Genomic DNA, 72089 nt, shown 5'->3' on the forward strand with positions numbered 1-72089 from the left:
TACATCCTGTAACTCCCACATCTCCTAGAATACATGCTTGCAATCATATTTAAAGCATTTTTGATCTTTTTGCTTTTCATTTTCTTTGCATATTTTTATTTAAGCAAATCATGCATGGGCATATAAGAGAGAGAAAAGAAATACCCAATGATGGTAAGCATTTGAAGTTCCAATTTTGCTATGCTAAAGCACGCAAATGTCATTGACACTGCACTTTTGCTATGCCAAAGCATACAAGTGTCATATTATGATTGGCGGGCAACAGTGGTGAGATGGTTATTTATGCCTTTATCTTAGGAGTTTTTAGTCCTACCCGTCAAAACGAGTGATACAAGTGTTAAGTACAAGAGATAACTTAATCTAACTCATCACAAACAAGAGCCACAAAGCTCACTTGCTTAGTTGTGCATAGAGATGCTCATCTAAGCTACAAAAGATACAAAGTTTAGAAAATTTTGTTTCAATGGCTATCCAAGGTACACAAGTACCAATGTACACAAAACACACACTGTTTTTGTATTTTTCTGATTTTTCAATTTTTTTTATATGAAAAACAAAACAAAACTAAAAAATAACCAACAAAAACATGTTAAACAAAGCAAAATATAAAAACTAGATGCAAATGCATGAGGAAGGAAGAAAAAAAGAAGAAGATCATCCCATTGAGATAACACCAATGTTTTGACGAAGGAATTCGAAGCATTTACTGTCATGAGGTTTGGTAAACAGGTCAACCTTCTGATCATCGGTATGAATAAACTAAAGAGTGAGAGTACCATCTTCGACAAGCTCCCTAATGAAGTGATGTCGAATTTCTATGTGTTTGGTTCTAGAATGTTGAACTGGATTCTTAGAGATGTTAATGGCACTAGTATTGTCACAATAGATAGTGAGATGCTCTTGAAAAATACCATAATCATGGAGGAGTTTTTGCATCCATAGGAGTTAGGTGCAACAGCTACTGGCAGCAATGTACTCAGCTTTCGTAGTAGATAATGAGATGGAGTTCTGCTTTTTACTCATCCAAGAGACAAGATTATTACCCACATAGAAACAATCCCTTGAAGTACTCTTTCTATCATCAGCATTCCCAGCCCAATCAGCATCAAAGTACCCAGCTAAGACATCATTTATGTCCTTGCTGTACCACACACCAAACTCAGCAGTAGTTTTGACATACTTTATGATTCTTTTTAAAGCATTCATATGGGACTCTTTGGGATTAGCCTGATATCTAGCACACACTCCAACACTGTAACTAATGTCAGGTTTACTAGTAGTAAGGTAAAGAAGACTACCTATCATGCTTCTATATAGAGATGGATCAACACTTTTACCTAACAAGTCAACAGTGAGTTTTACATTTGGGCTCATAGGGGTTCTAACAAAACTAGCAGACTCTAAATCAAACTTTTTCACAAGATTCTTAGCATATTTAGATTGAGACAAGAATATACCTGAATCTTGTTGACGAATCTACAACCCAAGGAAGTGAGTCAGCTCTCCAATCATGCTCATCTCTAACTCGACCTGTATGAGTTTTGAGAAACCATGAGCAAGTTCATCCTTAGTTGATCCAAAGATGATGTCGTCAACATAGACTTGAGCAACTATCAGCTCGCCATCTTCTCTTTTGATGAAGAGAGTCTGATCAGGCTTTCCTCTTGTGAACCCATGTGACACCAAGTATTGTGTAAGCCGATCATACCAAGCTATGGGGGCTTGCTTTAACCTATAAAGTGCCTTTTTGAGGTACAGTACATGATCCAGAAAGTGTGGATCAATGAATCCTTTTGGTTGAACCACATAGACATCTTCTTTGAGCAGCCCATTTAAGAAAGCAGTCTTTACATCCATCTGATAGAGCTTGAACTTCAATTTGCAAGCCAAAGCAAGGAGAATTCTAATGGACTCCATACAAGCAACTAGAGCAAATGTTTCATTATAGTCTACTCCTTCCATTTGTGAGTATCATTGAGCTACAAGCCGAGCCTTGTTGCAAATCACATTGCCCTCCTCATCAGTCTTATTGCAGAATATCCACTTTGTACCGATGATGTGTTCACCCTTCGGTCTAGGTACAAAGGTCCAGACGTCATTCCTCTAAAACTGAAGCAGTTCATCATGCATTGCTTCAACCTAACTTTCATCTTGAAGAGCTTCTTCAACTTTAGTGGGTTCAACTTGTGACAGATAATAAGAATAAGACACAAAGTTAGCAACACATTTATCAACTATACGTTTCCTTAATGTGAGTTCATTCAAGTTTCCCACAATATCTTCTAGAGGATGATTTAGCTTAATCCTGGAGGAAGGTCTTTTTTCCTCATGGGATTTAGAATCTGGTGAAGTGGTTATATTTGTAGAATCTTCCACAATACTAGGAGTACCGAGAGTACTAGGAGATGCAGGTTCTTGTTCAACAATTTCTTGAACTTCCCTAGGCTCAAGAGGAAGAATTTCTTTAGTGAGTTCCTTAATGCCTTTTTCAGAACCGGAATCTGAAGACTCATCAATAACAACATTCACTGTCTCCATTACCTTCATGGTTCTTTTGTTGTATACCCGATAAGCCTTCCTTGTAGAGGAATAACCAGAAATATTCCTTCATCACTTCAGGAATCAAACTTTCCCACATTCTCCCTATCCTTTAGGATGAAACAAGTACTTCCAAAGATCCTAAAATACTTCACATTAGGCTTCCTTCCTTTCCATAACTCATATGGAGTCTTCTTGGTACCGGGTCTAAAATACACGCTATTAACCGTATGACACGCAGTGTTAACGGCTTCTCCCCACAAGTTTCTAGCCACATCCTTATTGTGTAGCATGGCTCTAGCCATCTCCTAAATAATCCTGTTCTTTCTTTCTACTACACTATTCTGCTGATGAGTAATAGGAGCAGAGAATTCTTGTTCTCGAATTCTTTACCATGGTCACTTTGAATTTGATCAATTTTTAAGCTCTTTTCATTATGCAATATTGTGCACAAAGCTTCAATGTGCTCAAGAGCATCAGACTTGGATCGTACGAGAATGGCCCAAGTGTACCTAGTGAAGTCATCTATCATAACCATGATGTATCTTTTACCACCAAGAGACTCAGTTCTAGTTGGACTCATAAGATCCAGATGTAGAAGCTCCAATGGTCTAGATGTAGCTGAAGAGCCAAGATGCTTAGCTTTTGTCTGTTTTCCAAGCTGGCACGGTCCACATACCACATTGCTCATTCTGCTAAGCTTTGGTATCCCTAAAACTGACTCATGCTTAGATACAATAGAAATATGTTTGTAGCTAGCATGTCCCATTCGTTGATGCTATAGATCTTTATTTGGCAAACGAATGCTATTACACACAATATCAACATCAGGAACCAATCCATAACAGTTGTCAAGAGTGCAAACACCACTTATGAGTTTCTTTCTAGACTCATTCATGATAAGACACTTTCTCTTGGAGAATAGCACTATGAAGTCTTGATCACATATCTGACTTATACTCAGCAGGTTCACCTTTAGACCTTCTACATATAGAACGTTTGCAATGTTTGGCAGTCCATGTAGAGAGATGATTCCCTTTCCTTTAATTTATGATTTGCTCCCATCACCAAAAGTGACATCGCCACCTTTCTTAGACTCGAAAACCTTGAAGAGAGATCGGTCTCTAGTCATGTGTCTTGAGCAACTGCTGTCAAGGTACCACAAACACGTGTCCATCACCTTAAATGTGGACTTCATCATAAAACACACTTCATGCTTAGATGACAAATCAGTAGGAATGGTACTTTCTTTCAACTGCCTTATATGAGCTAAGCCTTTAACTTTCACTCCTCTCAGACGAACTCCTTTGCACATTTTCATTCTGAGACAGTTTAGTTTCTTCTTAGCCAAAATGAGATCTTTTCCAATAGTCATCATAAGAGAATTCAAATAACTTTTAAACTTGTATTTTCTAAGACACTCAAACAAATAGAGATTAGAAAAACAAGATGTATTTGATAGCAATGATCTCTTTAAGCTGGTTACAGCCATGACAACAGGGGTTAATGGATCAAACACAGCTAAGATTAAACCTAATTAGAGTGTGCCCGCTCTGATACCACTTGATAGGCCAAAAACGAATTGACCCCCTGTGATAAATTATCCAATTAATTTAGCCAAGTGAATTAATTAAGTTAATTAACATGTAAACGTGTGGTAGCATAAACAAATCACCAATAAACTAATTATGCAGTGGAAAAAAAATAACATAGTGATTTATTCACGAATGGAGAAAACCTAACAACAAAAACTCCATCGGATGATTTTCAAGTCACCACTCCCGAAACTCCACTATTATTACAACAAGTGGTTACAAGTAAAGGAATCCCAAGTACCTTACCAACCTACAGTTGAACCCTTATCCCAATACCAAATTGGACTTGTTCTGTAGAGACAGTTCCCTCTTTTGATGCACGGCTCCTAAGTACGTGACTAACCAATTGCGTAGATCCCAGTACGCAACTTTAATCACCAACTAAGAAGGTTGTTGGCTTCAAAGTTCTTCAGTTCATCCACACGATGAAGATGCAGAAGATGCTTGGTCACAAAACCTTATGTTACACATACACAACTACTTCTTCAAGAGAAAGAGATGAACTAGGGTAAGAACTTCGTCTCCGATCACAATTTGCTTGAACAGAGTTTGCTCAATGTTTATGCAACTTGTGTACTGTTTGACAGCCCTAAAAACAATCCTTTTATATGTCTAGGGTTAAGAGAAAAGAAGGCCCAAAGACACATTCATAGATTCCAAGAAAATCAAATCAGAATTCTGAAATTCTTAAACCTCGACAGATAGGAGGTGTCGAGAAGCTATGGAGCAAGTGTTAAGCACACAGGCTGAATAGCTTCCTTAAACCTTGACACATGCTAGCTGTCGAGCTTTAGTAACTCTGCACTTTCAGCTTGTTTTCTTGGATAGACTTGAAGGCTTCAACATTTGATCTTGAAATATGGTTTCTTGAAATATGGTTTCTTGAAATATGGTTTCTTGAAATATGGTTTCTTGAAGTATTTAAACACATCCTAAATCTAGCCAATTACAAGTAAAGTGCGTTTTGTCAAAGGATTAGCCAATTACATAAAATATTGACATATGTTCCTAACAAGTGAAACACATATTTCCTAGCAGCTTTGTTTTAAAATGAAAATTTGCTTTGGATGTTGGCCACTTGTGGCAAAAATATCATGCTTTTAGGAAATATTTTCATATGTTCATGCATTTTTTAACATATATGCGTATTGTGTGCACTCTAAGTGTTCGATTAAATGTCCAAATGGAATTTTGTTGTTGTTTTGGTCTCCGATGAGTACCAAACTTTGGGGATCACCATAATTATTCATTTTTATCATATTTTGATCATTGATGGTGTGTTTTATGCACTTTTCCCCATGAGTGCTTATTCATGCATTGGTCATGCATCTCACATGCACAGTAGATACACCTTGCTGCACACGCTCTAACACTCATGCTAGTTAAGTCTTTTTAGACCTTTTAGTACACATAACATGTTCTTGTGTCTATGTTATGCCAAGGTTTATATCATGTTCCATCATCCTTAGCATGTCATGTTCTTTATGCTTTGTAGCATTTTTTTTAAGATGTTCTTTTGTCTTTCGGTTGAGTTTCATTTTCTCATTCTTCTTGCACCCCTCATGCATCTTGACCTTGTTCATATCTTCTTTTCTTTCCCTCCTTCCTCTTGATTCATTTGTCTATTCATGACAAAAAGGGGGAGAGTATATCAGAGAGTATATCGGTGTGTTTCTTCATTTTATGACTTATGTGCATATTCTTAGGGGGAGAAATTCTACCTCGTGCACATTCGTAGGGGGAGAAATCCATAGGGGAGATGCATATATCAAAGGGGGAGAAGACATTCTGTTATGAGAAAACCTTGTTTTACCTTATGTTTGTTTTCTCAGTGTTTTATGGTGCTTTGTGTTCTATGCTTTATTGCTCTCATTGCATCGTGTTTATGTGTTGAACATGCATACATCCTCATGCTTGTTCAGATGATCATTTGCTTTACTATGTGGTCATTGTAGTCATTTCTTTATGACTGTTTTGGTGTATGATCAAGTTGCTTATATGTTTCACATCATGTTTATTTGATCGCAATTTACTTGTTACATTATACTTGTCTTTTTATTACTTGCTTTACCTTGAGGGTCTAATGTGTTTTGTGCAAGTGTTTCAAGTTACAAGTATATATGTTCCAAGTTCATCACAGTTCCTAAGATTCATGATAGGGGGAGTGATATGATAGGGGGAGAAAGAGAGAAAGAGCTTTGTGCTACATTAACTATGTTTGCTTTGCTCATAGTTCGTGATTATGCTTAGCTATTTAAAATATTATGTTATGTTTACCTTATTGCTTTGTAGCATCTTTTTGTACTCTTAAGATATTGCCAATGTCTTAAGTACCTCACTCTTGTGCCCTAGTAGGATCTTGTTCCTAGATGCATATACTTCATGTATTTTGCATTGGTCGAGTGTTGGACATGCAATTGATCCGTGGGATTACTCTTTATTGCATTGCGTATCCGGATGAGCATTTACTTGCTAAATGTTCATTGTAGTCATTCTTCAATGACTGATCCTGTTTGATTAAATTATGCTTACATGTTCTATTATGTTCACTAACTTGATCAAATTTTACTTGCTCATATACATACCATGTATTCAACTTGTCATAAGCTTAATGAAAGTTTTGTTTGTGTGCAAGCGTTTCAAGTTACAGGTATATACGTGCAAGTGCTTCCTAGTTTCTAGATTAGGTGTGAGTGAGTTTTGCCACTGTTCCCAAACTCAAGTTTAAGTCTAGAGTCTGTTTTAGGGGTTTTGTCATGGAATAGCCAAAGTCGAAGGTTGTAAAGTTGTGATTTACAACTATGTGTTTTGTAGGCTTTAATTCCATGCCAAATTTGATTGTAATTTTAATCAATCTTTTGTACCCTATATTTATTGTGAGATTTGATTGTAAAGGTTGTGTGATAGAGAGAAAGTGTGTGAAGACTCAAGCTATTGAAGATTGAAGAGGTTTTCACGGGTATCTCGCGACTTAGCATCCCGTGAAGTAATTCATGTGCCCTGCACATGAATGGAATGCGAAAATTCAGTATAGATGGAGACAGCTGTGTCTTGCGAGTATCTTGCAGGTAAGGCATTCCCGCGAGACACCTACGAGACATTCTGTTTTACCAGACTGTGCTATCTGATACACACTTTTTATACCTACACTATATATACCCACATTACCCATAAATGTAAAGGAGTGTTTCTGAGAGAAAACCCTAGCCAAACACCTTGAGAGTTAGAGATTGTTATACCTACAATTCTCTACACAATAGCTTGTGGATTTTCCTTAACTCCTACCTCTCCATTTCCATACCATTGAGGGGTTGATAGCCCAAACACTTATCACACCATTTCAAAATGTCAAATGATCATTTGGTGCTGCTGGGAAGCATTGGAAGAAGCCAAGGATGGAAAATGCAACATGGAGCTTGTTGCGGGATCGGAGAGCTAGAGAAGACACGGTTTCGAGAAGCCTTGTTGGAGTAGGAGCTTGGAGGGCTTAGGTATAGCGGGTAGATTAGGCTTTGAAGGTCTCTTGTTAACCCATGTATCATAAATGATTGTCTAGTAGATTGATTACCGCTTGGAGGGCGGTGGAGAGATTTTTCGCCGAGTTCTTTAGTTTCCTCTTCAATAACACATCGGCGTGTTATCTTGTGTTTGCATTCTCTCTTCCCTTACTCTTGTGCTTTACTTTTAATGTTTGTTGCTCATGTTTATGTACTAGAGTAGTATCGGTTTATTGCACTTCATTTACTCTTGTTTCCACACTTAGATAAGTTAAAGTAAAAGCAATCTAGCCGTAATTTTAATTGGGGGCTAAACAGCTCTTGTGTTTTTAACACATTTTCGAGCTTTCATAAGGTTTACCATTGTTCCCAAATTCACGTTTAAGTCTAGAGTTTGTTTTAGGGGTTTTGTCATGGAATAGCCAAAGGGGGAGATTGTAAAGTTGTTATCTACAACTATTTTGTGTTGACTTTAATTTCGTGCCAAATTTGATTTTAATTCTATTCAATCATGTTTGCCCTGTATTTTATGTGAGATTTAATTGTAAGGGTTGTGTGTAAGAGAGAGTGTGAAGACTCAAGTTCTTATTGAAGACCAAGTGGATTTTGCGAGAAGATTCATAAGAAGCTATCTCGTGAAGTGAGCCACGTGCAGAGCACATGATTGGAATGTGAAAAGTCATGATAGTTGGTTTTCGTGAGTAATTCGTGGGTAAGGCCTTCCCTAGAAATACCCGCAAAATGTTATGTTTTGCTATTTTGGCATATCTGCTTCACCATTTTTCACCCACACTATATATACCCTTATTACCGACATAATCTAAGGAATGATTTTCAGAGAGAAAACCCTAGAAATTATCCTTGAGAGTTAGAGATTGTTACACCCACAATCATCTACACAATCCTTTGTGGTTTTCCTCTACTTCTACCTCCCCATATCCATATCCTTGAAAGGTTGATAGCCCAAACACTTACCACACTCAATCTGAGTGAAAAGTGAGGTTTTGGTGCTGCTAGGAATCATTGGAAAAAGCCAACCGTTGGCAGATGCAATCGGGTTGAATTGCAGGATCTAGGAAAGCTAGACAAGACACGGTTCCGAGAAACCTTGTTGGAGTAGAAGCTTGGAGAGCTTAGCTGCATCGGGTAGATTAGGCTTGGAGGGTCTCTTGCTATTCATGTATCCCAACTAATTATCTAGTGGATCGATTTACCGCTTGAAGGGCGGCAGAGAGGTTTTTCGTTGAGTTCTTCTGTTTCCTTTTGAATAACACGTCTCGGTGTTATCTTGTGTTTGCATCCTTCTTCCCTACTCTTTAAGCATTCATTTTATTGTTGGTATTTGATGAATATGGCTTAGAGTAGTTTTATCGGTTGTTTACGCACATTTACTCTTATTCTGCACTTAGTTTAAGTTAGAGTAAAAGCAACCAACCCGTAATTTTTAATTGGGGGTCTAAATAAGCTGTTGTGTTTTTACACAAATTCGAGCTTTCAGTAAACTCCATTAAAATAGAAAAGCAAATTTGCAGTGAGAAGGAATATGGGAGACATTTGAATAGCAAGGCAAGTTAGTAGTGAGAAGGAATATGAGAGACATTTGGGCCTACTAGCTATGGTGGGGTGTAACCAGTAGGCAGCTTTATGAATTTTTTTTATGGTGTTCATTAAAAAATTTAATAAAGCAATAACTTGAATATGTACTATAATTGTGAGTCGAGTCACTAAGAAGAGTAAAATTGTTGTGACTTCAAAGCCAAAAGGAATATAACTAACATCACCAACAAAGAGAATTTACAACCACAATATTTTTCTTGTTATCATTTTCTAGGGCAAAATAAAATTAGAGATTATTTTTATTGCATAGGTTGAACGAACTACAAATTTGAATGTTTAGCAATTTTTATTTTTTTATTTTATAGTTGGCTTTTTGTTGAATAATTAGATCAGTTGTTGTTGTTTGATTTTATCTTGCTTTTGTTTGGTTTATGTTTGTTGTTATTTGGGCTAATATTTATTGTTGTTATTTAATCTTTTTAAAAAAAAAATTTATAGAAGAGATTAAGGATTATGTTTGGGGGCAGAATTAATTTCGGAGTAATGCTATGTCCACAATATTTTTACAATAAATCTTATGCAAAAAGCTGTTATTGATGGGTAAAAAAATAATATAAGTATTTAGCCCAAATTAGAATTAGTAACAGCTTACCATCTTAGATTTATTGTAAAATTATTGTGAAAATGTTGTGAGCAATATTCTTATTTTTGTTAAACCCAACTTTTTGTAATTCTTAAATCAGGGTGTTCAAGCAGGTAGGGAGTTTTTTTTATCAAAGCCATCACTCAATCTTTCCTGATTTATGGAATGAGATTTTTTTTTTCTTTTACTAGAAAGCTTTCTAGGCGCCACACAAGGATGATGAAGAGCTTTTGGTGAGGGCTAATGATTTGAGGAGAAGAAACTTCACTAGTTAAATTAGACCAAATTGTGCATGGATTACAGGGGGATATGAGATTTTGTGATTTCATTGTTTCAACCTAGCAATGCTAGCAAAGCAGGGATGACCGCTACTTAAAAAAAAAGTCAAATTCTCCTCTTTTAGATTCTCATATTCCTCGATATGGTAATTTTATTTGATGAGAGAGAAACTTCCCCGTTTTACCATTAGAGACCCTCTCCTTCTCTCTTTTCTTTTCTCCCCTGCTCCTCTCTTTACTTTTTCATTGTACCCTCAAAACCCATTGCTTAACTTTTTGACAAGCCGAAGCTCTAACCTTGTGTGGCCTGGATCAATGTGCATGATGCACCCAACAGTTTTTCCAAAAAGTGCGTCAATTTCCATTTAACACGCATGTATTCCATGTGGTGTGGTCTGAGAATCTCTGCTCTATTTCCATGTCAAATGAGAATGAAAGCCCTTTGAAATCTACAAATGCATAAATCATCCATAAAGATATCCCAGCAATAGGACTGCAAATACCCAAACCAATCATCCACAAAATCAAATCAACCTTTTCTTGCTTATTGGAGAGGAAAAAAAAATAAAATCAAATTGCTATACAGTTGGAGTTGGCAAGCCAATTGTCCAGAAAAGAAAGAAGCAAAAGAAAAAACTAAGAAAATTAAATAAATAAATAAAAACCGTTGAACCCAAAAAAAAAAAAAAAAATACTATTGAAGCTGTCATCCAAACTTAGGGAAAAAAAAAAAAAAACCACAATTGTTTGCTAAAAAAAACAGGAACCCACTCTCATTACACTTCTTGTTGGGATTTGTGGAGCCTAGTTGTGTTTGATCCGGATGATGACCCAACTCTAAATAATGTTGCGTGGATTTTAATGGGAGATTTTCTGAGGCTTAGTCCATGGAGTGGAGGCTTGGGCTAATAGGCCCAAGCCATAGCACTCATGAACAAGCCTCTTGGGGGTCCAAGGGCAACGCTCATGGACAAGCCTCTTGGGTGAAAACCTTTTGGCCCGTTTTGTAGCCCATTGTGAATCTTGTGTGCACGATATAGAAACCGTTGTTTTGGTGATTAGGTTTTCTTGATGTAATTTTTGAGAGAGAAAAATTGTACTGCCATACTTTGCATTTTTTCCTTGATAATAGTGAAATCCCTGCAACTCCGTGAACGTAGGCAAATTGCTGAACTATGTAAATATTGTCTTGTGCGTGTGATTGTTTTTTTTTATTTGCGTGTGTTTTCTCTATCTTTCATTTCTTAATTCCTTACCCTTCTATCAAAATAACAAAACCTTTGCCAAAAAAAAAAAAAAAAAAACCAGTTTTCTTCATCTCTCTCACGATCTCTCTTTTCCCTTTTTTTTTTTTTTTCTCTAATCGGTGATGTTGGATTTTCTTTCATTAATAAATCTAGGTTTAATGTTTGGGTTTATGATTTTCTTTGAGAGAGAAAGATGAGATGAGAAGTAATGGAGGTGAAGAGAGATGAAGAAATTTGAAAGTGAAGAAATAAGGGAGAAGAAGAAAAGGGTGGTTGGGTTTGAGTTATGGCGCTAATGCCTTGTGAGGGAGAGAGGACTGAGAAATAGATCAGGGGTGGTTGGGTTTGGAGTTATGGGTCTGCTGGGTTTCGATAGGTTGAAGAAAAGGGTTGAGAAAGAAAAAAGAGGCAAGTCTGATGAGAAAAGGAGAAGAGAGAGATGACTTTTTCTGATCAAAGTGAGTCCCACGTGTTTCGAAATATTTACAATAGTTCCATTCAGTAGCATTGTTTGAAACAGGAAAACTGGTCTCAGGTGATTTCAAAAATCAGTGTTTAAAAACCATATTTTCAACAATATAACTCAAACATACCAAGTAGGTTGAAAGTTTTTAAGAATTTAAAACACTACTTTATTTATTTTAATACTCTATTTTATAATACATCCAACATCAAAGGTTTTATTTATTTTGACCGGTACTGCAAGTTTTCTTTAGTCTTGATGTAGTTGTTGCTACTCAAACTACTGCCACTGGTCAATCCCTTCATCTCCTAATCCTACTTGGAACACCATGACGATGTGGCTGTGATTTGGTGTTGCACGCGGGCCACTGGTAAAGCTGAGATCCTTCATATTCATTTTCATTTTTTGATGGGGTTTTGAATTTGGATATCTTGTAGCTAATTTTGTTGCGAATGTAGCACTTTCAAAAAGCCAAAAGCAATCTTGGTCAAGAAAAATAGAAACCATCAAAGAGAGGATACGCATCACGTGTAAATATTAGTGTAAAATTTAAATATTATTTAAATTCATTGAAAAATACATACCTCTTGTCCTGAGCAATACCCCTCTTCACACTTCAAAGTTTTCCACAATCATCGAAATTGAAAATGAATTTAATATGGAAGTTGGGTAATAAGTGTTGTGTTTTCGGTTAACCGCTTTGTTGTGGTTGATTTATCAGATTGTACCTTAAGTGGATAAAACAATTTGAAAACCAATAGGAAAGTGGTCCTATTATGTAGGCAATGTTTTAGTGGAAGTCATAAATATATTTTTACTAAGTTGTCCTTCAGTTTTTTCTCTACTTAAATTTAGGAGTATTGGTATATTTTTGAACCCACAAAATGTCTGGTCCAAACAAGTGCAGCCCCTTAAATAGTAGTATACATAATAAAATAATATAACAAACAAAATAAATAATAATCACAACCATCAACACATTAAAATACTATTTTTTAATACCACACATTAAAAAATTAAAAAAAAATTCAAGTTCTAAGCTACAATGAGTTGCTATCCATAGCAACTCACTGTAGCTGATACTCAATTTTTTTTTTAGCTTACCTCCTTTGCTGTACAATAGAGCTACTATCTATTGATTGCTAAATTGACTTTTTAGTTAATTTAGGAACCTTATTGGGATGCTCTTAGAATGTTTATATCCGGTTTTTTTTTTTTTTTTTTAATATTATTATTATTATTAACTAGCAAAAACAACTTTACATTACCACTTTTTTAAAAAATAATTCGATAGTTATAGCACAAGTGTGGGGTTTTATGAAAAAGAAAACCAAAAACCGCTACGAGTAAACTGGTTCTTGTATCTGAAGAAAAATAAGAAAAAAAAAAAAAACAACTAAAATAAAATGGTACAAACTTCTTACACTTGCACTGAAATTAGATTGGGGAAAATCTCAGATCAATGGATGAAAATAAAATAAAAGATAAACTTCTATTGGATGATATAATTTTAAAACTTAAATAGCAACTTTTAGCATTTAGCATTTCAAAAAGTCATTTTATTAATTTTAACTACTCATTTTACAATATACCTAACACAAGGTGATCCTTGAAGGAGATTGTGAGATCCTTATCAAAGCACTTCAGAGTAACAGCCACTCATTGGCACAATTTGGATACCTAGCAGAGGATGTTAAATACCTTGCCTCAAAGTTTCAAAGCTATAATCTATCCCACGTACGTAGGCAATGTAATCCCGTTGCTCACACTTTAGCAAAAAGAGTGATTTTGAACTCTCATTTGTTAGTTTGGATGGAAGATGTTCCACCAGACGTTCTATCTGTATTACAGGCTGATTTAGAAGGCCTTTCTTAATAAAATGCAGAGCCTTTTTCTAAAAAAAAAAAGGTTCTATTTTTTTACCATTTCGTTTAAAATAATATAAACTACTCATTAAAATAATAAAAAAACAACTACAAAAACCACCTTTTCCACCATAAGCATTAAAATAATATATATATATATATATATATATATATATATATTTAAGATTAGAGCTACAGTAAGCTTTCAAAGATGAAAGTTCACTGTAGCTTAGTTGCTATTTTTTTTTTTTTTTTAATAAGTTTAGCACGTTTGTTGTAGCTTGCTTTTTGGTGCTTTTTACAAATTTGATATTAAAATTTAGCATTTATAGCATTTAGCATTCTTAATGAGAATGCTCTTATAGAATGTAAGTTCCTATTGATACAACATAACCGATTGCCTCTTTTGAATTTTAGAGTCCTTGATTGAAATACCAAAATGCAATTGCGCATACTAAGAGCATTTGCAATGGAAAATTGTATCCTATCCTATTTTACTATCTCAAAAAACTACTTTATCAATTATACCATATCATTCTACAACACACCCAACATCCTAATTTTTATTTTCCTATTCTACTCATTAAAATAATATGTATTACCCACTAAAATAATATAATATATTCCAATACAACTCTCCCTTTCTCTTTTCCCCCATTTCTCTTCCACTTTATCAATTAAAATATATTATAATTTTTACAATTGTACTACAGTGCCATCCTACATTTAGGATGGCACTATAGCGCAATTGCAAAAAAATTTGCAATTCTGGCATTTTACAAGTCCGATTGCCAACAGCTTTCTGTGCCTTGATTGTACTTTTCCCCTACATTTCACTGTAGCACAATTGCAAAAAAATTTGCAATTCTGGTATTTTACAAGTCCAGTTGCCAACAACTTTTTCTATCTTGATTGTACTTTCCCCCTACATTTCCCATTTGCAATTGCCAATGGGAATGCTCTAATGAAACCTTATCCCCAATCGTCTCTATTGACTGACTTTAAGGGGCTATTTGGATGCAAAAAATGGTCAATAATCACTAATCACTTATCACTGAAAATATCCTAACTTCCTAATGTGGCATGTTTGGCCCTTGTTTCCAACTTCTAATAACTCAAAAAATTTTACTTTTTGTGGGACCCACGGATTGACTTGGTGCAGCTTTTACTTCTTCTTCTTATTACTTTTTTTTTTTCCTTCTTCAACCCCCAATACCCAAACTCACCGAACCTAGGAGCTTCTTATTTATTTATTTTCCTTAAACCCCCAATACCCACAACAACCACTCACCAAACTCAGGAACTTCTTATTTCTTTATTTTTTTTTCCTTCAACCCCCAATCAAGGTTTTCAAACCAGACTGGACCGGGAGGTCGGACCATTAAAACCGAGAACCAGGATGAAAACTGGTTTTTTAAGCATAAAGAACCGAATTTTTTGTTAATTCCATGAACCCCTAAAACTGGGGTTGGACTACACGAACTAGTGGCAAGAACCGTGAACCCCCTAGGTATTTTGTTTTTTTTATAAAAACAACTTAACACAATTTTATTCTACTTAATTAAATTATCCATCTCTTACAAGGAATAAAAAAAAAAATTGTAATTAAAATCCTTCCAAGATATTCAACTTTACTTCAAAAATTAATCATAAATTTTAATGTTTTCATAGTTATTATTTTATTTTATTAACTTTCTTATTTAATTATTAAATATATGCTTGAAAATAATTAAATTTCCCTCACATATATAGATATATTGTCGATTTTGTTAGTTTTATAAATTTAATATCTATATTTAGGCTTTAATTAATTATGACATTATCACGATTCGACCCCGGTTCGACCTCGGTTTGACCTCAAAAACCTTGAACCTCTCCCTTTTACGGTTCAATGAATGGTCAAGGTCTGAAAACCTTGCCCCCAATACCCACAACAACCACTTCAATTCTAAGCTTGAAGTACAAACCCATAAAATTCATTAGCATCCTCGACAAGCCCATCTCCGATCTAAAACAAATACTATTTGGTGCTCACTTTAGACAACTACAATTTTTTCCATTGATGAGAAGAAAGCTTTGTGCTTGAGAATGGCTAAAACCAATGACTGAAACAAATACCAGAAACAACTTTGGTTGTGGTGACCAAGGACTTGGTGAATTTAATGGAAGATGTTTCAACTAAAGAAGCAATAGATGTGGGGGGGAAAAAATCCAGATCTGAACTTGCAATGGGTGTAAAGAAAGGAGGAGGAGCAAATGTGATAAATGAAAGAAAGAGAAGTGAAAAAACTTTTGGTGTTTGATGTGACAACACAAAACATTGGGTCCCATAGATTCCATTTAATTACTAAATTGGCATGTAACTCATAACTCAGGTATCTAAAAACACCTAAAACTTGTTTCTAGTTTCCATAACTCATTACTCACTTTGGTGAGAATTGAGCGATGAAAACAAAATTTGAAAACACATCCAAACAAGCTATTGCTCCGTGGGACCCACTATTTTTGAGTGATGAGTGATGAAAATAGAGTGATGGGTGATGGAAACACCAAAATCCAAACAGCCCCTAATTTTCTGATACTGTATCAGTTTGAAAAGTGGGCAAGTGGCTTGACTTTTCATTGAAGAATACCATCATCTCATTATTGACCAAAATTTTGTAAGAAAATAACAAAAAATAAATGATAAAAATATTTATCTTTTTCCATGATCCTAATTCCTGAATCCAGTAGGTGTGAGCAAGAAACTGATCATATGACAATGGGCATGCCTTCCTTTAGTGTCTCCAATTTGCAATCTCCTTGCTCCCACTGATCCTTTTCCTACTCATTTTCGTTAATAGTTTAGAAGTTAATTAAAGATGAAAGAAAACTTATTTTTCAAATAAAAAATGTTTCTAATTTAGGGGGAAAAGTAAAATGTTTCCTAACTGATGATGCTCGAATCATTAGTAGAGATGTTCATCCAGACTGGAGTCGTCCACGCAACTAATCTTAGTCCTGAGACAACTTGAAAAGAAAGTATGGTCATTGGTGTGGTGCCTGCCACAGAGCCTCCGATGCCAAAGTAAGAATAGATAGAGTTTGAAGAAAGTAATATTGATGTGCTAGGAAATTTTGTAGTGTAAATGTACCTTTTTGTCGGGTTTTATCAACGGACATATATAGGCGCCCTCTTTTTAGCCGTTGGTTTTGCTTTAATGGTGGAATTATTGCCGAAGTTGTAACACCTATGTGGGGTGTTAAATGGACAGAATGATCTTCCAACGGTACGAAAGATCATTATCTTTTGTAACGCCTCGTCCTAACTGAAGGACGATGGTTGAGTCTTTGTCAGGCAGTTCTTCTTGGGCTAGGCTAGTTTCAGCGTCGTCCTTGTCTATCGTCCTTCTTGGGTGGACGAGTATTTTTTTGGGAGCATCAGCTGCCCCCCTATTCCAAGATCTTCCATAATTTGGACGGTCTAAGGAATATGAGGGTTTTTTTTTTTTTTTTTGAAAAGTTTTCTAATGCTTGGGTTATGTTCTCCGCATTAATGGTTTTATGGCGGCATGGCACACATCATGGCCACGTGTCCTTTTCTGATCGGTGAGTAGTTCTTGTTTCCAGTGAATGCCTTTTCAGTTTTTCCCGCATTTTTCAAGGAAAACTTTTTAACTCTTTGCCTTTCCTTTTTCATCTTTTCACTTTCCTTTTGCGTTTGATTTTTCTGACTTCTAGCCTTTCTCTCCACTCTCTCTGCATATGATTTCTTTGAATTCACTGTTGCTGCTGCATATTTTGCTCCCAACCTTTTGGTTTTCCTCCTTATTTCCAGGTACGTTTGCCTATTTATACGCTCTTTCTCTTTTTGGCTGTACTATATTCTTCTCTTTCGCATTCTTATTTTCCTTTTTGGGATTGCGTATCTTTCCTTTAATGGTGGATTAAACTGAATTTAGGCATATTTCTCCCTTCATTTCCTTTCTTTTTGCTCGCTTAGGGGGTTGTTAGATTCTTCTGGAAACCAATACCCACAAATTGGGGGTTTCGTTGTAGGGGGTAGTAGCCTTGATTTAGCGTTAGGTGACCTGTATCCTTTGTTGCATCAATCTTTGTCTTGGTTTAAATAAGTTCGTGGGGTCCTTAGGAGGGAAAATATGGGATCTGAGTTGGGATCGAGTGGTCAAGAGAGGGGTTCGTCTTCTAGTGTTGTTGCAGACGAGGCTGTCAAGGACATAGCTACCTCCGTTCCTCCTCCTTTGTCTATTCTTCCTTCTACTTCTGCAACTCCTCGTCCCTTTCATGCCCTCAAGGAAAAGTGTACCTTGAAGGCGGATGTCTTTAATAAGTTTAGGGATAGGTTTCAGTTTCCTGATGAAACTAGGGCTAGTCTTCCCAGGAAGGGCAAAAAGGCTTATGCCTTTGACCATGGTGATTTGGACGATGTAAATTCATTTAAAGAATTTTATCGTCTTTTTGATTGGGACGATGTACATCCATTTAAGAAATCTTATCGTCTTCTTGATTGGGACGATGTACATCCATTTAAGGAATCTTATCATCTTTCTGATTTGGGTAACCATTTTGGTATTTTGAGGAAGAAATAATTAGGGTGCATGAATTGCTAGATAATACTTGGGAAATGCTGAATAACAACTTACGAAATTCTGAATAATCACTTATTACATAACTTGTATTAGAAAGCACGAAATCAAATTATGTTAACTGCTTACAATCAGGCTATGATTCCTTTTTGTAATACCTCTTTAGATGTTCGACATTCCATAGACGAGGTAGCCTTTTTCCTTCTAAGTCTTCTAGGTGGTAGCTTCCCTATCGTGAATAGTGGACGACTCTGTAGGGTCCTTCCCAGGTTGGATCTAGTTTGCCTTGTGTTGGATCTTTTGTTGTAGGAGTCACTTTCCGAAGGATGATATCCCCGATGCTGAATTTTTTCAATTTCACTCTCTGATTGTAGTATTTGGCTATCTTTTGCTGGTACTTGGCCATTCTTTGGAAGGCTTGGTCTTTGACTTCGTCCAAAAAATCCAGGTTTAGTTTCAATTGATTGTCATTGCTTTGTTCGTCAAAGAACTCCCTCCTGAGGCTAGTGAGCACTACTTCGACTAGGATGACTGCTTTTGTGCCATACATTAGGTTGAATGGTGTTTCTCCTATTGGTGTTCGTGCCGTCATCCTGTAAACCCATAAGACACTTGGTAATTCTTCGGGCCATGCTCCCTTTGCCCCCACTAACCGGGACTTGATAATCTTGAGCAAGGTTCAGTTGGTTACTTCTGTCTGTCCATTGGCTTGAGGATGTCCTGGTGATAAGTACTTGTTTTTGATACCTAGGCTCGAGCAAAATGACCTAAACCCATAACTATCGAACTAATGACCATTGTTTGAGATAATCGTCCTTGGTATCCCAAACCTGCAAACAATATTTTTCCATACAAAATTTTGTACCTTTGCCTCTGTGATCATTGCAAGAGCTTCCGCTTCGACCCACTTCGTGAAATAGTCAATTACGACAAGTAGGAACTTCATTTGTCTCTTTCCCTGTGGTAGAGGGCCCATAATGTCGATCCCCCACTATGCAAACGACCAAGGCGAGGAAATGGTCATCATTTTTTCCCTTGGGACTCGTTGAACATTCCCATACCTTTGGCAATTGTCACACCTTTTCACGAAATTTGCTGCATCTTGCTACATCGTGGGCTAGAAGTAACCTGCCCTCGTGATCTTCCTGACAAGGGACTTTGACCCCATGTGATCTCTGCAAACTCCCCCATGTACCTCCTTCAAGACATATCTGGCCTCTTCCTCTTCTATACATCTCAAGTAGGGCTGAGAGAAGCCTCTTTTGTAAAGCTCATCATTTAGTATTGTAAACCGAGCAGCTCGCTTTTTGATCTTCTTGGCTTCTTCAGGGTTTGGTGGTAATCATCCATCTCTAAGGAACGACAAAATTGGACTCGTCCATCCCGAGTGGGTGTACACAGATAAAGTTTGAAGCTCTTTGATGCTAGGGGAGTTTTGTTATTCCAGCCTCCAATCATTTATCTTGTCTCGGTCAACTGCTGATGCACTCTGTGCTACTTCGTTAGCTTCTGCATTCTGATCCCGTGGGATCTGAACAAACTTTGCATGATGAAAGTTGCTTACCAGCTGATTCGTCAATTTGAGGTATTTCTGCATTCTTGTCTCTTTTGCTTCAAAATCTCCTCTGACTTGCCCTATAATGAGCTGTGAGTCGCTCTTAAGCACGATATTTTCAGCTCCAAGTGCCCGAGCTATTCTTAGCCCTGTTAACAAGGCCTCATACTTCGCTTCGTTATTAGTTGTAGGGAATTTGAGCTGGACCCCATACTTGAGAACATCCTCTTTAGGGGAGGTGATAACAACACCCGCTCCGCCTCCTTTCTAAGTGGACGATCCATCAGTATTGATCATCCAAAGGTCTTCTTGGTCGCCTGCATTCTCGAGGATGGTGAATTCTACTATGAAATCAGTCAATGCCTGAGCTTTTACGGCCATCCGTGGACGGTATTCTATATCAAACTGGCTAAGTTCGATGGCCCATTGTATCATTCGTCTTGCGGCCACAGGTTTGTTCATCGCTTTTTTGATGGGTTGGTCCGTCATTACTATGATAGGATTAGCTTGGAAGTATGGATGAAGTTTCTTGAAGCCACTATTAGGGTGAAGGTGATCTTTCTTTGTGTGAATATCGCGCCTCAGCACCCTGGAAGGCCTGGCTAACATAGTACACAGGGATTTATACCTTATTTTCTTCTTTGATCAAAGTTGCACTGACTACTATGACAAATACTGCCAAGTATAAGAATAAGTCTTCGCCTTCTTTGGACGGACTCAAGAGTGGGGGATTGCTCAAGTAGCACTTCAATTCTTGAAATGCTGTTTAGCATTCCTCCGTCCAAACAAATGCTTTCTTCAAGGTCTTGAAGAAAGGGAGGCATTTGTTTGTTTCCTTGGAGACAAACCTGTTAAGGGTTGCCACTCTTCCTGTGAGTGATTGTACTTCTTTGATCGTCTTTGGTGAGGACATCTCGAGGATACCCCTCACTTTTTTGGGATTTGCTTCAATTCCTCTTCACGACACCATAAACCCAAGGAATTTCCTTAAGGAAACTCTGAAAGCACATTTGGACGGGTTTCACTTCATGTTGTACTGTCTAAGTGTGTTAAACATCTCTTTGAGGTCGTCTAGGTGATCCTCTTCCTCTTTACTCTTAACAAGCATATCATCAACGTATACCTCCACATTTCTCCCAATCTGTTTTTTGAACATCTGGTTTACCAATCTTTGATATGTGGCCCCCACATTCTTCAATCCAAAGGGCATGACCCTGTAGCAATAGAGTTCTTGAGTAGTGACGAAAACAGTTTTTTCTTGATCTTCCTCGGCCATCTGTATCTGGTTATACCCAGAAAATGCGTCTATGAAAGTGAGAAGTTTATGTCCGGCGATAGAATTTACCAATTGATCAATTCTGGGTAAGGGGAAACTGTCCTTCGGGCAGACTTTGTTTAGATCTGTGAAATCGACAAATATTCTCCACTTCCCGTTTGCCTTTTTGACCATGACAACGTTGGTCAACCACTCAGGATAGTAGACTTCTCGAATAAAATTTACAGCAAGCAGCTTATTTACTTCGTCCATTATTGCTTTGTTTCATTCAGGGGCAAAGACTCTTCTTCTCTACTGGACGGGCTTCTTCTCTGGGTCTACATTTAGACGGTGCTAGATGATGTTTACTAGGATCCCTGGCATATCCTCGTGGCTCCAAGCAAATAAGTCGAGGTTATCTTTCAGGAAGTTGATGATCCTTTCCTTTGTCTTTAGACATAGATTCGTCCACACTTGGTCGTCTTCGTCGGACTTCCCTTAACCAACTCTATCGTTTCTAGCTTCTCGATGATCTCTAGTGTTTTTTCTTTGATTATCCACGTGTGGTTCTCTTTTGAGGCCAGGACGGCCTGGTAACACTCCCTTGCCAACACTTGGTCTCCTTTTATCTCTCTAACCCCCTGTTTTATTGGAAATTTTACCTTCAAACAGTATTTGGAAGTAGCAGCTTTCCAGTGGTTGAGGGTAGGTCGTCCTATGATCACTTTGTAAAACAAGGGTGAATCTACCACCAGAAAATTGTGTTTGTTGGTTACCTGGAGGGGGTATGAATCGGCCGTGACTGTGAACGTCACTATTCCATGGGGGTACACCTTATCTCCACTAAAACTGATGAGGGATGACTCGAAAGGATGAAGCATTTTAGGGTCTACTTTTAATTGCTGGAAGGCGGAAAGGTAGATAATGTTAGTCGAGCTCCCATTGTCTACCAGAACTCTCCTTGTATTGAACCCCTCGATCATGACCATAATGACCAGTGGGTCATAATGAGATTGCTTTACTCCCCTGGCATCTTCTTCTGAGAAGTACAAGTCTTGGTTTGTCCGTCTTTGTTTTAGGGGAGGTAGGTTGTGAACACTGTTTTCTTGCCTTTGGTGCAACTTTCTGAGGGACTTGAACGATCCCCTTTGGTTGGTCCCCTCGTGATAATTTTTATCTCCCCTAATGCACTTTGTGGATGAGGTGGTGGGTGATCTTCATCTCTTTGGGAACTTCTATGTTGATCCTTCTTACCGTATTTGTTGGAATCCCCCTTTTTCACATACTACTGTAGTTTCCCTTTCCGTATGAGTTCTTCTATCTGTTCCTTCAGATCCCTGCAATCCTCTGTGTAAGGCCCGTGGTCTTCGTGAAAATGGCAGTATTTCCTCTTGTCACGCACACTAGGTGATTAGTGGAGTGGCTTGGGCCATTTAAGAGATGGCTTGTCTTTTATTTCCGTCAAAATTTGGTCAACAGGCATCACCGTGAACTTCATTGGATGAGGGTTCTTGTCCTCTCTTCATCTATTTCCTTCGTCATTCCATCGGTCAACATGATCTCTTTTTTGTCCTCTTCGATTGTCCTCTTTTTCCTTCTTCTTTTCCTTGGTTTTTTCTACTCCATTTATGGTTGCTAGAGCGTCTTCAGCGTTCATAAACTTTTGTGCCTTCAATAGCGCCTCTGCCATCGTCTTGGGGGGATTTTTAGCCAAGGAAACCACAAAATCTTTGGACTTTAATCATGCCTTAAAGGTCGTAAGTTGCACCTTATTGTCTGACTTATCCACCTCCAACATTCCTCGTATGAAGCGCGTCACATAGGATTTTAAAGTTACCTTTTCACCTTGTTTGATTGTGAGCAAATGATCAGTTGTCCTTTTCGGGCGTTGTCTGCCAACAAAATGATGAACAAATGAGCTGCTTAGTTGTTCGAAGTTATCAATGGATGACGTTGGTAGCTTGGTGAACCATTCCCTGGCTGCTCCTTTGAGGGTAGTGGGAAAGGAACGGCACAGAATCTCACCAGGAGGTTGTTGAAGACCCAAGGTCATCTTGAATGTGTTTAGATGGTCCAACAGGGTACCGGGCACTCCTGGACTGCTACGGTAAAGGGTGAATCCGTCTTTCTAACAATTCTGTCCAAACTTTGATTCGTCTTTCCCTTGATAGTTTTCTTTAGCTCGTCCATCTCCTTCCTCATCTCCCTAAGGAAATCTGAATTTGCTTTTTCTGGAGTGTTGATTCACCCTTTGATCATCATCCTTGTTGATGTCCGTGTGGTTATCTTCTTGCTGCAGCCGCTGCCTCATCTCCTGGTTTTGCCTGGTAAGTTCCTCCTTAGTGGCTGCTAGTGATTGAATTTGTAGGGCCAATGCCGTAGGATCTGGGTTAGTGCTGGACTCTATTTGAACTTATAATTTGGAATGGAACTGTGTTCTTGAACTGGGTGCTCAAGAATTGTTCCCCACAGACGATGCCAAACTGATGATGCCTGGATTGTCAGTAGAGATGTTCGTCTAGACGAGAGTCGTCCACGTAGCTAATCTTAATTGTGAGACAACTTGAAAAGAAAGTATGGTCACCGGTGTGGTGCCTGCCACAGAGTCTCCGATGCCAAAATTAGAATAGCTAGAGTTTAAAGAAAGTAATATTGATGTGCTAGGAAATTTTGTAGTGTAAATGTACCTTTTTGTCAGGTTTTATCAATGGACATATATAGGCGCTCTCTTCTTAGCCGTTGGTTTTGCTTTAATGGTGGAATCATTGCCGAAGTTGTAACGCCCATGTGCGGTGTTAAATGGAAAAAATTATCTTCCAACGGTATGGAAGATCATTATCTTTTGTAATGCCTCGTCCTAACTGAAAGACGATGGTTGAGTCTTTGTCACGCAGTTCTTCCTAGGTTGGGCTGGTTTTGGCATCGTCCTTGTCTATCGTCTTTCTTGGGTGGACAAGTATATTTTCGGGACCATCACTAACAAATGAATATCTTACTAAAAAAAATTATTAAATAAAACAAATAGAAAAATAAAATCAAAATTTTTAGAGATGAGATAATATATAAACTTTATTCATTAAGTGGTCATCCACAACATTATTAATAATTGTTGAATACATGCATGTACATTTTCATTACTAATTAGATTACATATTTATAGGGGTTAAAATGTAATGCTTCCAAACGCTTTTAGAACATTTGTTAACAAGTTATTATAGGAAAATTTTGATACTACTTTGATAAGAAATAGAAAAGCGGTCAATTTATTTTTCTTTTTCTATAAAAAAGTTTTAAAATATATCACAAACCAATATCCTTAAGACATTTCTTAATGTAAATCCATGTATATAAGAATGTAACTTTCATCCATTTATGTATGTAAGACCGTCCATTTATTAATGTAGTTTCATGCATGTAGAACAAAAAAGCATTTTAATTTAATTAAAAATCTAAAAATTTTAAAAAGAAAAAAAAAAGTTAAAATATTATTTTTAGAACATTCAAATATTGCGAAAAAAAATTATTGATAAAATTTTATTCTATAATGTGCTCTTGTGATTAGGTGCAACCCATCATGTATGTAACTTATGATACCATCAAAAACTGTCTCATAAGATAAGTTTTACAAGCAATTAAATGCTGCTATTACTCACGTAACTTTTACTAAAAAAATATCCAATTTTTTATTTTTATTTTCCATATTATCAAATTGAAAATAAATAAATAAAAGACTCAGGTAACTTTCAGACCGGACTCTCTCCAATGTAATAGCAGAAGACTTTTCGGCTCACGGAAAGGGCGCTGGTCCTGGTCGAAACGTTCACTTCTGTCTCCATCCGTTGGAAGCTTGCGCTGTTGGTCGACTAAGATTTTCCCACCGTAGGATTTGGGATATTGAAATTTCAACCAACTCTTTTGTCCTTAAGAGAGTAGGCAAAGCAAGACCAAAGAAAATTTGGAGTTTTTCTGATAATACAAATAAATTCACAATTTTCCCTAAAACCCTCTTGCAAGGTAGTGACCGTAGTCACTTTCACGTAAACAGTAAGTTTTTCATTCATGAATCACAAAATGTGTGGAAAATGAAGTCTCCGTTGACTGACTGTTAGTTTTTCGACACTGTCATCATTTTGAAAAGTCCACAGGCAAATGGCTTGCCTTTGTTCATTGAAGTGGAAATAGTGACCCTTATCAGTTTATCTTTATTATATACCAATTATTCCAAGAAAAAACAAGAAAGGAGGAATATATTTTTTATTTTATTTTAAAAATAGGCCTTTTCCATGTCTTGCATCATGAAGAATAAGCACAAGACTGATCAAACGACAATGGGGATGCCTTCTTTCAATGGCTCCATGTTCCTACTAATCCTTTCCTTACTCAGCTTCCTAAGCCTAAACAGTGAAGCAGCCCCAGAATACCGCTACCATTACTGTTCAAACCAAACCACTTTCACCCCCAATAGCACCTACCAGTCCAACCTCAACCGCCTCCTCTCTTCCCTTTCCTCAAAACTCCACGCGTGAAAGTGGTTTCTACAACACCACCGTTGGCCAAACCCCAGAGACCACAGTCTACGGCCTCTTCTTCTGCCGTGGAGACCTCACACCTAATGATTGCCAAGACTGTGTGTCAACCGCAACCAAAGTCATTGTTCAGGAGCAGTACTGCCCCGTAGAAAAAGTGGCCGTGATATGGTACGGTGAATGCGTGTTACGCTACTCAAACCAGTCATTCTTCTCCATCATGGATGAAGCTCCCCTCATTTCTATGTATAACATTCAGAATATAACAAATTCAAGCCGCTTCACACAGCTACTTGGAACTTCAATGAATGACATAGTAACCAAAGCATCAAATGCTCCGTCTGGCACACAAAAATTTGCGACAACAGAAGCCAATTTTTCGGAATTACAAAAACTATATAGCCTTGTCCAATGCGATCCTCTGATATCTAGCTCTGATTGCAATAGGTGTCTTGGGACTGTCATAGGAAATCTGCCAGCTTGTTGTGCAGGAAAGCAAGGGGCTAATGTTTTGAATCCAAGTTGTTTTGTTAGGTACGAAATATATCCGTTTTACACGGTACACGCTGTTCCGTCACCGGCACCAACACCGGTGCTTCTTGCTCCTCCACCTCCGAAAGGTATGTACTTGTATATATATATTTGAAGTAAATGCATTTTATGATTCAAATTAAATATTATATTAATAGAAAAGTGATATTTAAAAATTTAAATGACATATAAAAATGAAGAAACCTGCTTTCAGAGATTATTCAGTTCAGTTTATGTTTTAAAATTTTTGGGTCCTCCTCCTCCATAGCTCAAGGACAGGATGGCTGATGAAGTGCAAACATTTTTTTTTTTTTTTAATTATTCAATTATTTTCAAGATCATACCTGATTTGAACTGACAAAGAATTTACAGCAAAGCTATTTTAGAACCCAACACGCTAAAAACACCAACAACATCAAAGGTGTTGTGCTTAAAAAATTTAGCTCAGCTCATGTAGCTGAAAGTTAAACACAAATACATTAATTTATTATCTCATTCTCCCTGCTCACTCTCTCCCTCTCTCTCTGCTCCCTCTATTCTTTTTTTTGCTGAATCTGCTCCCTCTCTTTCTCGTCCTTTTCTCCTCTATTTGATTGGGTTGTAGTGGTTAGGTTAGTGGGTCATACCGTGGGTGGTGGGACTTGGTTGTGGGTCACACTTGAGGTTGAAGATGAAAGGGTTGCTATGGGTTTTGGGCTTTGGCTTGAGGTTGAATATGAGTTCTTCCATGGTGTGCCAGAGGAGTTTTAGCTTTTGGCTTTAGGTTGAAGATGAAAGGTTTGCTGTGGGTTTTGGGTTTTGGCTTGAGGATGAAGATGAAAGGGTTTATAGGGATTGTATTTTGCTGAGAATTTTTCTGGTCTTCAGGGTAATTTTACGGGGAAATTTGTAGATGGTGGCTAGTTAAAATTGATGTTTGGCTGTGGGTATGGGTGTTCTATGATCCTGGGTAAGTGTTTGGTCGTGGGTATAGATGTTTGTGGGTGTTTATAGACAGAAATGGTTTATATTATTTTAATATATATATATATATATATATGTATATGTATATTATACGTTAAAGTAAAATTTTTGATATTTATTATTTAGTACATTATAAAGTTGAGTGGTAGGATAAGTAAAGTAATTTTTTAAGTTATTAAAAGTTAAAATTTTTAAAATCATTATTGTGAACGCTTTAGGTAATTAAAATAACTTTGTTTAAAAAAATGTTATTTTAATATATTAAAATGTTATTTTATCTGTTTTAGCATTTCATTTAATAATATAGTTTTGTCACATTTTTTACTTTTAACATATTACCATTAAAATAACTTAAAATAAAATTAATTTTTTATTAAAAAAGAAAAAAGAAAAAAAACCCCACCACACGAAGTAGAACACGTTAAAAATGAAAAAGAAAAAAATCAACTACAAAATGAGAGACATGACATAACATGTGAGAGGAGAGAGAAAAAGAAAAGACGGGTGTTTTTTTTTTTTTTTTTTTTTTTTTTTTTTTTTTTTTTTTAATGTTTGGTGTGCTAATTAAATGCTAAGAAATTAGCATTTAGCACACCAGATACTTTAACCCATCTATAAGTTTAAAAGGAATGTTGAATCATGAATGTTAAAAAGGATGAGACATGGCAAAAGCAAGAAAAAAGAGGAACTTACCTGGCCACGATGGTATTTGCAATATTTTATTATTAACTATTATATTTTACAATGAATCAATTGTATTTATACGAGCATTAATATCAGAAAATGCTACTTTATTCTATTTTACCATTCTAAATAACTACTTTATCAAATATACTATTCAATTTTACAATACTTCCAGTATCCCAAACTTTTATTTTCATATTCTACTCATTAAATAATATATCTACATAATAAAATAATATTTCCTCCAATCACCATCATTTATTCTTTCTTTCTCCCAATCACCATCACAATAAAATATTAGTTTTTTTTTTTTTAGAATTGTGCTACAGTGCAATTTTAAAGATGGAATTGTACTGTAGCACTATTGCAAAAAAATTTACAATATTTAGCAAGAGTATTTCCTGATGCAATACATTTTGAGGCTTGAAATGCCAAATATCCCTTACATTTGGCATTAGTATTCTCCAATACAAATGCTCTAAGAGGCTAAAGCCTAGTCTAATACGATTATAAGAAGCACAATACAAATAGGATTGAACTTTTTTTTTTTTTTTTTTTTTTTTTTTTTGAGAATCAATAGGATTGCACTTGGGGATGGGCTCTACTATGATTGTGCCTTCATATCTTTAACATCAACCATTGTAATGTTTAATAAAAATCTTCTTGATATATGCAGGAAAAAGCAAAAACTCATTGTTAATTACCGCCATCGTTGCTCCAACTGTTGTCTTTATATTGCTACTCTGTATTGGCTACTACTTTCTAAGTAGGAGAGGAAAAAAGAAGTACAATGCTGTACCTTATGAAAATGGTAATTTATAAAATTGATTCCATACAATGTTTAATTTTCTTTTCACCCTATCAATTTTTTTTCTTCTCAAAAAAAAAAAAAAGTGTTTAATTTTCTCATCTCTGCAAACTCCTATTCGAGGAAAATGGGGCCATAGGCCCCTGAATGATCATTAAAAAATTAATTGAAATGTATTATTAATAATTAATAAATTATTATGTTGTGTTTTTCCATTTATATTTTATTAATACTAAATAGATAGTAGTTTTATTTTTTATATTAATTTAGTATATTTCTTATTTTTGAGTGGTAAACTTTTTTTATTTTGTGTTTTGGTCCCTTGAAGATAAAAATCTTGGTTTCGTGCCTTATGTTAGATGGCAATTATCGAAATTCATATATTAATTATATAGTCTGTATAAGTGTCTAGAATATCGTAAAGCTGAAAGGAAATTAATAAAAAAAAATCACAAGAGTTATGGTTAGCTGATATCATTTTCATTTATATATGTCATTAATAATAGGCTTTAGTATTTAAGCATAATTATACATTTCCATGTATAGCTTTCCAAGCACCCACTAAAAAGTAAAGCATTTTCTATATGCTTCCAAACAGAGCATTTAATTTGCCAGCAACCTTTAACCCATTGTCGTGCTTATATATCAATAGCATCCGGTGAAATTACAACGGATTCCTTGCAATATGATTTGGCTACAATTGAAGCCGCGACAAACAACTTCGCAGATGATAACAAGCTGGGTAGTGGAGGCTTTGGTGAGGTTTTCAAGGTATGGAAACTTTTGGTGTAATTTTATTTTTAGCATTTCCCTTATTTTTATTGTTATTATTTTTTATTTTGAAGAAAGTACTTTGCCAAACTAATGAGTGAGAGAGTACTAATTTAGTATTATGAACTCAACGCCTGGGAAATCCAAACAATTCAAAAATTCAGAAGCTTCTTGGGAATCTATAGACCGTGTGAAATGAATTGCTCTAATTGGGGTCAGTATATATTCTTAGGGTACACTTCCCAACAAACAAGAAATAGCTGTGAAAAGACTCTCGCAAAGCTCTCAACAAGGTGCTGAAGAATTTAAAAACGAGGTCTTGTTGGTAGCCAAACTTCAACACAGAAATCTAGTTAGGCTTTTGGGATACTGTCTGGAAGGAGCAGAAAAGTTACTTCTCTACGAATTTGTGCCCAACAAAAGCCTTGACTACTTTTTATTTGGTTAGTCACTTCTAAGCTAATATATATATATATATATATATATATACACACTTCTTTGTTTGTCATGTAACATGGATCAATAAGTTTATATTTCAATTTTTATGTTGCTTAACGAATTGAGTGTTGTGGAGCTGGCGAAGATGCAAGAGATAGAGTAATATATATATATATATATATATATATATATATGTGTGTGTGTATGTATGTATGATTTTAATTTGATAATTGATATGTTTAATCTAACATGAATACTGAATTTTGATGAGTGTGTAGACCCCGAGAAGCGAGGCTTATTGGATTGGTCAAGCCGTTACAATATTATTGGAGGAGTTGCTCGAGGAATCCTTTATCTTCACGAGGATTCTAGGCTTAGAATTATACATCGTGATCTTAAGGCTAGCAATATATTGCTAGATGCAAATTTGAATCCAAAAATTTCAGATTTTGGTATGGCAAGAATTTTTGGAGTTGATGAAACCCAAGGGAACACCAGTAAAATTGTTGGAACATTGTAAGTACTAGATTATATAAAGAATTTATCAACTTGTTTTTCATCCTAACAAATTAATCACATGAAAATGAGAAACACAATTCTTTCTAACCTCGTAAATTTTGTATCAAGTCATTTATGGACAATCTAGAGATGCATTGTTACCACAACATTCCCTGCATCATAATTAGATATAATCCGTGCAATACTTACATGTGAAAGTTAGCTTTAAATGTAACCAACGATCGATATACAATTATACATTTAAGTACTAGATAAAGTCTTTAGGTTTTATAGTCTCTTTATAAAATTACTGAGTTGATGATGCTGGTTTGCAGTGGTTACATGTCTCCAGAATATGCAATGCACGGGCAGTTTTCTGTGAAGTCTGACGTATATAGTTTTGGTGTCCTTATACTGGAAATTTTAAGTGGCAAAAAAATTAGTGCATTTGGTCAATCAGATACAGCCGAGGACTTGTTGAGCTATGTGAGTGAAACACATATTCTAGAACTCATTTTATGTTATTATTTCCTATACATCAAGTCTAAGTCAAAGGGAAAGGAAACTGATATTTTAAAAATACTCACCAAATTGATGCAGGCTTGGAAACACTGGAGCAATGGATCATACTTGGACGTGCTGGATTCGGATATGAGAGATTCTTGCTCGAGAAATGAAGTTATCCAATGCATCCATATTGGCTTACTTTGTGTCCAGGAAAATCCTGCTGATAGACCCTCAATGGCAACAATAATTCTTATGCTTAACAGTGACTCTGTTACTTTGCCATCACCTCAAAAGCCACCTTTTTTCCTTCATAGTAGAACAGAGCAGAACATGCCAACAATAGCGATGGATTCAGATAAATCTTCTAGCACGAACATGCCAACAGTAGAGGTGAACTCAGATAAATCTTCAAGTACATCAGTGCAATGGTCTGTCAATGAAGCATCAATTACTGAACTGTACCCTCGATAGTGTTTGTAGTAAGGAATTCTCCAAAGCTACTCTCTCTTTTCTAAGTCATGGAACTTGAACACTATAATACACATGACCGTTCTCTAAGAAATTGAGCCTTCATGTATGGTAATAAACGTTTGCTATAATTTGTAAAATTAATTATTGAGAAAAGAATACAAAATAATGCTATCCTAGCTGTACTCAATTTTTATTGCTACAAGACTATCACAAACAGATTTGGGTTGTGGCTATTTGTCATGGTGGCCTCGTTATTTCCGCTCACTATTTGCGAGCAATAGTTTACTCTTTTGTAGTACATCTCTAGAAGAATGTTGACACATCTTAAACCCCTTATCTTTGTATGAGACTGCATCGGAGCTGAATATTAACAATAGAAGACCACCATGTTCTTTAGCAATTAATACACAAATTGAGAGATTGTTAAACTCCATTAAAACAGCAAAGCAAGTTAGTAGTGAGAAGGAATATGATAGACATTTGGGCCAAATAGCTATATGGTGGGACGTAGCAAATGCCCTGCTTTTGTAACAATTAAGGAACTGGAAAAAGTTGTAGTTGGAAAGGAGAAACCCCTTTCACAAGCAGATAGGGAGATTTTGATCAAAGCCGTAGCTCAATCTTTCTCAACTAATGGCATGAGATTTTTAAAATTTTTTATTTAACTAGAAAACTTTGTAGGCACCACACAAGGATGATGAGCAGCTTTTAGTGGGGGCTAATGATTTGAGGAGAAGAAACTTCACTAGTTAAATTAGACCAAATTGTGCATAGGTTATAGGGGGTATATGGGATTTTGTGATTTCATTGTTTCAACGTGGCAATGCTAGCAAAGCAGGGATGACCACTACAAAAAAAAAAACAGTCAAATTCTCCATTTTTAGATTCTCATATTCCTTGAAATGGTCATTTTTCTTAGAAATGTATCTTGGCGTAAAGGACCGTGTTAGAGAAGGTACTAATATGTTGAGATGGCAAAGGAGACAAAATTGGAATTTGGCAAGACTATTGGTTGCCTACGCACACTTACTTTTAGGTAATCTCCCCATGTACAATGCTTCCTAGAATAGCAAAGTTGGGGGCCCTAATTAATCTCGATTCTCACTACTGGAAAGTGTCTTTCATTGATCAATTTTTTTTCCTCATGAAGTAGCTGCCATCGAAGGGATTCCTTGGAGAAATTGGGCCTCTATTGACGTACTAATTTGGTTAGTTAATAATTCAGGGCAATATTCTATTAAAAGTGCTAATGCTATGCTTTGTTTTCAAATATTCTAGTAGCATTCTTTGTTAATCCTAAAACAATTCACTATCCCACCACTTATTTAGAATTTTGGAAATTTCAAGTACCCAACAGAATTAAGTTATTCCTATGGAAGGCATGCAATGACCCCCATGCTCTATGGTCTAGCTCGGTGACTGGTGAAACATGTTGTAGAAGTAGCTTCCCAACCTCTTCTTTGATGTCACTGTTTATGTGCCTGACCTCCAGAGTAAACTTGACTTGTTGATCTGTACTACCAGTTGGTTATGGAATTATAGAAATGAGACATGCTGGAGACTTTGTAACACGTGTTCGTCTCTGGACACTTGATTCTGAAAGTAGCAAACTTTGCGGTTCATCTCTGCTATGACTTTTCTATGCTTTTGTTTTACTTTTCCACAACTTTGATTGGGTCCCTTCACAACTCCTTTATTTTGTTTTTCCTTCCTATGATATGATCACATTTATAAGGCCAGCAGTTTCTTGAATAAAAGTCGCTTCACGCGTTTTCAAGTATTGAGTGTCATCAAAGACCAACCTTACCTACAGGTTCACACTCTCATTATTGACAACCACTTCTTTTAACAAAACTACAAAAGGTTCAAAGTAATTTGCCTTCTTTCCATGACCCCAAAGTAAGATCAAGAGGTTGATATCAAAAGGAATTTGCCTTCTTTCCATGTCTCGATGATTACCCTTGTGCTCCTTTCCTTGCTTAGCAGCATAATTAGCGAAGCTGCCCCAACTTACCAACACCACTACTGTTCAAACGAAACTTTCACCCCCAACAGCACCTACCAGTCCAACCTCAACCTCGTCCTCTCTTCCCTTTCCTCCAATTCCTCCATTGAAAGTGGTTTCTATAACATCACCGTCGGCCAAAACTCTTCCAACAACACAATTTACGGCCTCTTTCTCTGCCGTGGCGATGTCACCACCGAAGTCTGCCAAGACTGTGTGGCCACAGCTACCAAAAACATAGTCCAACAATACTGTCCTAGAGGAATATGGGTCGTGATATGGTATGACAAGTGTATGTTACGCTACTCAGAACCAAACTCCTTCTTTATTATGAATGATCCAAGTTTTTCTGAGTGTACGGACAACACCACTGCAGCTGAATTAGATGGCTTTAATAAGCTACTAGCAACCGTGTTTGATGACTTGGTGACACGAGCCCAAAGTGCTCAGCTAGGTGCTAAGATGTTTGCTACGAAAGAAGCCATGTTTTCTTCTTCTCTAACGCTGTATAGCCTGGTTCAGTGCACGCCTGACCTCTCCAGCTTCGATTGTAATAAGTGTCTTCGGGGAGCAATAGCAAACCTGCCGACTGATTGTAATGGAAAGCAAGGGGCTATGGGTTTATATACTAGTTGTAATGTTAGGTACGATGTGCATCCATTTTACCGGATCAAACCTTCACCACCCCTAGCACCGCCACCTCCAGCTCCACCAGGTTTGGTCACGAGAACCCATAATGGTAATAGCAAAACTCACTACAGTAAATGCTAAAACTACTGCAAATTGGTTTATTTGCTATTGGTGATACTTCCATTTGTAATTGGTCTTACCACATAAAATGAATGTAGCGTCACAATAAATAAATTTTATTAAACATTTTAACTTTTAAATGCAGAATAAAATTTATAGTACTTTTAATAATTTTAATTTGTGCATCAAGACCGTTTAGTATGTCAAGTAACATTCTTTGATTTTTTTAAAAAAAATATTTTTCGCTGAGTTCATATTTTAATTGACCTTTCTTATGATGAATCAATTTTGGATATAGCATACACAATGAACATTTTTATTTCCTTTTCCTTTTTTAAAAATTATTAATACTATTATTCTTATTTTAGGACAACTAGAGCGCATGAATCTAGATTGAATTGACACTATATTAGGAAGTCAGAAATGCCATTGGGTTACGCTCATTTACAATATTTTAGTGATTATGCAGGGAAAAGGCAAAGCTCATCTGTAAGGATCATTGCCATAGTTACATCCATTGCTGTCTCTGTGGTTCTATTAACTATGGTGTACTGCTTCTGCCGTAGGAAATTGAAAAAGAAGTACAAGGCTAAGGAGGAAGATGGTAATTACAAACATTTTTATTGATTTCAACAAATGCGTTATTCTCTCATGTCTGTACGTGTTGCTTTCGTAGAGTATTTCCTTACGTTTACCTTTTGGATGTGACGATGTGTAGCTGCTAAGGAAATTACAGCTGAAGAGTGTTTTATATTTGATTTGGCTACACTTAAAGCTGCCACGAACAATTTCTCAGATGAAAACAAGCTAGGTAAAGGAGGATTTGGTGTGGTTTACAAGGTATTAGACTAGTAATTTTTTCCCCTTGCAAATAGTAGTAAATTTAATGTATGCAAAATCTGAACAGTTCTAAATTCAAAAAACTTTGGCTTTGGGACTTTCATAACTTCCACAAGCTGTTCTAAGAACTGCTTAAAGCATTTTACAGGGCACATTTCTGGGTGGCCAAGAGATAGCGGTGAAAAGGCTCTCAAGTAGCTCTAAACAAGGTGTAGAAGAATTTAAGAATGAAGTTTCATTGTTAGCTAAGCTTCAACATAGAAATCTAGTGAGGCTATTGGGATTTTGCTTGGAAGGAAAAGAAAAAATACTGGTCTATGAATATGTGCCCAACAAAAGCCTCGACTATTTTCTATTCGGTCCGTTGATTCTTACCATTTGTCTAATTTCCTTGTGTTATATGATATGCATGATTTCTGTTAAGATTATAAGCATCAAGCTGTACCAAATTTATAAATTCCTTTTACTTAGGACAGGATGAAGTTGCAGGAGATTAAAATATTAAATTCTTAATCTGTATTTGTCTTTTTAAATTGAAACAAATTGTACATTTTAGCATGGAGATTGACTTTAATTCATATATTCTAACTTGAAATTGAATTTTTGTGATTTTTGTAGATCCTAATAAGCAAAGACTATTAGATTGGTCAAACCGATACAAGATTATTGGTGGGATTGCACGAGGGATTCTTTATCTTCATGAAGATTCTCGACTTAGAATTATACATCGTGATCTTAAAGCTAGTAACATATTGCTAGATGAAGAGATGAATCCAAAAGTTTCAGATTTTGGCATGGCAAGAATTTTCGGAATTGACCAAACTCAAGATAATACTCACAAGATTGTTGGGACATAGTAAGTACCTAATTATAGACATTTTTTAACATTCATTTTTTTTGTGGAAATAACTACCTTCAGAAAGGTAGATCTAAGGAACTTTTCAATGGGATATAATGCTTTTAAACCCAATTAAAATAAGCAATTCTGTCTTTGTTTAGCTTAATCCAGATTGATGTATTATTCCAACCAAATAAACACAGAAAAAGAGGGGGGGGAAAAATCATTCTAGCACCTCGCAAATTACATATCAAGCTAACAGCTTGAAATTTAGAGATGCACTTGGTCCAATTACTACTCTGTAGAATGCATTTGTGCTTATATTCTTATCAGATATACAGAGTACGTTATCTTGGATTCCTGTTAGTCTGAATGTAACTAATAATTTTAACTGAGTACGTTATAAGGTTTTAGATCATATTTTAACTTGTTATTGTTTTGGTGATGTTGATTTCTAGTGGTTATATGCCTCCAGAATATGCGATACGTGGATTATACTCAATGAAGTCTGATGTATATAGTTTTGGTGTCCTAATATTAGAGATTATAAGTGGGAAGAAGAATAGTTCATTCAGTTCACCAAGCAATTCTGAGAACCTCTTGAGCTATGTGAGTGTATATTGAATATTGCAAATTTTTTATTTTTATTTTTGTTAATAAGATCGAGAGAAGGCTTACGAGAATATTTGGGCAATTGATGCAGGCTTGGAAACATTGGAGGGATGGAACATTTTTGGAGCTGTTGGATCCGACTCTTAGAGACTCTTATTTAAGAGATGAAGTCAAGAGATGTCTCCATATTGGCTTAGAATGCATTCAGGAAAGTCCAGCAGAAAGACCAACTATGGCATCGATAGTTCTCATGCTAAATAGTTACTCTGTGAGTCTACCATTGCCTCAACGGCCGGCATTTTTCCTTCATAGCAGAACAGAAACTAGCATGCCGATAAAGGAGCCTGGGTCAGATCAATCTACAAGCAATGGAATTCCATCTTCTGTTAATGAAGCTTCAATAACCGAATTATACCCTCGATAACGTGATTATTCAATTTTTTACATAATGCAAGTATCTATTTGAGTGAAGAAACAAACCAAAATGGATCTGGAGTTTGATAAATCTTCAAGCCAATCAATAAGCATAAAGTAGTTCCCGGGTCGGATTAGGCAGGTTAAGGGAAACCTTTTCAACCAAACCACAATTAACAAGTTGGAAACATTCTAAACTACAGCCGACCTAGCAACTTCCAAAACTGGTGGGGTAGTTGAAAACTTGGGTTGTTCCACATGATGGATTGGGCATGTTAGTTTTAGTTTTGTGTTGTAAATTTATCTTTATGTGTTGTAAATTTATCCTTAGAAATTATTTTACAAATTCTGAATAAATTTCAAAAGTAAGAATAGATTATGAACAAATTATGAATAAATTATTTTGGAAGAATTTGATTGTTGTTCTTGTCAATTTTTTCTTGAAATAAAAAATAAAATAAAACTGCGAATGTATAAATCCAAAAAACAAAAAATAAAATGCCTCATCACACACGCGAAGCTCGTGTGATGAGGCTATAGACCTATCAAACCTATAGTCATGATGCATAGGCCTCAATTGGTAAAGTCTCTAATGGTTATATAAGATATCTGAGATTCAATCTCCTCCTACACCAAAATTAATTGGTATCTTGGTCTGATAATAAAAGACTATTATCAGGAATGGAGGCAATAGGTTGAAACTCTCTGTCACGCCCCAAACCCGATACCCGGATTTGTGACCATGACCGGCATGCTAATATCAAGTTTAAACTTGATATTAACAAGAACCAACTTAACTTTTAGTAAATTTTTCCAAAATGCTTCTCTTTTTCTTTTTATACTTGTTTCTTTACTTCTTGATATAATTTTTCACTTGATAGTCAGAGCATCTACACCATACTCAAAATATAACATAATCCACCAGTCATCTAATTTCCATACTTTTACATAATACATTTTTTAATACTTTCAGGTACACAACTTTCATTTGATCCTAGAATACACAATAACTATAACGCTAGACGTCAGAATGATAGTTTAGGATCTATACATATAAAACTAAAACCAGCTCCTTCCAAACTCGACTAAGGCTCCCTCTGCTCCAAAATAAAACCTGCTAACTGAAAGAGTGGAAGGGGTGAGCTACACAGCTCAGTAAAGGTAAGATATACAAGAATTCAATAAGGATGCATGTAAATCAGATCATTTCATTCTATGAATATTCAAATAGGAGAACATCTTTTCATGCATAGTATTTAATACTATTCATAATAATAACTTATATGCTCTTCATAGAAAACAATTGTTCTCCTTTTCTTATTAGGTTATATATATATATATATATATATATATATATATATATATTCTCATTACAAAATAATTATTTTAACTTAAATCAGATAATCGGCAACTTTGTATTAAACTAGAAACATCTTGACTGATAAGAAAACTTTTCTTTATAAACTTCTTCTCATAGAATACTATAACTTTCATGATCATAAAACTTAACGTTTCATAAAAACAGATATCTGATAACTTTTAAACATAAACTTGTACTTTCATCAGAAACTTTATCTTTATAGCACAACAGAACTTCATAAACTTTTATCTTTAATGAACAACTTTCTTTTCATCAGAAATTTCTTATTTTCATGAAAGCTTTAAACTTTTCATAATGCATTTAAACAAAATAATTCTCTCATGATTAATAACATAACATAGCTGTTCATATCTAATTGGTTAGTCCATATCTGATAAGCTGTACAGAGAAGGCCTCATCACATTTGGGTGTCACCGTGTGTATGATATTGTCCCCTTTGGGAGGCCTGATGGCACATTCCCTCCAGGTTTTGTTCCTCCCCGCCGTCCGTTCACATTGGGGAGAAGGCCTTATTCAGATTAGAGTTACGGGCAACCCCATTTCCTCTACTTTAAATGGCCTAGAGTTATGAGCAGCCCTATTTCCTCTACTTTGAATGGCCAAACATATAACATTTTTCCATAGAAAGCTAGTAATTAACCCCTACTAGCCGAGTTCAGATCGTCAGAGGACATAACCCGAAAACATTTCATACTTTTACATCATACTGAAACTTCTTATTTTGCATAACATTTCATAATAATAACATTTCCATTCTTTTCTTTAAACATCATGTTCGTGGAATCAGTAATAGCATCAATATACTGAATCATATACGTAAGTTCTTCAAAAGCTCACGAACATATCTTTGTTAGAATAATGATTACATGCCATATCTCTAATCAAAAACATTTTAATGCATAATATACTTTAAAATAACCTCATGACTTACCAAATGCCTATATAACTTATCTCTTACCTGAAAGCAGAGGAACTAAGAGCCTAAAGTCGAAGGAGTTTTGACTTGGATACTGGTAACACCTAAACCAAATATCAAAGCTTATTACTATCTATAATTCCTTATCATAAACTTCACATTCATCTCAAAGCCTATCTCTTAGAATAAAGGAAGTCCTAATCCCACCTCAAAGAGGTTCCCACAAATACAAATTACATTCATCAGACAACATGATGTAATAATCATAGAGAAACCAATTCATAAAATTTATATACGATTTTAGCATACCAAAGGATGAGCATATTAAATTATAGCTCAAAACATTCACCCTAACTTAAGAATTAAATCCACAAAGTTAGGCATGTCCCTTACTGTTCACTTTTCTATTCCAGCAGCATATGCCCCATTTGTAAAATACAAACGGGCTGTCCAAACACATCCAATTGTCATGAAATTTTACATAACTACTACCCTATATGTTCATTATAAACCATAAAACTTTCGGAGTCAAATAATAAACCCATTATTTACTAAAAATCACACAAGACAGCATACTCAAATCTGTCCTGACAGAATTTCTTGCAACTTAAAAATTAAACCATTATTTTTATATTAATCCAAATTCTGTGAAACCAATTCAATAACAACCATAAGTGTCTTAGGTTTCATAGGAATTATCCCTAGCATTCAAATTCACTATATACAATTTAATACATAATTTTCTCGTAGTAAGCATCAAATCTGTCACAGAGACAGCTTCAGTACATAATCTTACAAAATCATCAACAAATAGCAATAGGTTTTAATTTAATTTGGGTATTTTTATACATATAATATACATATTAAAATACCCTAATTAGCATTCAATAGACCAAATATCATCAATATTTCCAGTAACTAAAACAGCATCACCAATTCAGCTTCCAAAATCAGAGTAGAGAACAAAGAGGGAAAGTAAGCAAACAATTATACTATCCAAATACACAAAATCAGATGAGGTTTAATTACTTACCGACACACTTTGAAGATGAAACCTTAAGGCTAATTGTTTAATTTCTTCTTTAAAGAAACTAGAATTTTTGGTAAGAAAGGACGAGAGAGATGTTGCCGTGTAAGAAGGGAAGAGGAAAGAAGAACAAAGAAAGGGGAGAAAGGAGTAGAGAAAGAGGAAAGTGAGTTGCTGGACTTCAGATGCAGCAAATAAAGATAAGTCAAATCGACTTTAGGGGTGGGGTACGTGGGATGCTAGGGAAGAAAATATCCCACCCCTTTTCAACTTTTTTTTTTTTTCTTTGCATTCACACTTTTATATATATATATATATATATATATATATATATATATATATATTCTTTGCATTCACACTTATCTACAAGAATAATATTATTTTAGACACACACACACACATATATATATATGTATATATATCCTTACCTTTATCTATACTATTATTTAAGGGGCTTCTCCTGTTTGGATTCCTCATTTTTTAGTTCAAAAATACCCCTACACTCTTATGTTTAAGTAGAGACAAAACTGAAGGACAATCCGGTAAAAATGCAACACTAATTCCCACTATAATCTATACTACTATTTAAAATGATTTCCCTGTTTGGATTCCACATTTTTCATGCCTAAGATACCCTCATCATACCCACTTACAAGTTTTCAACTACCGGGTATAGATATGTAAATTAAAACTCCTACATTTTAAAACAACAAACTCACGTACGCTTTGCAGTTTCTATCTCATTTTTCTTTAGATTGAAGACATTTAGTTTAGCTCTACATCCTCCTTTTTTTTTCTTTAGATTAAAGACATTTACTATCAGAGGCTTCAACAAATTTTCAGGTTCTATTTTTTGCAAGTTTCTCTTTATTTTCTTTTCTTTTGTTTATGATTGACTTTCTTTAAGTTCTACTTTTTTTTTTTCCTTATATGTATCACGTTAACTCTTTTTTTTTTTCTTCTTCTTTTTTTTAAATGTAATTTTGAAATAAATTGTTCCTTCATATACTCTACCATTGTACTTCTTAATGAATTGTCATTTCATGTTGGGATTACTACATTTTCCTAAAAAATATGACCACTTTCCTATTAATTTTCAAATTGATTTATTCACTTATAAATTAAAATTTTAAAATAAAAATTATATATATAAAATTTAAAAAAAAAACACTATTTTTTTTTACAAAATAGGACCATTACAAAAAAAAAAAAAAAAGATTCATCGCACGCGCGAAGCGCGTGTGACGGGGCTAGTATACTAATTAAACACCAACAATTATATATCTAATAACTTAAACCACTTAATATAATTTTGCACATACTTAGTATATATTTAAAATACCGATAGCAATTCAATTATATATAATCTTTACAATTCTCATTCAATGACATTATAAAATAATATGCTTATTAAATACTCTTCTATTATTTTTTGTAAGTAAGTGGCTTAAAAATAATAATTAACCACTTAAACACAGTTTAATTATAAAAATTGGGTCGGGATGTTACACTCTCTCTCTTAAAAAAAAATAAATAAATAAAGGGACCTGTAGTCACTTTTTTAGGAGCCGCCGTCACGGTTTAGAAAAGCAGCTATAACCCGCGTTTTGTGTAAGGAAAGTTCCACCACGTTAGTACCCCTAGGCCTCCTACATACAAGTTAACTCTGAACTTGGCAAATCCTTCTCCCAAAGAAAAAGAAAAACGCATAAACATATATATCTTTTCCTTTTATCATAATGTTAAAAAATAATAATAAAATAAAATAAAATTCATCATGTTGTCTTTTATTACAAACTAACTCATATTCCATATCCAAATATAAATAAATAAATCCTTATCGATGCCAGTTCCGATGATCTAATGGTTGTAGGTATATGGCGAGACAATTGGTGGTTCTTCGACAAACTCTTATAGTTATTTTCCTTAATTTGTATCTGATGGGTAAAAAATTGTGCAACATTTGGGCCTGACGGATTCTTAATCATGGGCCGACATTAAGCAGGGGCCCGAGGCTTAGCCTTGCTTAAAATGCTTGATACGCACGTTTAAAATCCGAGGGAATCCGGAAAATCAGGAAGTTCGCACTAGGGCAATTCTAGAAGATCCGCCTTAATGAAGAAACTCGCCCTATAAGGAAATATTTGCCCATCACGTTTGGGATTTCAGAGTCCTACAAGGAAAAGACTTCTAGTCCAAGGAGGAAAGACCGACTTTCTTCTACTATAAAAGCTTGAATACTCTCGCAAATCAAGGTACGCAAAAAACACCCTCTCTAGCACTCTAGAGTTGAGAACAATTCTAACTTGATCGTCGGAGGGTATTTGGTCGACACCATACCGGTGCCCACAGCGAGATCACTTTCTTTTTCTTTGCAGGTTGCTAGTTGCGGCGAGCGTGGACTGTGCGGTTCACTGGTGATTTCACGGCATCATCAGTTGCCGCCGTCTGTGGGAAACGCGAAAAGGATTATCGCCTCCCGGACGTAAGAGTTGCATGGTACTCACTCGTTCAATGGCCACCACCAACAACGCCCAAGGAGACGAACCGCCAAGATCTAACGCACTGGAAAGGCAGGTCCAGACCTTCATGACGGCAGTCGAACGACTCACAAAGCAGAATCATGATTTGGAGGAACAGCTACGTCAAAGGGATGTAGGACCTAACCCTCAGGAACGAAACCAGGAAGGTGACAGTGCCGAGCGAAGGGAGTGGGAGAATCCAGAGGACAGCAACATCCCAAGCCGACAGGAGCGGCAAAACGAGAGCCTTCCGTCTCTTACGGATCTTGCTCCCCCACGTATCATCGCGGAGATGCAGGCGATGAAGGAGCAGATGGAGGTCATGATGAACGCCCTGAAGGGGCGGGTATCCTCCGACCTCGACGATTTAGTGAACAGGACTGACTCACCATTCACTGCGTCCGTCAACTCATCCCCCCTGCTACCGAAGTTCCGAATGCCTCAGATCGAAAGTTACGACGGGGTCAAAGACCCCCTTGATCATCTAGAGACCTTCAAGACCCTGATGCACCTTTAGGGGGTACCTGACGAGATCATGTGCAGAGCGTTCCCGACCACACTGAAGGGACCTGCGAGGGTTTGGTTTAGTAGACTGACACCGAACTCCATCAATACTTTCAAAGAGTTGAGCGCCCAGTTCACCTCCCACTTCATTGGCGGACATCGGTACAAGAGGTCCACCGCGTGCTTGATGAGCATCAAGCAGCGAGAAGACGAGACGTTGCAAGCCTACATAACCCGTTTCGACAAAGAAGCCCTTTCGATCGACGAAGCGGATGATAAGATACTGGTAGCCGCGTTTACAAGCGGGCTGCGGAAGGGGAAGTTCTTGTTTTCCTTGTACAAGAACGACCCGAAGACCATGGCGGATGTACTCTATAGGGCTACCAAGTATATGAATGCAGAAGACGCACTGTTGGCCCGCGAAGAGAAACCTAAGAAGAGGGAGAGGCAGGAGGATATGCGACAAGATAGGGGGCGAAAGGTCGCTAGAACCGGGGATCAGCGTGATGAAAGGCGCTTCAGACCCCCCATAGGAAGATTCACCAATTTCACCCCATTAACCGCCCCAATCGACCAAGTACTAATGCAAATCAAAGATGAAGGAGCATTGACATTCCTAGGGAAGTTAAAAGGAGACCCCAACAAAAGACCGAGGGTCGAGTATTGTCGCTTTCACCGGGACCACGAGCATGACACTGCCAACTGCTATGACCTGAAGCAGCAGATTGAGGCACTGATCAGACAGGGAAAGTTACAAAGGTTCGTCAGCAGGGAAAAGACCGACAAACCGGAAGAGCAGACCCCACGACGGGAGAACGAGTGCCCCAGACCACTAATAGAGGACATTCGGATGATAATAGGGGGCACAGCTGCAGCCGGGTCTTCCAAAAAAGCCTGCAAAACCTACCTTAGGACGGTTTATAGCGTCCAACTCACAGGATCCGTACTGAAGATGCCACGAATAGGTAACCCCGTCATACACTTTTCAGAGGATGATGCTCGGAGACTTCACCATCCTCATGACGATGCACTGGTGGTCAGCCTACAGATTGGGGATTATAATATGCATCGGGTACTCGTCGACAACGGCAGCTCAGCGGACATCCTGTACTATCCAGCATTCCAGCAGATGAGAATTGACAGGGAACTATTGTCCCCAACGAACGCCCCACTCGTAGGATTTGGGGGCGCAAAGATATTCCCTTTGGGCGCAATAACTGTAACAGTGACAGCAGGTGACTATCCTCAGCAAATCACCAAGGAAGTAACATTTCTCGTGGTCGACTGCTCGTCCGCCTACAACGCCATCCTCGGCCGACCAACTCTCAATTCCTAGAATGCGGTAACTTCGACGTACCACCTAATGATTAAATTCTTGACGGAGTACGGGGTAGGAGAGCTACGGGGAAATCAAGTCGCTGCCCGAGAGTGCTATATTGCCATGATAGAAATGGAGGATCAACAACAGACGATGTGTATCGGGAAACAAAAAGTGACGGCAGTGCCAGTTGAAGAGCTAGAAGAAGTAAGACTGGACGACGCACGGCCTGAACGGACGACCAAAATCGGCACGCTAGCTAGTTGGCCGGTGCGACAGACGATCACAACTTTCCTAAGAAGTAACCAAGACGTCTTCGCTTGGAACCATGAAGACATGCCGGGTATTGACCCATCAGTCATGGTCCACAGGTTGAATGTGTCACCCTCTTTTCCTCCAGTCCGGCAAAAGAAACGAGCCTTCGCCCAGGAGCGGGATAAGGCCATAGCCGAGGAAGTTCAGAAGTTACTAGGGGCAGGCTTCATCAGAGAAGTATACTATCCCGACTGGCTGGCGAACGTCGTTATGGTGAAGAAGGCAAACGGGAATTGACGGATGTGCGTAGACTTCACAGACCTCAACAAAGCTTGCCCCAAAGACAGCTACCCGCTCCCACGGATAGATACCCTGGTGGATTCAACTGCAAGACATCAGCTCCTAAGCTTCATGGACGCCTTCTCGGGCTACAACCAAATCCGGATGGACGTATCTGATCAAGAAAAAACCTCCTTCGTCACCAGCCAGGGATTATTCTGCTACAAGGTAATGCCCTTTGGACTCAAGAACGCTGGAGCAACGTACCATAGGCTAATGAACAAGATGTTTGCACACTAGATAGGTAGGAATGTTCAGGTTTACGTTGACGACATGTTAGTCAAAAGCCTGCGCGAAAAAGATCATCTAGACGACCTCCGAGAAACATTCAACACACTTCGGTCATTCAACATGAAGCTAAATCCGAGCAAGTGCGCGTTCGGGGTCACGGCGGGAAAGTTCCTGGGTTTTATGGTGTCCCAGAGAGGGATAGAAGTCAACTCGGAGAAGGTACGGGCCATAATGGAGTTAGAACCCCTGAGGATGGTCAAGGAAGTCCAGAGTTTAAATGGAAAGATTGCGGCCCTAAACAGATTCGTCTCAAGGGCAACGGACAGGTGCTTACCATTCTTCCGAACCCTAAGAAAGTCATTTGAGTGGACGAATGAGTGCCAAGCGGCCTTCAACGACTTAAAGGCGTATCTCTTATCTCCTCCATTACTCAGTCCTTCCGTGCAAGGTGAAGAACTCTACCTTTACTTAGCAGTCTCGTATGCCGCAGTAAGCGCAGCTTTAGTAAGGGAGGAGGAAGGGATACAAAAACTTGTCTATTTTACCAGCCGTGCACTCCGTGGTGCAGAGGAGAGGTACCCCCAGATGGAGAAGTGGGCTTTCGCACTAGTAATAGTTGCGCGGAGACTTAAGCCGTACTTCCAGGCACACACAATCATTGTCTTAACAGACAAGCCACTAAGGAAAGCTATGAACAGCCCGGAAGCAGCAAGAAGAATGGCCTTATGGGCAATAGAGCTAAGCGAGTTCGACATTCAGTACCGCCCACGGACGGCCATGAAAGGACAGGCAGTAGCTGACTTCATCGCCGAATTTACACTCAGGGAGGACCAATTGGAAGAAGTAAAGGAACAGTGGAAAATCTATACAGACGGGTCCTCAAACAGGCGAGCCGGAGGAGCTGGGGTCGTAATACAAACTCCGCGGGGAGACACGATACGATGCATGATCCGCCTGGATTTTCCAATAACCAACAACGAGGTAGAGTATGAGGCCTTGGTAGCAGGACTAGACCTCGCAAAGGCCGCGAGAGCGGAGAACGTAATTGTCCATTGCGATTCGCAAGTAGTAACAAGTCAGATCAATGGCGACTACGAGTGCAAAAACGATAGAATGAAGAAATATTTAGAAGAAGTGAAGTACCGGATCAATAGTATTGAAGTCGAATTCGTTCAAATCCCGAGGGAAGAGAACGGGTGGGCTGACCAACTAGCAAAGTCTGCATCAACCGAGTTCGTAGTGGTCCCCGAACAGGTATTGTCGTTCGTGCAAACATCCTCATTAATCGATAACGAAACAAACATGCAGGTTGAGGACTTTGAGTGTGACTGGACTACGCCATTGATCGCCTACCTAAAGGCCGGGGTGTTACCAGATGAGAAAGGTGCCGCCAGAAAATGGAAGGTCCAGGCATCACGGTTCGTGCTGATAAAAGACATCTTATATAAAAGAGGTTTTTCTCGACCATACCTGAGGTGTTTGTGCAAAGAAGAGGCGAATTATGTAATGAGAGAGGTGCACGAGGGTATCTGCGGAAACCACTGAGGGGCGCGATCACTGGTACATAAACTGATCCGTGCAGGGTACTACTGGCCTACAATGATGAAGGATGCGCAAGCCTATGTCCAATCTTGCGACAAATGCCAGAGGTTCAGCAATTTCATCAGGCAGCCGTCCGAAGAGCTGACACCTATGACGGCACCCTGGCCGTTTGCGCAATGGGGACTTGACATTATGGGCCCCTTTCCTACAGCCGTCAGGCAGTTAAAATTCTTGGTCGTCGGCATAGACTACTTCACCAAGTGGGTCGAGGCGGAAGCTTTAGCCACCATCACGAAGAAAAATATCCGAAGTTTTGTCTGGAGAAACATCATATGCAGGTACGGGATACCCAGGGTACTGGTCTCTGACAACGGCAAACAGTTCAACAACAATGCTTTCAGAGACTTCTGCGCAGAACTAGGGATCAGGAATCATTACTCGTCACCCGCACACCCACAGGCAAACGGGCAGGTAGAGGTCATAAACCGGTCCCTACTCAAGATAATCTAGACCCGTCTTGAAGGAGCAAAAGGCATATGGCCAGACGAACTACCTAGTGTCCTATGGGCATACCGGACCACAGCAAGAACACCCACTGGAGAAACACCTTTCTGACTTGCGTATGGGACAGAAGCTGTCATCCCTGCAGAAGTGGGGCTCACCAGCTACCGGGTGGAGAGCTACGATGAAGATGTAAACAAAGAAGCTATGCGCCTCCAACTTGATCTACTGGACGAAGTCAGAACGACGGCCGAGCAAAGGCTAGCGCGCTATCAGAATCTCATGGTGAGACACTACAACAGCAAAGTAAGGCATAGGGACTTCAGGGTCGGGGACCTAGTGCTGCGGAAGGTAATGGGCGCCGCCAGAGACTCCTCACAAGGAAAACTCGGCCCCAACTGGGAAGGACCCTACAGAATCACGTCATGGCAAAGGAAGGGCACCTACCACCTCGAGACATTGGATGGAGGAAAGCTACAGCACCCATGGAACTCAGAGCATCTTCGGAAATACTACCCGTAGAAAGAAGAAGAATATGAGAAAGATTTTCAATTTCCCCTATTTATTTTTCTGTTAACTTTTACTACGTTTTCTCCAACTTTTGATACAATCTTTTTGTGCCTTTTTAAGCCTAAAGGGGCAGGCACTTGGTTTTTTTTTTTTTTTTTTTTTTTTCATTTATTTAAGTATTCACAGAAAATTTAATTTTTGCATGGATATGGATATGCTACAAAGAACATGTCCACAAAGTGGACGGATCACCACGACGATAAAAGAACTGTCCGAAAAGCGAACGGATCACCGAAACGGTGAAAATTTTTACAAGTCTATAAATTGGACGGTGCTTTAAAAGGTGATATAACCGCCACTAAGTGGACGGACCACCACGACGATAAAAGAACTGTCCGCAAAGCGGACGGATCACCGAATCGGTGAAAATTTTTACAAGTCCATAAATTGGATGGTATTTTTAAAGGTTGTGTAACCGCCACTAAGTGGACGGATCATCACGACGATAAAAGAACTGTCCGCAAAGCGGACGGATCTTCGAAACGGTGAAAATTTTTACAAGTCCATAAAATGGACGGTGCTTTAAAAGGCGATATAACCGCCACAAAGTGGACGGATAACCATGACGATAAAAGAGCTGCCCACAAAGTGGACGGACCACCGAAACGGTTAAAACTTTTACGAGTCCATGAAATGGACGGCCATATTGAAGGTAAAAACCACCACAAAGTGGACGGATAGTATATCCATGAGTCCACCTAAATAGACGGATCCAATTAGAAATGAGATAACTACCACAAAGTGGACGGATGCCCATGGTAGATAAAAGCTTTTCAACAAAGTGGACGGATCAAGAAACCAATGCAACCCATTCGCATGTTCATAGATCAGACGGACCCTTCAAAAGGTAAGTTTGTCCAAATTAACAATTCCCATACAGAAAGACGGATAGGAAAATCCTTACGGATGCAAATGCTCAATCAACAACAAAAATATGCATAAACGTATTATAAAAAAAAAAAAACATTGCTAACATAGAGCAGAAATAAAAGTTTAAAGTGCGCATTGACGGGTAGGTCTAAAATAAAACCACTCGAAATGTACAAAAAGGAACAAACCGTCCTCAAAATACAAAAATTACAAAGAGATCAATCAACTTTCTTAGGGTCGGCATCCGAAACCTCCTTCGGCATGGCTGATTCTCCGTCACCCTGAGCTGTTTCATCTCCAAAGAGGTCCTCCGTATTTTCGGAAGCAACGGGAATAGCAGAGGTCTGGCCTTGGTCGTCAACTTTGATCATTGACACATCCAGCTCGGGATGGACCTTCTTGATCTGACGAAGCGAGTCGTTAAAGCCTTGCAGAAAAGAGTCCGCCAGCTCGCTCAACAAGGAGTCTGAGTCACGGTACTCTTGGACGGCTACTTCTTTAGCAAGACGGATCTCTTCCTTTAGTGCTTGGATCTCCTTCTCCTTCTTCTCCAAGACCGACGACGCCTCATCCGTCTTCTGCTCCAGCTCTTTCCTTGCTTGCTCAGAGAGCTCCAGCTTCTTCTCCATAGTGGACTTCCATTTATGGAGCTGACCAAGCTCTTCCTCCGTCTGTTCCGCCTTTGCACGCACCCGGTCCAAAGTATTCTCACGATTGAGACATCGATCCAATAATCCCTTCATCATGACCAACGACTACAAAACGAAAAGAGAGCCCGTCACGTAATAAATAAAAAGAAAAAAACAAACATAATGGACGGGCAAAACTTACTTGTGCAACAGCAAAGAGGCCCGTCTCTCCCATAGCCTCCGTCGAGTGGTTTCCTAGGTCCTCATAATCTTCCGCCGTGATAATAGACGACAGCTTCTCCAATGCAAACTTGGAGTCGTCACGGAGGAGGGGAGGAGGTCTCTCTTGTTTGGAGTCTGGGGCCTTCATAAAACCTTTCCCCGTCCCATGCTTAGCTGGGGTGACGGTCTTGGCACCCTCAGCCATCAAGCCAACAACTGGTTCAAGAGAGATCTTGGGTTGTTTAAATGGACGGTCAGATTTTGATGTCGGCTTCCTCTTCGAGGCTGGAGCCGACCCCTTTGGTACCACCTCGCCGGATTCCTTCTTCTTAACGGCTTGAGATTTAATCAAAGCTCTCCTTTTTGCGTCTTCCATCTCTGCAAATAATGACAGATGAAATTAAACTAAATACAGTTAAATAAATGGCAAAGTAAAATCGATGGGCTTACGTCTATGAACTCGCTCGTCGTATCTAATAGCCTCTTGAGTGGGTTCAGGACCGTCACAATACCAATGTATGGTCTTCGGATTCACCAACTTAGCCCAGGTCCTTTCCTCCAGCTTAGTTTTTCTGCAAATCTTTTCAAGGAAATTGAATTCCTCAAGGCTAACTTGCGGGCGCCGTCTACCTGCAGAGAAAGACGATCAAGATATACACATAAAAATGGACGGGTATGAAAAGTATTACGAAAATGAGACGGGTGCATACACGATTGATTTATCACTCCCTAGGTTGTGTCAACAGGCATGTACTCCGTCTCCCCTGGACGGTTCATCCATCTGTCACCCTCTAGGAAGAAGTAACGACTCTTCCAGTCTCTATTTGAGTTTGGGGTCTCAAAGATCACCTTCAACAAGGGTCTTCGACTAGCAAAACTATACATCCCCCTTGATCTATCAATCTCGTCTGGACGGTAACAGTGAAGAAACTCACGGACCGTCAATCTCCTTTCTCCGTTCGACATTGCACCATAGAGAATCTCCATTGCTATGAATACCCTCCAGGCGTTCGGAGATATCTGGGTGACGGACAATCCCAGATAGTGCAAGAGTTCCCTATGAAGTGTAGAGAGCAGGAACCGAAGTCCTGCCTTCAACGCCTGCTTGTATACTCCAACACCTTCTACCCCTTCATAGTAACACTTCTCCGACACATAGGGTAGACGGATGGAAATGTAGTCCGGAATTTGGAAGTTGGTTCTAAAAGTGCTGAAATGTCTCTCCCTGATGACGGATGTGAACCTATGCACTGTCCACTCTGGTAACATGATGAACTGCCTTAGTCCATCAGCACCTACAACGGACTCCAGTGCTTGATTCCCGTCGTCATCAGAACCCTCTATTTCAACTATCTCCATATCCTCATTTGTTGAGGATGAAGAGGAGGCAGACAGACTCCTATCTTCGCCGGGACTCTCTTGGTCTTTATGACCGGACGGGTATACATCCTCGTATTCCGTCCCGTCACGAACCACCGACTGGTTACTTGACGCACTAGACATTTCCTACAATTGACGATGAAACCTAAGACTGACGGGTTTGAAAGTATTGATGGGTGTAGTAAGCCTAACAACAATGCAAGGACGGAAATGTAACTTGACTATGATATTAAAGTAAATGCTTACCACACTTGGTAGAGGATAGTTGACGGTTGGTGTAATCTGCGGATACTCGTCCTCGACGGAGTGCTCTGACAAGGGTGACGACTTCGCTCTGACAAACGATTTCTGATTGAAAATAGTAGAAATGGAAGAGTGATGCGCTTTATATATATATGGGAGATGCATGGAAGACGAAGCGACGCTTCGATCCGATACAATGGCCATTCAGAGATTGACACGTGGCATACCCAATAAATGTTGACAACCTTTCAGCACGCATCAACAGATTGTACCCTTCATGGAACCGTCAACTTTATGAATCTTCAGCTGACGGGTTGATCCATCTGGAACCGTCATCATTAAGAACCTTAATCATCATCCCCCAAATTTTTCTAACCGTCACCCTAATGCTCCGTCCATTAAAAAAAATGATGACGGACCATAGGGTGAAGGGGGCAATTGATGGGTAAAAAATTGTGCAACATTTGGGCCTGACAGATTCTTAATCATGGGCCGACATTAAGCAGGGGCCCGAGGCTTAGCCTCGCTTAAAATGCTTGATACGCACGTTTAAAATCCGAGGGAATCCCAGAAAATCAGGAAGTTCGCACTAGGGCAATTCTAGAAGATCCGCCTTAATGAAGAAACTCGCCCTATAAGGAAATATTTGCCCATCACGTTTGGGATTTCAGAGTCCTACAAGGAAAAGACTTCTAGTCCAAGGAGGAAAGACCGACTTTCTTCTACTATAAAAGCTTGAATACTCTCGCAAATCAAGGTACGCAAAAAACACCCTCTCTAGCACTCTAAAGTTGAGAACAATTCTAACTTGATCGTCAGAGGGTATTTGGTCGTCACCACACCGGTGCCCACGGCGAGATCACTTTCTTTTTCTTTGCAGGTTGCTAGTTGCGGCGAGCGTGGACTGTGCGGCTCACTGGTGATTTCACGGCATCATCAGTATCTATTTGTGCCTGCAGTTCCAGTTGTCTGGGGTTGGTACAGACAGTGGCGGGAAAACATCCCGTCGATTATGGTAGCATTTAGATATCTCTGTGCTTTACGAAATTTGCGTCTCTTGCTCTCTCCTTTTATTTTCCATTCAAAGCATTACTCGTTCAATACTTGTGTCTTTTAAAGGGTTTATTTGACGGTTCAACCAAATTGTATAAATTATTCCTTTTAAAACGTAAACAGCGGCAGAAGTTTTTTTTTGAGAAACAAACACACACACAGGAGAGAGGGAAATGTGTTCTAACACAGAGGCAGAAATTTAAGTGCATGCATGGCAAAACACCTTTGGTTTTAGGATTATTTTTCTCTTCGCTTCTAATTTATGAGTAATACTAGCTTGGTATATGCACACAGTTCTTCTGGTTTGTAGTTTAAAACAACTTAGAAAGAGTTTGACATAAATTTTTTTTAATGAATAAAATAATATATATATACACATACATTACAGTCCTTAGTAAGAAATAAATAAATTTAAATAGAAAGACTATACAATTTTTTTTCCCATTTTAATTTGTTGGCAGTAATTATTTTCTCTTAAGTGGGTTCTAGTTAACTTAATTGGTAAATTCATTGTCGTCGAATAAGAGATTTGAGTTTCGATTTCTGTCTACACCAAAAAAGCAATTGGTGTTGTTTGATGATAAAGAACAACCATTAAAAGTGAATGCCATAAGTTGAAATTATCTCTCTAAAAGGTGAAAAAAATCTTTCTCTTAATAAAATTTTCTAAATCATTGTCAACATGCATTTATTTATTTTGAGTAAGAACATGCATTTAATTAATTAATGACTGAGAGTACACAAAATATGGTACAAACCCTCTCTAGTCTGCCCTTTCTTTTTTGCCACATTCTGCGGAAATCACCTAATTACTTTCATGAGGCATATCATTCACCTACATTTTACATTCACCTTTCTTTTCTCAAACTATATATATATATATATATATATATATATATGTATGTGTGGGTATGTGTGCATTTAATCTTCACCAACAACCCAACACTCAAGAAGAACCGAATGACAATTTATATGAAACAAAGTATGCACCATACAATCAAAGCATGGAGAGCCAACACAAAGATTACATTAAAAATTATAATACCTCTTAACCTTCATTGAATGACCACAAAACACAGAAGACCCTAAGGTTTCCCTTCTCACATTTGCTATTGACACGCTCAACAACTTTAATTAAAGACCACACGTAGAAAATAATTGTATGTGATCTTTTACATTTCTATTGACATTTCAAGTTTTCAACACTTCTATTTTCGGTGAGAGCTACATGTAGAAGAATTATGGACCAATGTTTAGCGTATCACTCCACCTAATTATTTAGATAAAACCTTTTTCCTCACATTAATTGTACATGGACCATATATATAGCCAGGAAATGGTGATTCGTGGTTTGTCCTCATTGACTTGATCGATCTCAATCAACCGTTTGTATTATTAGAGATTAGATTAATATATCAAGTATACCTTGAAGTACATGCACTTGAAAATTGCCAAAATATATATATATATATATATATATTATAATTTATAATTTTAATCTAACATTTCTCTGTGTTTTCACCTTAATCCTGTAGCCAATCGCAAGGAATACTTGAAATTCTTTTAGTTTAAGTGGTAAAGAAAATGATTAATGAACAATTTACTGTGATTAGAGTTAACAAGGACCAGAAATTAAGTATATTGAATCCGAATGATATTTTTTGGTGGAGGGCCCTATCCTGTTGGCCTTATAAGAGACTGAACGGGACAGTTGCTCAGATGGAAGAAATGAAATTAATCAAGAATTCCAAATATTTTTCATCCATTTTGATTACGACCAAATGGCTATATTTGGCCTTAAAATAAATAAATAAAAAATAAATAAAACCCCTTTTTTATGAAGAAAATTTGGAATAAAAAAGCAAAAATAAATTTCTGTATGACAATATTGCAAGTTTGATTGGAAAAAAATATGTGGCTTATTGACGGGTTTGAGTAATATATATTCGATTATTTATTTAACTTTCTCAAAAAATAAAATAAAATTATTGATTTTAGTATATTCCAATTAGTAGCATACACACTTTATTTTAGTATAATTTTCAAATAACTTGTCAAAATTAAATAATTTAGGATATTAGTAATTGAATATATTGAATCTAAAATCATTTACTTCTTTGTTTACTTTCAATAAAAATGATAAATAAATAAATATTATTTTTTTATTATCATCACTTAATATATTTTTTTTTTTTTTTTTTTTTTTTTTTTTTAAATTTAAAATTTATTATAACTATACATATGTGATTAAATATTCTGCTTTGAAGCCTATTGTAGGGAATCAACCTGAAATTCCCTACCTGTGAGAGACAAAAAATAGAGAAAACACACGCCAAAAAAAAATAATCACACACACAAGACAGTATTTACGTGGTTCGGCAATTTGCTTACATCCACGGAGTTGCAGGATTTCACTATTATCAGGGAAAAATACAAAGTGCGGCAGTACAATATTTCAGTCTCTCATGAACAACAACAATACAAAATCCTAATCACCAAAAAACAGTTTTACATCCTACGCACAGGATTCACAATGGGCTACAAAACGGGCCAAAGCCAAAGCGCTCATGGACTAAGCCTCAAAAAATCTCCCATTAAAAACCACGCAACATTATTCGGGTTGGGTCGAGTCGTCAACCGGATCAAACATAACTAGGCTCCACAAACCCCAACAAATCTCCCACTTGGAGACTAGTTCAATCACCAATATCAACCGCAATCCTCCAAAAACAATCCATCATCCCTGCAACTCATCCTCCTGTCCTTAAGCTAGAAGACGAACTGAAGTTGTACACAACTTCAGCTTCTCAATAGTGACACCTTTAGTCAACATGTCTGTCGCGTTCTTAGATCCACAAATCCTCTTAAGTATTACCAGCTTATCTTCAACAAGGTAACAGATAAAGTGGTATTTTATGTATATATGCTTCAACTTTGAATGAAAAGCCAATTTTTTAGCAAGAAATATTGCATTCTAACTGTCACTGTGTAGAATTTCCATCTCCTATTTCTTACCCAATTCATCTAAAAAGCTATGTAGCCAAATCATCTCCTTTCCAGTTACTGCAACATACTCAGCTTCTGTAGTAGACAAAGTAACAATCTTTTGTAGATTTAAGGCCTATGATATAGCTGTACCACCCAAAGTAAATACAAACCCAGTAGTACTATTTCTACTATCAATATCACCAGTAAAATCAGCATCTACATAACCGTGCAGTTTCAAATTTGCACCTGTGAAACAAAGACATGTATCTAATGAACCCTTCAAATATCTCAGAATCCACTTGACTGCCTCCCAATGCTGCTTTCCTGGTGTACTCATGAATCTACACACCATAGCATACATCAAGCTGGCAATAGCTAAGGCACAGGGCACCTTACTCATATGGTCCCTTTCTTCTTCTGTCTTTGGTAACTGTTCTTTGCTTAGTTTGAAACGACTACCCAAGGGTGTGCTCACTGGTTTAGCTTCATTCATGTTGAACCCGTTGAGAACTTTCTTCACAAACTCTGACTGTGAAAGTTTCAATGTACCGTTAGCCTTGTCTCTAATGATTCTCATACCAAGGATTTGCTTTGCAGCTCTCAAATCCTTCATTGCCAACTATTTTGACAATTGCTTCTTTAGATCATTAATCTCCTCAATGCTAGACCCTGCAATGAACATATCATCCATATACAATAGTAAAATGATATAAGAATTGTCAAAGAACTTAACATAGCAACATTGATCACCTCACATCTCTTGAACCCAATTCTATGCATAAAACTGTCAAATTTCTTGTACCACTGTCTTGGAGCTTGTTTTAGGCCATACAAGCTCTTTCTCAGTTTGCAGACTAGATTCTCTTGTCCCTGAACAATGAACCCTTCTGGCTGAATCATGTAAAGGTCTTCCTCCAAGTTACCATGAAAGAATGCCGTCTTCACATCTAATTGCTCAAGATGTAAGTTTTCTGCAGCCACCATTCCCAGTACCAATCTAATGGTTGACATCTTCACAATTGGAGAAAATATCTCTGAGTAGTCAATGCCCTTCTTCTGCTAGAACCCTTTAACAACTAATATGGCCTTGTAATGCTTGCTGCCATCATGCTCATTCTTTATTCTGTATACCCACTTGTTGTGCAAAGCCTTCTTTCTTACTGGCAGTTCAATCAATTCCCATGTCTGATTTCCTAACAAGGAATCCATCTCATCCTTCATGGCTAACTCCCACTTGCTTGAATTTTTATCCTACAAGGCTTTTTCATAACATTCTGGCTCACCACTATTAGTCAACAGGAGATAATTTAGAGTGGGTGAATAACGCTATGGAGGTCTAATGGTCCTGGAAGATTTAAGGACTTCAGCTACAGGTGTACTCTGATCTACCTGTTAATCTACATTCTCCTTATCTTCTTCACCCCTTTTCTTGATAGTACTTTTAGTCAATTCATCTAAGTTGACAAACTCAGATTTCTTTTGACCTATCTCTGTAACATCTGACACTATAGTTGACCTGTCCTTATACATAACCTATTCATTAAATATCACATTTCTACTTCTGATGATTTTCTAGTTTTGTTCATCCCAAAACCTATAGCCAAATTTCTCATCACCATAGCCAATGAAAAAACATATTTTAGACTTTGCATCAAGTTTACTACGAGCATTAGAATCAATATGAACATAAGAAACACAACCAAAAATTTTTAAATGTGAAAACTTTACCTCTTTACCACTCCAAACCTCCTCAGGAAGTCTGAACTCCATGGGAACTGATGGTCCTCGATTTATCAAGTAAGCTGCAGTGCTAACAGCATCAGCCCAGAAAGTTTTTGGTAGTCTAGCATGCAACCTCATACTCCTAGCACGCTCATTGAGAGTTCTGTTCATACACTCAGCTATACGATTCTGCTGTGGTGTCCTAGGAATGGTCTTTTCCATCTTAATTCCATGTGTAGCACAATACTCACTGAACCCTTCATCTATGTACTCTCCTCCATTATCTGACCTCAAACATTTTACTTTCAAACTTATTTCTATCTCAACCATGGCCTTCCACTCCTTAAAAGTTTCAAATACATCAGATTTATTTTTCAGAAAATAAACCCATACCTTTCTGCTTGAGTCATCGATGAAAGTGATGTAATACCTTGAACCTCCAAGGGATGCAACCCGAGAAGGCCATTAGTGTGTACTAACTCCAATTTTTTAGCCTTCGGTGTCCTGCCAGTTTTCAAGAAGTTCACCATTTTCTGCTTTCCTAAGATGCAACTTTCACACATATCAAAATTAACGGACTTCAATTCTGGTAGTTTCCGTTTTGACAGTTCCCTTTGACAGCAACATCTTCATCCCTTTCTCACTTATGTGACCAAGTCTGTGGTGCCATAGGCTTGTATCAGTACTTGCTTCAGCAACTGCAATTGTTTCTCTTGGACTTGAGGTCATATATAGAGTACCGGTCTTCTTTCCACTAGATCTTGAGGTTTCATCTACATCTCTTCTTCGAATCTCCTCAGCCAGAATTAAATCCCGTATGTCATTGTACTTCAGCTTTTCCTTTCATGTAGAATTACTTACTGCCATCCTCATTGCCTCCCAATTGTTTGGCAAAGAAGCCAAAACAATTAGTGCACAGATCTCATCATCAAAGTCAATTTCTACAGACAGCAATTGATTTGTAATAGTTTTAAATTCGTTCAGATGTTGTGCTACTGATGCATTCTCTACCATCTTCAGATTAAACAGTTTTTTCATCAAGTGCACCTTGTTGTGTGCTAATGGCTTTTCATACATACCAGACAAAACCTTCATCATATTTGCTGTGGTTTTCTCCTTTACAACATTGTGTGCAATAGACCTAGATAGAGTTAACCTGATAACTCCCAGTACCTGTCTGTCAAGAAGAGCCCATTCCTCAGCTTTCATAGTCTCAGGTTTTGACCTTAGAAGCGGTAGATGCAACTTTTTCCCATAAAGATAATCCTCAATTTGCATCCTCCAAAATCCAAAATTTGTGCCATCAAACTTTTCTATTCTAGATGCCTTTCCTGCTTCCTCTGCCATTAATTCCACTCAAACCTAACCCTGGGCTCTGATACCAGTTGCAGGGAATTAACCTGAAATTCCCAACCTGTGAGAGACAACAAATAGAGAAAACATACGCCAAAGAAAAACAATCACACACACAAGAAAGTATTTACGTGGTTCGGTAATTTGCCTACGTCCACAGAGTTGCAGAGATTTCACTATTATCAGGGAAAAATACAAAGTGCGGCAGTACAATATTTCAGTCTCTCAAGAACAATAATAATACGAAACTCTAATCACCAAAAAACGGTTTTACATCCTACGCATAGGATTCACAATGGGCTACAAAATGGGCCAAAGCCGGAGCGCTCATGGACTAAGCCTCAGAAGATCTCCCATTAAAAACCACACAACATTATTCGAGTCGGGTTGGGTCGTCAACCGGATCAAACATAACTAGGCTCCACAAAACCCAACACCTATATATATTGATTGTTTAATATCATATGATACAAGATTCATATCAAGTGAAGAAAGCGTTGAATCATAAATATGTATTGATCATGATAATAAATTGTATATGCATGATATGGCAAGCAAATTCTCACGCTCTTGAAGAATTTGGATCACAGATTTGATAGTCTACCTTCACATTTACAAATTAATTTTTTATATTATGATAATGTATTAAAAGACCATATAATTATTTTTCTTCTCGTTATAATTGTTATAAATCGAAATATAAAGAAAAAGTTAATTGAATAGAAGAATAAGAATATATATTGGAGATGGTAAAGAAAATGTTAATGAAGAAATGAATTTACAAAATGATGAAATTGATAATAACATTGACTCGGATTATGTAGACAATGTTGATTAGGTAACATTATTAATAATATGAGAAAGAAATTATTATTTTATCTTATATATCATATGTTATCACCTTTAAATTTGAATAATTTAAATGTGAATGTCATTACTATATTTTCATTTGTTTTATTTAGTTAAATTTGTTAATTTTATTACATATTTGATGATTAAATTATTTGAATATGTTTCAAATTTATAATAAATATAAGTATTTGTGTATATCTAAAAATTTTATAAAGTTTTGTGTGTGTGTGCATATATATATATATATATATATATATATATATGAAGGATTTGGAGAAAAGGGAGCAGAAATTATGTAATTTTGAAAATATTTAGGTGGTGAATTTTGGTGCTTAAAGGATTTTTTTTTTTCCAGGGTGATCATTAATAAACTTAAAATATAAAAATTTCATATATTGACAAAAAAACACGTAAATACATAAAGTTTTACAATTTCCTTTTATGAATTTCCTTGTTTAGAAATCGTTGCATAATAGTCCCATTATCAATATTGCCTCTTGACATTTTTCTTTTTGTTTGTAAGGGCCTAATATTTTGTGAAGGGGTCATAGTTTAAGGATAGATTTTGGCTACAAACTTAGTTGTAGCCGAAGACTATAACTCTCACTAAACAAATTAACATGGATACATATTTTGAAAATATAACTGTTGAATTGCATGTTCTCCATGTTCTTAAAATACATATCAAATTTCATGTCAATCAGATGTTATTTCTTATTTGATCCATAAACTTATTTTTATGTATAATTTTAGACTACAAAAATTCAAAATTTAAACATTTAATTGATGACATAGTTAATGATCTTTGATTTTTTATAACTTCTACAAGTACGGAGTATATAAGAAGAAAATGTAATCAAACAGTGGATAAGTCACAATTCACATCTAATAAAAAATATATATATATTGAGTAGCCTTAATTTGCTACCAAGTTTATAGCCAAAATTTATCCAAGTTTAATTATGTTGATCCTAAAAATATTTAGGGTGTTCACGGATTTTTTTTAAAGAAAAAAAAATCAATTTTTTTTTTTTTATATTTATATATAATAATTATTACTTTTTCCAAGTCCGGGTGGTCCTATAACCACCCTGGACCCATTATGGAGCCACCAGTGAGGTGGGGAGTATGGTTTTGTTATGATACTTCGAGGCCTAAGGTGATAAATATATAATGGTTCAAGTATCAAAGTATAATTTGATAAAATAATATTCTTGAAACCAAGGTTAATTTATTAAAAGAATCAAATATAATGGTTCAAGTATAGTAACTAAAAAAATGAAAATTTATAGTTATTATTTTTTAAAAAAGGTTACTTTATCTTAGATATAGCAATGCATGGTAAGTGTAGTCTAATTTTTAATTTTCATTTTGGCATGAGAGATATAGATCGTTTATTTTATAGTCATATGAGAGATAAGGTGGTTAATATTGACATTCTACTATGTAGGATATTGGTTTACAAAGATTAAAGCCTAAAGTCATTATAGGAAATTAATTGTCATTGATTATTTAGCAAATTGAGTACATTTTTTTTTTTTTTTGTTAAATAGATTAGGGTTTCAATTGAATTAGGTTTCGATTGGGTTTCTGTTGATATAATATATATTTTGGAGGAATTTTTCGGATTGAAAAATGAAAGTTCAAAAACATGTACAAAACACCTTTGAACGTTTAGACCCCCAAATTACAACTTAACCAATACAAGCAATATGTCAAACAACTAGTGTGCGGAAACTTAACACATGCTATAATACGAAATTGGTTAAAGACTATCTAAGCCATAACAAAATAAAACCACAGCAAATAATAAAAAGGCAAAGATAGAGAGGAAGGAAGATGCAAACACAAAGACAACACGCGATGTGTTATCGAAGAGGAAACCGAAGTCCTCGGCGAAAAACCTCTCCGCCGCCTTCCAAGCGGTAAACAATCCACTAGAAAATACAGTTGGGATACAAGGACAGCAATAGACCCTCCAAGCCTAATCTACCTAGTGCACCTAAGCCCTCCAAGCTTCTTGCTCCAACGAGGTTGCGCCGAACCTTTTTCTTTTCTAGCTTCCCGGATTCCGCTACTAGACCGTAGCATCAACCAATGAAGATTGGTTCCTTCCTAACTGCTTCCCAGATATCCAAACAACTGTCTCACAGTGATGATGATGGTGAGAACCAGGTTTGGTATAATGCCTCTCAAGGATTTGACAATGGAGAGGAAGAGAGTAGAGGAATTTGAAGAGACTCTAAGGTATAGATTGTGGGTGAAATAATCTTGTTTTTCTTTAGGGTTTCTCTCTCAAAATTCTCTCCGGAAGCTCTCTTTCAATCGTGGGTAAAAGGGGTATTTATACTGGAGTGGGAGAGGAATGTGAAACGTCAGGTTTTACAAAACAGGGGTGGCTCGCGGCTTGACCTCGCGGCTTGACTAAGTCGCGAGATCCAGTCGCGAGTTAACCGTATGGCCAGTTGTCCTGTTTTGTCCTGTAGTGCTCCAGCTAGCATGACTGTTCATCTTCCAGCATGCTTGGCACGTGTGCTGCTTCTGGCGGCTTGCAGCCGCGAGTCTCTGTTTTCTTGCACACTCTTGAGCAATCTTCACTCTATCTCACTCACTACCCTTACAACAAACCCACCTAAATACAGGGTTACTAAATACTGAATTACAAGCAAATTTGGCACGGAATAAAGCCAATTAGATGGTTGAATAAATTCAACCTTACAATCTCCCCCTTTGGCTATTCCGTGACAAAACCCTAAAACAGACTCTAGACTTAACATGTGAGTTGGGAACAGTTGAACAAAACTCACTCACACCTAACTCTAGAAGCTATGAAGCACTTGAATCATATGAACATAATACTCCTGAAACACAACAATACACCATGATCATTGTAAGCAGAAAATTATAAATGCATATGAAACAGGCAATATGTGATCAAGCAAAGATGGAGTTAAGAAACAAACCATGGCTTGATCAACCAAGTGAACACCACAAGGTAGTGATCACAGTGCTCATTCACACTTGGAATGAACACAAGGACATACAAGTTAACAAGCACAAGGCAAGACACTTGTATGCTCAACACTCAATGGTAAACCCTATGCATAAAACATTAATCCTAAAAGCTTACAAAAGCACATGGGCACAAACACAAAAACATCCTGAATAACATCATCAAAATATATTAAAGATTAAACCAAGAGTATAAGTTATGAGTTAGAAACAACTATACACAAAATACCCAAAAACATAAGCATATATAAACAAAGTTTCTGAATTTGATAACTTTAACAACTCCCCCTCAACAAATTACTCCCCCTTAAGATTTGCTTTTCTGCTTTTCATCATCAATGACATCTCCCCCTTTTTGACTGGAATGGCCAAAGGGTCACTGGTCATGCTGAGTTGTGAAGCTGTCAAGTTTTGCAGACAAGACATCAATCTGGTCTTGCATGGCTCTCATCCTGTCAGAGTGCTCAGTTTGGACTGCCCTGATCCCATCAAGTCTTTCCAGAATGATTTGGAAAGCATCTGGAGGTGTATCTGCAGAAGTTGAAGCTCTGGGTCTTTTGCCACTCCTCCTAGGTGTTGAGGTTGATGCATGCCCTGCTGCCTCTGCTTCAGTCTCCATTAGGACACCCTCTCCTTCATCACCTTCATCTTCTTCTCCCGGAAGCCTAACATTTATCCTTTTACAGGTAAGCTTGTTAATTGCAGAGGGTGTGGACATGAGACTGATGTCTTGAGGGATTGGAACACCCTTCCTTCTAAAAATCCTCATTAGCAAACTGGGAAAGATCAATTTAGGCCTAGAGGTTGTTCTAGTCTCATCCACAATGGTGTCATATATGTGGGAACTTATGTCTATGAAATTCTTTTCTTTGAGATCCATCAAAAAAACTGCTCTAGCACAATTGATTGTAGTCAATTTCTTAATGGGATAGAGGTTAAACATCATGATTATTGTAAGACACCTCATGTCCACTGGAAAGGCAGTGGTATTCAAACATTTCCCTTCTCTCTGCCCACCTATCCTTTGTTGAACTGTTTCAATAGAAACACTCCTATCCTTGTAATTGATAAATTCTTCATCATCTAATCCTTCAAGCCCTAATGCATCATCTATGACATGAGCATCCAAAACGAATTCTTTACCTCTCACCCAGCAACTTAATTCATTCTCCTTTATCACAGCATTTGAGTAAAATTCCCTAATTAGGGGTTCACACACAACAGGGAAACCACTCAGAAGCTTTTCCCATCCTCTTCCTTCAAAACAGCTGGGAATAAAGGTTTGTCTTAAGTCCTCCAAATCTACAAATCTTTCTTGAATGATTCCTGCATTCAAGAAGTTATCCTTGTATCTCTCAAAGTGATGAACTGACCTAAACAGTTTAGAATCCATTTTTAATCTTTTGTCAGCCTTCTTTGCAGTAGATTTCTTCTTCTGAGGTGAGGGAGCCATCTGTGAACAATCAGAAAAGGCCACAACAGCATAGAACAATATATGTGCAGAACCAGTCAGTACCATGTAATTAACAAAGAGATATCATCCATACAAATTAACTTTGAACACTTTAAACAATAAGCTACTTAATCAATCACATGGATAAACCAAGCCTAAGATAGGAAACACATGAACAACATGGAGAAACTATCCTAAAGGCAGATATATGTCATTGAGACATATAAAGAAAAAAAAAAAGTGATATGACACACAATCAGTATTTTGAGACTAACAGAAGCTCCCAACAGATTAACACAATAAAACATGCATATTTAGCACAGTAAAACTCACAGCCTCAAAAGGAACAAATAGAAACAACTCAACAGCTCAAAGTTCAGATTAAAATAAAAGAAACACTTAGCTAAGCACAAGATGAAGAGCAATAAGGAAACAACTAAGATCACATCAAATACTAGGAGCAGCATACGCAAGCTAAGCATGAACAGGGAGCAAAAACCGAAACACAAACCCATTTCTAAATCACAAACATATGCGAAAAATCAAAGGGAAAAGCACAAAATCAAGTATAAAAGGGTGCAAAACTGAAAACCCATACCTGTAACTTGACGATTTTGAGCTACAAGAATGCAACAATGGAGATTGGAAATGGGAGCACGGAGTGTTTGGGAGGGAGATAGTTTAGAGAGAAGATGAACAGTCACAAAAGTTCGAGGGAAAACTGAAAAAGGTTTAAAAACTACTCCTGTTTCTGCAAAACACGCGTTTTTCGCGACTTGATTAAGTCGCCACACAGTCGCCAGCTTAAACCGCCAAAGCACTCAAGACCAAAAATTTGAAAAAATTTTCTAAGTGTTTTTCGCGACTGGAAGGTCTACCCGCGAGTGAGTCGCGAGAGTCGCGAGCTGAGCCGCGAAAATCTCTGAGTGAACCTCGCGACTGGACCTTCCACTCGCGAACAAGTCGCCAAAAATGACCAGCGAAGATGCGACTGAGGCTCGCGACTTGACATACTCGCGACTGAGCCGCCAAAACAGGTCACAACTGGATTTTTGAAATTTTTCAGATTTTTCAAACAAAATACTTTCCAAAAACACCTAAAACACTCAAAAATATTTTTGTGCTTGAATTAACAAAGATTGAGCATGTGAAAACACATTTCATCAAGTACAATCACACAAATGAATATGGCATTTATTGAACATAAACTTGTGTGTTGTGTGTGGATATCAACAATGAGATAGTCCTTTGTCTAATGTGAAGCTTCAATGATCGATTCAACCAAGGTCTACACAATTAGCACTAGATCATGTGGCCTATCTCAATTATAGAAATATGTATATATGACCTCCCACAAAACTTGATAACATGACTTGGAGCTTTACATTTTACTCCACTTTTAATCATAACATTTGATCTTTTTGATCTTTTGAGGCAATCACCTCTCATTGTGAGAGTGATATTTGACATTTCACTTTAATGAACAAGCCTTTGGCTTTTTGAATAAACAATCACTTTAATATAAGGTCGCTTACCCTTTTTCCTAGTCGAATACTAGAATGTGCGACAGGCTTTTGCAGCTCAATATCTCTTTTCATTTGGAGATTTACATTTGGTGAGCTCTTTTTAGCAAAACAAAAATAAATAGTGGGAAGATATATAAACACAAGTTTATGCATGTCTCAAGATCAACATAACCATTCACTAATCATTCATGACAAGTTTGAAGATCTATTTACAACAATCACATAGATTTCAAGATTTTTTCCCATAGTGATATAAGTGCATGAAAACAAGCAATGCTCGAAAATGCACAAAGCCATTAGCACAAAGGTACAAGGCAAAACAAGTTTTGAGACAAAACTCAACAAAGTCAATCAAGCTTTTTGATTTTCTAATTTTTATGTGATTTTTGGATTTTTGACACAAGAAACAAAAAGATTGATAAAACAAAATTAAAAATATTCACAAGAAGACAAGCAAACAACCAACATCAAAAACAGCAAGCAAACCAAACAAACATTGTCGCAAAGCATAAGAAGTATTAATGCATAAACATGTTGTAATGCTTATGCATGAGTACCCTTTTTCACCCACACGTCACTTGCGTTTGGGGTGATTTTCTTATAGGATTAGGTACGGGAGTTAGGGCTTTCAAACCTTCGTGAGAAGCTTTCCAAGCAGTTGGTGAATGCACCAATCATCTTCATCACGTTCATCATTCCGGGATCTCCATTTTGATCTCTAGATTGATCACCTGCCCAAATTCTCCTATCATTTCTGGGTCCTCCTGACCTTTGAGGAGTTGCACTGTTCTTTGCTCTCAGCTTTTGGTAATTTGGTCGAGTATGCCCTTGAAGTCCGCAATAATGGCACACATAAGTTCCTCTAGGACCTCTTTGTGGTCGTGGACGTGACTTGGCACGAGATTCAGACTTGCCCACAGACTGATTACAGGGATTCAGCATCCGTTGGTTCACCACATTCTTCTTCTCCTCCACCTCGAGCTTCTCACCAGTAAGGTCAGCTACAACTGGATCTTTGGCCTTTACAAACTTCACTTCTTTAGTGACATTTCCAGATGAACTACTTCCTCCAGTATATCCCAATCCGGATTTGTCTGAAAAGCTCTTTTGAGATGATATAACATCATCTAGCTTCTTGGTGGTGACCCTCTCTATTTTAACATTCGCTTGCACAACCTCATTCTCAAGAAATCTCACTTTTGTGTAAGCTTCGGACAACTCACCATTCAGTGTTTCTATCTCACATTTGGCCTCCCTATATCGAATTAGGAGACTTTTGTAGTCCTCCTCAACCTTCTTCATTTTTCTCACAGCAGCCTTGGCCACCCTTGTGTACTCACCCGACTTCTCCAAGAGTGAGTTATAATTCTCTTGAAGATTTGCTGCGCTTTCATCTTCTTCAGCATCTAATTCTTCAACAATTTCTAGTGATTCTTCATCACTATGTTCTCCAAGGTCTCGTACAAGCAGATTTAACTCATCCGAAGACTCAACATGAGCAATAGTCATAAAAGCTGAATAGTTCCCCTCTCCATCACAGCTCTCTTCAGATTCTGAGTCAGACAAATCCGAGTCACTCAAGGTCGTGGCATACACTTTGCCTTTCGATTTCAAATAATTCGGACATTCCTTCTTAAAGTGTCCATGCCCGTTACATTCAAAACAAGTGACACCTTGTGTGGGTTGGGATTCTTTTCCATCTTTCTTTTTGAAATCCCTCTTCTCCCTTCCAGAACTTTGGAATTTTCTTTTATCATCAAATTTGCCATTATTTTTGAATTTCAAAAACTTTCTGAAATTTTTGACAAGGTAGGCTACATCTTTGTCAACCACATCTTCTCCCGATGAGTCTTGATCTTCCACCTTCTCATTAATGGTCTTTAGAGCAAGGGATTTACTCTTCCGTTGATTGGGCAGCGACATCTCATAAGTCTGCAGAGAACCAACCAGCTCCTGTACTTTGATGTCATCAAGATCCTTGCTCTCTTCAATTGCTGTCACTTTAGCACGAAAACTTTCCGGCAATGATCGAAGGATCTTCCTTACAATCTTTGAGTCCTCCGTTTTCTCCCCCAAGTTGAACTTACTGACAACCACCTCATTTAGCTTCCCATAGAAAGAGTCAAAAGACTCATCCTCACTCATTTTGAGCTCCTCAAACCGAGTGGTCAACATTTGTAACTTGGTGTCTTTCACTTTCTTCGTGCCTTCATAAGTTGTTTCCAGAATCTCCCATGCTTCTTTGGCAATGGTAATGTGAGAAATCCTGTGAAATTCATCTGGAGACACACCACAGAAAATAGCATTGAGTGCTTTACTGTTAGCATTAGATGCAGCAAGTGCTACCTTATCCCATGTGGATTTGGCTGCCTCAGGTTTGGTCCAACCAATCTCAACAGCATCCCAAACGGATTCATCAATAGAACACAGAAAAGCTCTCATGCGAACCTTCCAAAAAGCATAATTACTACCATCAAAATATGGAAGTGCATTTAGGGATTGAGACCTATCCATCTCAAAAGGGAGTCAAGGATCACACAATGGTAATGAAACCAATAGCAGTGTACCCACTCTGATACCAATTGAAAGTTCAAAAAACGTGTACAAAACACCTTTGAACGTTTAGACCCCCAAATTACAACTTAACCAATACAAGCAATATGTCAAAAAACTAGTGTGCGGAAACTTAACACATGCTATAATACGAAATTGGTTAAAAACTATCTAAGCCATAACAAAATAAAACCACATCAGATAATATAAAGGCAAAGATAGAGAGGAAGGAAGATGCAAACACAAAGACAACACGCGATGTGTTATCGAAGAGGAAACCGAAGTCCTCGGCGAAAAACCTCTCCGCCGCCCTCCAAGTGGTAATCAATCCACTAGAAAATACAGTTGGGATACAAGGACAGCAATAGACCCTCCAAGCCTAATCTACCCAGTGCACCTAAGCCCTCCAAGCTTCTTGCTCCAACGAGGTTGCGCCGAACCTTTTTCTTTTCTAGCTTCCCGGATTCCGCTACTAGACCGTAGCATCAACCAATGAAGATTGGCTCTTTCCTAACTGCTTCCCAGAAATCCAAACAACTGTCTCACAGTGAAGATGATGGTGAGAACCAGGTTTGGTATAATGCCTCTCAAGGATTTGACAATGGAGAGGAAGAGAGTAGGGGAATTTGAAGAGACTCTAAGGTATAGATTGTGGGTGAAACAATCTGGTTTTTTTTTAGGGTTTCTCTCTCAAAATTCTCTCTGGAAGCTCTCTTTCAATCGTGGGTAAAAGGGGTATTTATACTGGAGTGGGAGAGGAATGTGAAACGTCAGGTTTTACAAAACAGGGGTGGCTCGTGGCTTGACCTCGCGGCTTGACCAAGTCGCGAGATCCAGTCGCGAGTTAACCGTATGGCCAGTTGTCCTGTTTTGTCCTGTAGTGCTCCAGTTAGCATGACTGTTCATCTTCCAGCATGCTTGGCACGTGTGCTGCTTCTGGAGGCTTGCAGCCGCGAGTCACCCGCGAGTCCCAGCCGCGAGTCTCTGTTTTCTTGCACACTCTTGAGCAATCTTCACTCTATCTCACTCACTACCCTTACAACAAACCCACCTAAATACAAGGTTACTAAATGCTGAATTACAAGCAAATTTGGCACGGAATAAAGCCAATTAGATGGTTGAATAAATTCAACCTTACAGTTACAATTAATGACCTTCAACTTGAAATCAAGGAAACTAAGTTTGAGGTTAGAACCCTTAAGTAGGAATTAACCATTCTTAGGGTTGATCACAATTTCCTTGATCAAAGATTGAAATAGTTGGAAAACACTTCTCATCAAGGCAATGAGGAAGGTCCCTCATTTCAAAACCATTCTGATGAAGAAGATGAATCAGTTAACCCTACAACTGATATGGAAATAGGACAGCCCAGTCAAAAGTTCATAGACACCATCAGTAGGATTAACTTCCAAAAATGGCATTCCAAGGTCAGGATTGTCATTAGCAAATATTTTGAATTTGAGGTCATAGCCTTAATAGATTCAAGTGTTGTTCTCAATTGCATCCAAGAAGGAATCATTCCCTCCAAGTACTTCAAAAAGACTAGAGAAAGATTAACTTCCACAAGTGGCGGAAAAATGCAGATTGAATTCAAGATCCCCAAAGCCCATGTGTGCCAGGACAACACATTCTTTAAAACCACATTTGTTCTTGTAAAGAATATGACAGATAGGGTCATCTTAGGAAACCCTTTCATGTGTCTGTTGTATCCTTTCATCACAGATAGTGAAGGCATCACTACCCATCCCTTTGGCCAACCAGTCAAGTTTAAGTTTCTTAGGAGTCTAGAACCCAGAGAGATCAGTAGCCTCCAGGAAGTTTCTGTCTCCAAGACCCTTAACCTTATCAGTGCTAAAACCCAGCATCTTAAGTACCTAAAGGATGATCTGAGATACAAGAAAGTTGAGGAACAATTGACTTGTAAAAACATCCAAACAGAGGTAAAAAAGTTTGAGGAAAAACTTAAGCAGGAAGTCTGCTCTGATCTACCCACAACTTTTTGGCATAGAAAGAGACACGAGGAAGCTCTCCCATATGTCAAACATGGTCCATGCATTCCATGCATTCATCATAAACATATTTGCTTCAAAACATTTCCTGTTTTCAATTCAAACAACCATTTCATGGAACTCTATTGGCAGGGAAAGGAGCATATGTCTAATAAGGCTACCACTAGCAAGTGTGATAGGCCAAAAACGTATTGACCCCTTGTGATGAATTAATTGATTGATTAGCCAAGTTTATTAATTAATCAAATTAACATGCAAATGCGTGGTAGCACAAACAAATCACCAATTAAACTAAGTGTGCAGCGGAAAATAAATTGACACGGTGATTTGTTTATGAATGGGGAAAACCAATCACAACAAAACCCCACCAGGTGATTTTAAGATCACCACTCCCGAGATTCCACTATTATCACAACAAACGATTACAAGTAAAGGAATCCTAGTACCTTATACCAACTTACAGTTGAACCTTTACCCCAATACCCAATTGGACTTGTTTTGTAGTGACAATTTCTCCTTTTGATGCATGGCTCCCAATACGTGACTAACTAATTGTGCGGAACCCAATACGCAACTTCAATCACCAACTAGAGAAGGTTGTTGGCTACAAAGTTCTTCAATTCATCCATGATGAAGGTCCAGAAGATGCTTGGTCACAAAACCCTATGGTGCACAAACACAGCAACTTCTACACAAGAACGATGAACTAGGACAAATTCTATTTCCGGTCACAATTTGCTTGAACAAACTTTGCTCAACACTTGTGCAACTTGTGTCCACTTTGATGGCCCTTAAAATAATTCTTTTATATGTCAAGGGTTGTGAGAAAAGAAAGCCCAAACACATAATCACGGATTAGAGTTAAAACAGAATTGAAAATCTGTTTTTCATAAACCTTGATAGATAGCCATCTGTCGAGCAGCTGTCGAGCAACTGTTGAGCCACGAGGCTGGAACGGCATCTTAAGCTCAATAGATGCTAGCTGTCGAGCTAGTTGTCAAGTTTTAATGACAAGCACTTCTTCAGCTTGTTTCTTGGACCAAATCTCATGTCTTTAACACTTGATCTTGAAACAAAGTTTCATGAAGTATTAAACACATCCAAGATCTACCTAAATACAAGTAAAGTGCGTTTTGTCAAAGGATTAGCCAATTACATAAAGTAGTGACATATGTTCCTAACAAGCGAATCACATGTGTCCTAACAATCTCCCCCTTTAGCAATCCGTGACAAAACCACAACAAACAAATGAACATATGAGAGAAGTCATAAATCACTCAACTCATATTCACTTGTTGAGTACAATAAAATCTATCCTAACACAAACTCTTGAAAAACTTTGCAAGAAGAGAGTTTATGGCAAGTAGACTTTGATAACCTGTATTTCTGAAACACTTTAAACAAAACTCATCAAGGCATCTTTGTGTGAAACAAAAATAATAGATTGCATACAAGTAATAAGAAGCATGTGAATAAAGAGAGAAAATAAACAACACATGTAAGGGTTGGTGAAAGAAACATACATCAACATATAAAGAAGATAAATACAATGTATGTCAATAATGGTCACAAGACCCATGTACAAGAATAAATGTATCTAAAATAGAGAAAGGAAAAGATACAAATAATCCTCACTACATCCTTCAAAAATCAACACTCCCTCTAACAAAAATGTCCTATACTAACTCTCCCCCTAAGAATAATTACTCTCATATCTAAAACTACTTCCCCTTTTTGTCACAAGTGACAAAGGTCAAGTAGACATCTCATCGGTAGAGCTAGCATCTCCATCATCAGCATCATCAGAAGCATCATCGTCATCATCATCCTCGGCCTTAGAATTAGAAGTCACTAGAGGAGGTGGAGGCGAAGCCTTAGGAGCGAGGCCACCCATGATCACCTGTCGCCGCACAATACGGCCGACACGAACGTTCACCTGATACAGCTCTGTAGAGAGTGTATCAAGGCGAGCATCCATGCGCTGAAGCTGCGCCATGATGTCTCTGAGTGACACATCACTCGAAGAAGAGAAGGGAGCAGATATGGATGGAGCCGAACAAGAGGGAGGAGCTGCTGACCTAGATTGCCTCGACCTAAACTGTACCTCACTACGTTTAACGATAGCGGCGTCTATGGCACACATGAAAGTGAAATATTCAGATGCTGGAAAGGGAATAGAAGAATGGTGTATGATCCTCATGATAGTCGAAGGAAAGATAACCTTATCACGGGACGCCGAATCCCTATAAACATCTAGGATAGAAAGAATAAAGTGAGAAGGAAAATCTATGGTAAGTTGCTCAAGAAGGGACAACAAAAATTGAGCACAAGGCTCTATGATAGAGTTATAGTGAGAAAGAGGGTGAAGAACAAAAGTCATAAC

The 72089-nt window shown here is 37.6% G+C and overlaps 4 protein-coding genes, 1 long non-coding RNA gene and 1 pseudogene across 7 annotated transcripts; 4 read left to right on the plus strand and 2 right to left on the minus strand.

Annotated features, from left to right (window-relative positions):
* Window positions 1-945: 945 nt before the first annotated feature.
* Window positions 946-1374, minus strand: LOC126728760 (secreted RxLR effector protein 161-like). The gene has a single exon (XM_050434543.1). It carries the CDS (start codon window positions 1372-1374, stop codon window positions 946-948), a length of 429 nt encoding a protein of 142 aa, XP_050290500.1.
* A 23948-nt stretch (window positions 1375-25322) lies between these two features.
* LOC126727240 (cysteine-rich receptor-like protein kinase 10) lies at window positions 25323-31463 on the plus strand (annotated as a pseudogene).
* A 1642-nt stretch (window positions 31464-33105) lies between these two features.
* On the plus strand, window positions 33106-36926 carry LOC126727246 (cysteine-rich receptor-like protein kinase 10). Of its 3 annotated transcripts, none has more exons than XM_050432814.1 (7): window positions 33106-34020; window positions 34501-34635; window positions 34750-34871; window positions 35020-35230; window positions 35490-35727; window positions 36168-36318; window positions 36413-36926. In XM_050432814.1, exons 1-7 carry the CDS (start codon window positions 33228-33230, stop codon window positions 36743-36745), a joined length of 1983 nt encoding a protein of 660 aa, XP_050288771.1. In that variant the 5' UTR covers window positions 33106-33227; the 3' UTR covers window positions 36746-36926. The 3 variants fall into 3 exon arrangements, with proteins under 3 accessions (XP_050288771.1, XP_050288773.1, XP_050288774.1); XM_050432816.1 differs by having other exon boundaries at window positions 33106-33996; XM_050432817.1 differs by having other exon boundaries at window positions 33852-33996; window positions 34490-34635.
* Window positions 36927-37601: 675 nt separating this feature from the next.
* LOC126727251 (uncharacterized) lies at window positions 37602-40294 on the minus strand. The gene is made up of 3 exons (XR_007656193.1): window positions 40066-40294; window positions 39075-39136; window positions 37602-37856 (listed from the first exon to the last, which is right to left on the minus strand). It is a non-coding gene; the product is annotated as an uncharacterized LOC126727251 (long non-coding RNA).
* A 2822-nt stretch (window positions 40295-43116) lies between these two features.
* On the plus strand, window positions 43117-44421 carry LOC126728761 (uncharacterized). Its single transcript, XM_050434545.1, has one exon. It carries the CDS (start codon window positions 43117-43119, stop codon window positions 44419-44421), a length of 1305 nt encoding a protein of 434 aa, XP_050290502.1.
* An 849-nt stretch (window positions 44422-45270) lies between these two features.
* On the plus strand, window positions 45271-47793 carry LOC126728762 (uncharacterized). The gene is made up of 3 exons (XM_050434546.1): window positions 45271-46482; window positions 46537-46681; window positions 47402-47793. Exons 1-3 carry the CDS (start codon window positions 45271-45273, stop codon window positions 47791-47793), a joined length of 1749 nt encoding a protein of 582 aa, XP_050290503.1.
* Window positions 47794-72089: the final 24296 nt, after the last annotated feature.

The sequence above is a fragment of the Quercus robur genome, chromosome 5 (assembly GCF_932294415.1).
Source record: "Quercus robur chromosome 5, dhQueRobu3.1, whole genome shotgun sequence".
Lineage (NCBI taxonomy): Eukaryota > Viridiplantae > Streptophyta > Magnoliopsida > Fagales > Fagaceae > Quercus > Quercus robur.

Excerpts from the sequence above, each read along its gene's own strand:
- LOC126728762 (XM_050434546.1), top strand. The coding sequence starts at position 45,271 with ATGTTAGTCAAAAGCCTGCGCGAAAAAGATCATCTAGACGACCTCCGA. Across the intron at positions 46,483-46,536 it reads TCGTAGTGGTCCCCGAACAG|GTTGAGGACTTTGAGTGTGA; the intron begins GTATTGTCGTTC and ends ACAAACATGCAG. Across the intron at positions 46,682-47,401 it reads AGACATCTTATATAAAAGAG|AAGCTGTCATCCCTGCAGAA; the intron begins GTTTTTCTCGAC and ends CGTATGGGACAG.
- LOC126728761 (XM_050434545.1), top strand. The coding sequence starts at position 43,117 with ATGTGCAGAGCGTTCCCGACCACACTGAAGGGACCTGCGAGGGTTTGG.
- LOC126727246 (XM_050432814.1), top strand. The coding sequence starts at position 33,228 with ATGATTACCCTTGTGCTCCTTTCCTTGCTTAGCAGCATAATTAGCGAA. Across the intron at positions 35,231-35,489 it reads CCTCGACTATTTTCTATTCG|ATCCTAATAAGCAAAGACTA; the intron begins GTCCGTTGATTC and ends TGATTTTTGTAG. Across the intron at positions 36,319-36,412 it reads CTGAGAACCTCTTGAGCTAT|GCTTGGAAACATTGGAGGGA; the intron begins GTGAGTGTATAT and ends CAATTGATGCAG.
- LOC126728760 (XM_050434543.1), bottom strand. The coding sequence starts at position 1,374 with ATGAGCCCAAATGTAAAACTCACTGTTGACTTGTTAGGTAAAAGTGTT.